The sequence below is a fragment of the Ornithodoros turicata genome, chromosome 3, assembly GCF_037126465.1.
Source record: "Ornithodoros turicata isolate Travis chromosome 3, ASM3712646v1, whole genome shotgun sequence".
Lineage (NCBI taxonomy): Eukaryota > Metazoa > Arthropoda > Arachnida > Ixodida > Argasidae > Ornithodoros > Ornithodoros turicata.
In genome coordinates this window covers 74,038,775-74,110,863 of record NC_088203.1, presented here as the reverse complement: position 1 = coordinate 74,110,863, position 72,089 = coordinate 74,038,775, and the positions used below count along the sequence as shown (strand labels likewise).

The 72,089-nt window shown below is 45.1% G+C and overlaps 2 protein-coding genes and 1 long non-coding RNA gene across 3 annotated transcripts; 2 read left to right on the top strand and 1 right to left on the bottom strand.

Moving 5' to 3' along the window:
- The first annotated feature begins 34,796 nt into the window (after positions 1 to 34,796).
- Positions 34,797 to 35,864, top strand: LOC135389657 (uncharacterized). The gene has a single exon (XM_064619691.1). It carries the CDS (start codon positions 34,797 to 34,799, stop codon positions 35,862 to 35,864), a length of 1,068 nt encoding a protein of 355 aa, XP_064475761.1.
- Positions 35,865 to 42,888: 7,024 nt separating this feature from the next.
- LOC135389656 (uncharacterized) lies at positions 42,889 to 46,249 on the bottom strand. The gene is made up of 8 exons (XM_064619690.1): positions 46,240 to 46,249; positions 45,519 to 45,677; positions 44,787 to 44,915; positions 44,388 to 44,435; positions 44,251 to 44,328; positions 44,101 to 44,148; positions 43,358 to 43,561; positions 42,889 to 43,004 (listed from the first exon to the last, which is right to left on the bottom strand). Exons 1-8 carry the CDS (start codon positions 46,247 to 46,249, stop codon positions 42,973 to 42,975), a joined length of 708 nt encoding a protein of 235 aa, XP_064475760.1. The 3' UTR covers positions 42,889 to 42,972.
- A 7,176-nt stretch (positions 46,250 to 53,425) lies between these two features.
- Positions 53,426 to 53,791, top strand: LOC135387338 (uncharacterized). The gene is made up of 3 exons (XR_010421055.1): positions 53,426 to 53,445; positions 53,594 to 53,627; positions 53,746 to 53,791. It is a non-coding gene; the product is annotated as an uncharacterized LOC135387338 (long non-coding RNA).
- The last annotated feature ends 18,298 nt before the right edge of the window (positions 53,792 to 72,089 follow it).

The window sequence follows — 72,089 nt, the reverse complement described above, 5'->3', positions numbered from 1 at the left end:
AGGCACCCTGAGACCAGTAGTTTCCTTAGAAGTTGGTCCAGGGCACATATGCCCCCCTCCTCGTGATATTTCCTGGAGCAGAAACTCTAAACACAGCGAGGTGGTGCATGATAATGCGTGTGAAATTTGAAATTGAAAAACTACTGCGTTGCTTGCCACTATGAGTGCGAGTCACTGATGCCCACTGTAGCCTGAATGAGATGGCTGGGTATTTTCCTACGGGTGCAACTCGTGCGATATGTTTTGGTTAATAAAATATATTCTGCTTCATAGCAAGCTTTTCAAGGGAAAAAATGTATTTCTCCTCAAATTCGTATTGTGGTCCGTACAGATGTGTTTGCAGTGTTCCCCCGGTCTCAAGTTTTTCTTCAGATGAAATCTGGTCAAGGTGACCAATAGCCATTGTTAGTAACCACTGGTTCACAGATTCCTGCAAGCAGAAAATCCTAGACAGCCAGCACCCGAAAGATTAAAAAGAAATCAGTAGCATGTGTTCACTATTGGTAGATTGGAGATATTTTATTGAAGAACGCAGCATGTATACATCGTCACATTTTCTGCATTACTTATGCGTATCAGCTCATGCTTGTAGCCTCAGAATGTTCATTCGTGGGTACAGTATCCAACAGCATTTCATCATTGGCGATGTGGCATACACACATAATGAAGTACCATACAGTCCGCTGCATGTAGGCGCACTTTGACATGAAGGTCTCGCACATACGGCATCAACATATAGCATCCTGGTGGACACAGCCAGATTCATAATATGGGAATAGTAAAAACTTGGAACGTGTTACTCAGCAACGAGTTTCCTTTTTGAGCAATGAAGTAGCAACTGATAGTTGCTTTTGCCATGCTTGTCAGTTGGCAGCTAAGGCCTCAGAGTGTGTGTTTATGGAAAAAAAATGTCCAACAGGGCACCATTCATCATTGGCCACATAATGCTGAACCAGGTACAACACTGGCAAGGGCAGGTGCTTCATAATCAGGGAGAGGGTGGGAAATTTTCAAATGACAGATAAAGACAGTAACACTTAGGAAGTTTGACCTTTGGGCGTCTGGCCATCATATTTGCAGTAGTACTGGATACCTGAATCTGAAAAGGCAATTTTCATATGTTGAAATGACACCCAAGTAAAGGCAAGATGGCAAGAGGACGTAACGCAGAGCGACATGTTGGGATGTTGCTCGTGCTCAACAATGCGGGGAACTGGCGACAGTTGGGAGACAGCTCTGCACAATTATGATACTTACCGACCTTGTCAAAATATCAAAATGGATTCATACTCAGGATGTTGACATCTGAACAGGCTGGTGGAGCTTCAAAAGTGCTAGGAATACCATTCATGTTTCTTTCCACAATTTTCATACACTCAAGCCAAGGCAGAATACCATGATGGCCTCACACATATAGCATCAACGTGTGGACGTGTTTCAACCATGCCTGGGAAGAACGACGGTTTGGGGACAGCTTTGCTATATCTTCATACACTCAAGCCAAGGCAGAATACCATGATGGCCTCACACATATAGCATCAACGTGTGGACGTGTTTCAACCATGCCTGGGAAGAATGACGGTTTGGGGACAGCTTTGCTATATCTTCATACACTCAAGCCAAGGCAGAATACCATGATGGCCTCACACATATAGCATCAACGTGTGGACGTGTTTCAACCATGCCTGGGAAGAATGACGGTTTGGGGACAGCTTTGCTATATCTTCATACACTCAAGCCAAGGCAGAATACCATGATGGCCTCACACATATAGCATCAACGTGTGGACGTGTTTCAACCATGCCTGGGAAGAATGACGGTTTGGGGACAGCTTTGCTATATCTTCATACACTCAAGCCAAGGCAGAATACCATGATGGCCTCACACATATAGCATCAACGTGTGGACGTGTTTCAACCATGCCTGGGAAGAATGACGGTTTGGGGACAGCTTTGCTATATCTTCATACACTCAAGCCAAGGCAGAATACCATGATGGCCTCACACATATAGCATCAACGTGTGGACGTGTTTCAACCATGCCTGGGAAGAATGACGGTTTGGGGACAGCTTTGCTATATCTTCATACACTCAAGCCAAGGCAGAATACCATGATGGCCTCACACATATAGCATCAACGTGTGGACGTGTTTCAACCATGCCTGGGAAGAATGACGGTTTGGGGACAGCTTTGCTATATCTTCATACACTCAAGCCAAGGCAGAATACCATGATGGCCTCACACATATAGCATCAACGTGTGGACGTGTTTCAACCATGCCTGGGAAGAATGACGGTTTGGGGACAGCTTTGCTATATCTTCATACACTCAAGCCAAGGCAGAATACCATGATGGCCTCACACATATAGCATCAACGTGTGGACGTGTTTCAACCATGCCTGGGAAGAATGACGGTTTGGGGACAGCTTTGCTATATCTTCATACACTCAAGCCAAGGCAGAATACCATGATGGCCTCACACATATAGCATCAACGTGTGGACGTGTTTCAACCATGCCTGGGAAGAATGACGGTTTGGGGACAGCTTTGCTATATCTTCATACACTCAAGCCAAGGCAGAATACCATGATGGCCTCACACATATAGCATCAACGTGTGGACGTGTTTCAACCATGCATGGGAAGAATGACGGTTTGGGGACAGCTTTGCTATATCTTCATACACTCAAGCCAAGGCAGAATACCATGATGGCCTCACACATATAGCATCAACGTGTGGACGTGTTTCAACCATGCCTGGGAAGAACGACGGTTTGGGGACAGCTTTGCTATATCTTCATACACTCAAGCCAAGGCAGAATACCATGATGGCCTCACACATATAGCATCAACGTGTGGACGTGTTTCAACAATGCCGGGGAAGACGGTTCTACGGTTGGGAGACTGTGCACCATTCTCATACTTAGATCCTCACGTGCTGATGGCTGGATTCAGATTTCACACTCTTACGCCATGTTGAAAATATGACAAGCATCCCACGACTAGTCTGTGGATTTATACATAGAAATATATTAATACAAATATTTAGGAAAATTGAAAAATATGCACAGATATGCACAGTCAAAATGGAAAAAGGTAACTTAAATATGAAACACAAACGTGAAGATATGCAGCCTGAGCCAAAGTCGATATGGAAAAACATTCAGTAAATTATGAAGCAAAATGGATGAATATGCATTAAAACACGTGGCAAAGGTGGAGCCGCACAAACTAAATGACACGTAAATCCACAGTCTAGCCATAATTACAGAACAGCGGCAGGTTAGTTATCTTTACCAGTCTTCCGTCTCTTTCTGGATGAATCGCCCTGATTGGAAGTTGTTTTGGCGGCATCACAGAGCGAGGCAACCTGATGGTCACTCTTCTTGTTATCTCTGAGCTGCAGCCCACGGGACTGACGAGGGTCAACCAACTCCGGTAGAAGGCTATGCGAGTAGAACAGTTGAAGGTGGCCAATCATTTTGCTCCAGAAGCCATCATTTCTCTCGATCTTCTGGACAAAAATTTCCTCACCAGAATATACCACAAAAAGACAAAACTGACGTCGAGTGATGTGGAGCTGTCCCTGCACCTGATAGTGGTAGTCATGGTTTTCCTTCAACGAAATATTACCAGAGTTATCAATAGTGCAAAAGGTGATTTTTTTCGCCCGCACTCCCTCCACAGGGGTAAGGGACCGAGCCGAATAAGGGCACTTCACTTCCACGACAGTGTCGTCACCGACAAGCCCATCAGGTGTTGCAGCAAGGTATGCAAACTCCTGATCAACAACAAGGCCGCATGGTGAAACAGTCACCCCTAACTCATCCTGCAGCTTAGCAATTGCAATGGGCTCAGTGTCGCGACCATATCGGAGAGCCTCAGTGTCAAAATGACCATAGAGCAAGGAACGAACAGTACTTGCACTGCTCGTTGCCTCTCGCATCTTGCATACCTTGCCAAAATTAGAAGCGGTGAGTCGCTTTCGCCTCTCCTGCATCCACAAAGTTCTCCCTTCTTGACCTCGAGTATCAGCCTCGAGCTGCTCTGCATCTGGTTGGGAGAGCACAAGGGAATCCTTGTACGCCGCAGCAGCTTCAACATAGTCATCGTGGTTCATGTCTGGAGCATCCACTATGGAACCATAGTGGTTGTCGCTGGAAGCACGCTTGCAAGTTGCACCTTCAAGTGAACGCTTGCAGCGAGCAGCCCCAGAACTCCGATGCCTTATGCAAGCAGCACGAACAGCTGCTTTACGCTTCAGCATAATTTTTGCATACTTCCCAGGGCTGGTGTTGTACACTGCCTTATGTACAGCACGATGGTACTGCTTAGAGTTGAAAGACACGACAGCTCCTGAAGCCCGCATTCCGAATGATCCCCTCTGGGAAAAGTTTATTCTTTTACCGCCAGAAAACTTTGCAACGAGAGAATTGAAATGTTCTGCAGCATTATTGTTAACGTCAAGGATCAAGCTGCTACCATTGTTTGCCAAACGACTCATTGCTACAAGGATTTCATTGAAAAGTCCGCATTTCCTGAGCTCTGGGACGTGATTGACTTCCCCTTCTCTTGGACCACTGCAAAAGTAACCTGCACATTTTGCGTGGTCGCCGAACACATGGAGTGGCCCATTACGGATATCAGCCACCAGGTTCCGAATCTGATCTTGTTTGCTGAACTCAGCCTGCTCTTTGCGATAGTGAATAGCCCTAGCAACTCCAACTCTTAGTCGAACAGCATTATCCAGAAGTAGCTTCTTCAGCGATGGGGGAATGGGGGTTGTTCTCTTTGCCAAAGCAACATCTCGAAGACGACTTACATAGTTTCGAAGAAGGTGGTTGCGACATTCTATCTTCTGAACTACCTGATGCTGGTACGGTGCAGCTTCAAGAATTGACTTGTATGTGCTCGAATCACCGTCAGCGATCAACTGCAAGTACTTTACCCCGTGCAACTCAATGCTGCGCCTGAAGCCTTCAACGACGATATCCTTCTCCATACTGGTAGAGCTGCTGTCCCAGTTCTTGAAGCACAGATGCTTTTTTGGGCTCGACCCTGACTTGCAACTTGCGCACAGTGTACAAAATTTGTTCCGGACGCCTAGGAACAGTACTTTCTTTGTGCGGTACCCAACAATTACAGCCTGCAAAAACGAAAAAATGTCAGGATTGTATTCCACAAAACTCTACCCCCAATGACAATGTTTCCAGGAATTATGCATCTGTACGCGTATCGTACAAACTAATGCCATATGATGTATACCACTCTAGTAAGTGTGTTTACCAAAAGACAGCAGTGCCACTACTAGCACCAGAGGGGTCAACTTTTTCCTCCAAATAAATGCTCATATTGTTCTTTCCACAAATGGTGGGCACAGACTTCCTGTATATCCCGTCTGCCAAGCGGTGTGCAAGATAAATCCTCCTTTTTCGGGCACCTTTATTTAGTGTAGATAACAATATTTACTTACCAAGCCAGAAAGAGCGTCGTACTTGTTCTTGTATGAACGTTTGCACCAAGCACCATCGGCAACGACCGTAATTATAGGAAAACCGTCCGCATCGACGTCCCCAGCCTCCCTAGCTAACCGAGCTTCCTCAATGCCTGCTTTTCTTATTTCTTCCCAAGCTGTTTTGTCGATTCCTTTAGCAACAATATCCTGATACTTACTGTACGTGCTACTAGCCATGCCGGGTATGTCCAGAGCACCTAGGAGCTCGAGAAGGCCTGAGAAACCAGAACCTATAGACACGATACCGTTCACTGCTGAGGAATTGACGTCCATGCGTTGTTGGACAAGTTGATCAACTGGTGCCTCCGTTGTGACTACATCTTTCCTCAGACACATCCTGCACTTCAAACTGAAAGAGCTACACAGACCTCGCCGATGTTCTGATACAATTTCCATGTCAGCCAGGCCGCAACCAAACGGACTATGTACCGACAAACTTTGCAAAGACGAGAAGAAGTGATCAATCTCCACTATACGCCGACCATTCACACTGCTTGTGCGCTGACTCTGTGTCTGGTGAACATTGCCAGTATCGAAAGATGGAGATCGACTGGGTGTAACAGCGGCAGTGATTGGAACGGGACTTGCTCTGGAACCGGCAAGCTCGTCACAACCTGAACTGCAGGGGACTACATTATCTACCTCAGCTGAATCAGCAAATGATGAATTTGAAGGACGAATTTCGCTTGTGCTCGAAGCGAAACAAGCATTCCGACCGGCATCACTTACAGTTTGAGGAACAACACTACCACCAAAGGTTGAGCCTACAAGGGTATCTGCGCGATGTGGAGTCGTCGAAGTGCAACGATCACTCGGAACAGCACGGCTGGAGCATCCTGCATTACCAAAATCTCTCAAATCCGCAGGCTCCGTCACATGCCTGCCTCTACCACGTAAATTCGCAAAGTCCTTCTTCTTACGTTTCCGTTGTCCGTAGACGTGACTTCGAGCCATAATGGGTAAATACTATGAACACGCAGAAAACACACAAGGACAGAGAGCAAATGAACAGGACAAGAAAGTGAAAAAAACGCGTAACTTAGCCACGAATTGGTCACTTCAGGACGAACCGAAACCACGGACGCCGATCAACTGCTGCGCAATACGCGGAGGTTTACAGGCGGAGTCCGTTCGGGCGCTGCGAGCGGACGGCGCCATCTTCCGGAATCAGTGGTAAACGCCTTGGATGCATGCCTGTACTCACTTTTAATTCTTTTTCGAAAAAACAGAATGCTAAAAACACACAAAAAACGTGTGATTTGAATCCTGAAACATGTCCCCGGTTAACCTCAGAAGCGGATTGTTTTTATTTCCTTTCATTTATTTATTTGGATTTTTTGAAGCTGTAGCGACAAAATTCGTTTCTTTTTCTTTTTTTAAAAAAAATTACAACGCTAGAGCGATATTTCAGTTCCCAGAGTTAAGAGGTCTTGACGTCACCTTTCCGATGAAAGTTTCCGCATTCCGATCTGTCTCGTAGTTCAGCCACAAAACCTACGCAAAGTTCACATAGAAAACAGAGTGGTTCCCACCTTCAGGGGTCCGTAAAAAAAAATTACAACGCTAGAGCGATATTTCAGTTCCCAGAGTTAAGAGATCTTGACGTCACCTTTCCAATGAAAGTTTCCGCATTCCGATCTGTCTCGTAGTTCAGCCACAAAACCTATGCAAAGTTCACATAGAAAACGGGGGGTGGTATGTCCTCTTAAGAAGGTGGCCGGGGTGCAGAGCGCCGGCTCGGTGGGTGGGTGGGTGGGTGGATCTCCGGGACCCAGCAGAACTGGCATCAGCGAGCCAGCTCCTCAAGAGTGTGGACAGCGCGAGGTTCTGTGGGGTACCTCTCCTGGAGGGTGAATCCTCGGAAAGGTTCCGGTGTCAAGTCGAGGGGATCCCCCCTCAGGGACCGGCTCTGGTCGCGCCAGCTACTTCGAGAGGCGTAGCTTATTGTAACGGCGCCGACCTGTGTCGTCCAAGTGGCAACGTGGTGCTGTGACGAGGGGCCACCATATGGAGCCCCTGGACGCTGTGGAGGTCCGTTCTCCCGTTGCGAGGGCGTCGACGAGGTGGACGATAGGGCTGTCGTCCGGCATGCCTTCCTCGTGTCCTGTAAGAGAAAAGGAGGAAGGATTATCTCGGCTGCTTACGCGGGCGAAGGTTATAACGGGTAATCCCGGGAACCCCGCCCTAGGCAGTAATCTCTCCGGGGGATCGTCTGCCGGTCCTGGGTTGACTGGAGGAAGAGCGGGCTTGCGATGCCGGATCGTGGTCATCCTCCCACCTGCCGTTGTCCGAGATGCGCTGACGGAAGTCCTTGAGGTCTTGTACGTGGACGGGGCCCGTTTCCTCGTTGGTACTGCAACGCTCGAGCCTCTAATTCACCGGAGTTAGCTGCGCGCTTACCCGATAAGGACCGTCCCACCGATCAGCGACAGAGGCAGCAAAGCTTTTTGCTGCATTGCTAAGGTGATATGTTCGCCTTATAACCTTATAACTTAATCGCTTCATCGTCGTTACGGTATCCTACGCGGTAAACGAACTGGCGTCGACCTTTGTTGTACTGGAGACACTGCTCCAGTCTTGCGACCTCAAGACTCTCTCGTGCCAAACGAATGGCAGTAGATATCCTATCGCGAAGATCATTAGCATACTTCGCGTATCAGGATGTGCGTGCCGTGTTCGCAATGTGTTATCTGGGGGGGAACACTATTTCCCGTCCAAAATTCAAATAAGCCTGGGTAAATCCTGTCGACCTATTTTCCGTCATACGAGTGGCAAAGCTAAGCTCCGTAAGACAGGCGTCCCAATCTCTATGCCTTTCCGTAAAACATACCAACATCATCTTGTTGTTACGATTAACCCGCTCACTTATGTTTGCCTGAGGGTGATAAGGGGACGTCTTTACGTGACGTATGCTCAACGCAGAGCAGCTATCGAAAAACACCTTGCTTGTAAAGTACGAGGCGCTATCCGTGATGAGCTGGTCCGGGAATCCAAACCGAAAAAAAAAAAACGTCCAGTAGTCTGTCCCAGATCCGAGCGGACACCAACTTCCGCAGCGGGTAAAGCTCAACCCACTTCGTGAAGTGATCTGTAATAACTAACAGATACTGGATACCACGGGGACTTCTGGAATAAGGAGCCACTACGTCACATGCGACTATCTGCTCAGGTTTCTGGCTAACAATCGGTTGCAGAAAGCCGGGAGGCTGCCCTCCATGCGGCTTAGACTCCTGACATATCGGACAGCTGCGTGTATACCGCAAAACATCCTGTCTCATGCCTGGCCAAGTCGCGATACGGCACAACTTAGAATAAGTCTTGCTGCCGCTGCCGTGTCCCGACAATGCAGAATTATGGAACTATTTGAGGAATAACTTACGTAGCTTCCTTGGAACTACGATCCGAAAGGGGCAGTAGCCAACCTCCTCGTCGTCCATCTGGGGAATGTACCGGACCAGGAGACCGTCGTCGCTTAGCTGATAAGAGTCCTACCTCTCCTCAGCGTCTTCCGTTCCTTCCAGGTTTGCCGTTTCCAGCCACCTTGACACACGCTGACAAAGGCCGTCGGTCCTCTGCGCTTCTAGGATGTCGTCCCTGCTTACAACCTGTCCCCAAGAGAGCTCCTCCCCGAGACGGTCTGGTTAACCACAGCCACAAGCTCCTGCGGAATAACGACGTCCTCAAGGGGCAACGGTGCTCGAGATAGCGCATCTGCCGCCTTATTTGAGGTGCCCTTTCGGTATTCCACCGAGGAGTCATATCGGTGCAACGTTAAAATCCAACGTACGAGCCGTTCGGCTGGGCTTTTCAACTGCTTTAACCAGGACAGTGCCTGATGGTCAATTTGAATAGTGAATTTCGCACCATCCAGATACATGTGAAACTTATGTAGTGCGAACATTATTGGCAGGCACTCCTTCTCCGTTACGCTATAATTGCGCTCGGGAGGCGTCAGCGTACGGCTTGCAAATGCCACGGGCTGGAGTTCACCGGGTGCTTTTGTAACAAGACTGCACCAAGGCCATAATCGCTCGCATCTGTTTGAAGTACAAATGGGCGGTTCAGGTCCGGGAGATACAAGCGTGTAGTTTCCGCAATTGATTTTGCGAGAGAGGTAAACGCCTGCTTCTGCGCTTGACCCCACGACCATCGTGCTCCCATGCCCAAGAATTAGGGACAAAACGTAAAGCAGGCTTCACCTAAAACGGCTCCCATAGAGCCTGTGTATTCTGGAACGCAAAGCGCGTGCTGCATATTCTGCTGGCAGCGCTTTGCACTCGTTCTCCAATAGCATCTTGCCTCTGCCAGGACAAAACTTTTGAGCTATTTTTGGGCATCAATAGTGGCATCTTCAAGGTTCCATTCGGGTTCCAAATTTTGAATCTGTAAAGGGGCCTTCCATCGCCGCACGAACGCGTTGCGGCGAAGCCTACGTTCAAGGCCACGCGCACCCACAGGTTTCGGAAATGGCTCGTCGCAGAAGAGACTACAACAGATAAAGAAGACAAACAAGAAATAACAATACAAGGAGCAAAGACTTGTGTGTTACCTCACGTGGTATGGGTATAGGATATAAACAACTAAAAACTTGACAGCAGTTAGGAGAACTAACATCGTTGAGATTGTAATCCGGGATCGGAACCGGTATTTTTTTCGGTCCGGTTCGGGTTCATGCATAATGGTTCGGTTCGGGTTTAGCTCCGCTGAACCGAAATTATCAGCTTGAACCGGTTTGGAACAGTTACTTTTTTCGGCCTCGGTTTAACCGGTCCACGGGCAGTAATTTTGCTACATGCAAGCAAGCTTACGCTCACCGTACACGATTGTAAGAGAAAGGTGTGAGATAACCGTTCAGGTGAGCAAAAAAAAGGTCGGACAGTAGTACAATTAATTCACCTCTGAACCGATTCCCGAACCGGTAACCGTATCAATTTTTTCGGTTCAGTTCCGGTTCGGCTCAGGACAAGCAAAAAAATCGTTCGGGTTCGGTTCGGTTCGGGTTCGTCAGAAAATAACGTTTTTTTTTCGGTTTTCGGTTCGGGTTCAGTTTCGGTTCCGATCCCTGGTTGTAATAAAGAGCAAACGTGTATACATTATGGCTGTTACGAAGTCTGTTGGTATCTGCTAAACTGTGAGGAATCAAACAAAACATAAAATAAAGGTGTGGTCGGAGTGAACGGCACAACAAAAACAACAATAAATGATGACGATGAGATGGGGTGTTTCACCGCGGAGGTGCGTACCCTACCCCACTGCACGTGGAACATTATGTGAAGATGATGAAGGAAGGATGAAAACACAAGAAAGAACTAAAATGAACAGCAGAAAATGGACCAACGACAGCTTAAGACGACATGTACTACTTTGCACAGGAAAATGTGATATCGGAGTCTCTACGATGCGTTTGGGTTGTCAAACCAAGTTTATCGAGGATAGGTTCATAATTATAGACACCAATGTGTCGGTCATAGAGAATGTCAATGACTCCAAGGGATTCAATGTTGTCATTCGGTCAATCTCTTATCTTTGAAATTAGTGAAGCTAATTATGTATACCATTTTAAAATAACAAAGACGGTTAAGAGCATCAGCTGTTTACGATATACATTAAAAACAAGACTTTCGTGCAGTAGGCTGCACTTCTTCAGGTTTGAGGACCTGTTACAAGTGGTGAAGCATATATCAAAATCCAGTCACATGGTACAAGAGAAAAGGGTAAGGGTGAAGAGAAATACAAACGTGATACAAATATCAACAAAAAAAAATGAAAATGAAAAACAAAACGCAATCAGTAGGAGGTGGCTCGACAAGGTCAGACAGACATACAGACGAGTCGGAGTTGTACGTGGAGGAAACCAGTGAACAGCACATGAATAGGCACAGCAGCCAGTTGGCACAAAAGGCTTTAGAATGCGTACGGGGAATTAGGGCTCAAGGGCGAAGGATTGAGGACACACAGCACCTTGATGGCTAAGAGCTTCCAGACTCTGGGAAAGTAACGCGGAGTTGGTGTCTTACTGATTGTGTATCATCGTGTATGACGTGAAAAATGGCAGACAAGTGATAATACAATAAATAGACTCATAGTGTAAAGGACTGTAATGGACCGCCGTACACGTTGATGCCGTGCGGCTGTAACGTTGCAAATTTCGAAATGAAAAAGGATTCTCGATTTTTGCGTTTGATGTCATTAGCGTACCCGGATTCTAAAATGGTGATAAGTATATGCGTATGCAGATCATGTCCCGGAAGATTAAAATGTAGCGATACAGGTGACTGGCGTTTATTAACAATATCTGATTTATGGCCATAAAATCTTTCACGGATGGTGTTACGTGTTTCGCCTATGTATTGTTTATTGCACAATTTGCATGTAATGAGATAGCAAACATTGACTGAGTTATAGTGAAGAGACTGCCGAATAGAGAAAACGAAACCATTAACAGTGCTACAGGTGGAGGTACATGTTGCAATAAATAAGCAAGTTTGGCAGCGGTTGCTGTTGCAAGGAGCGCAACCGGGACTCTGTTGATTATTGCGAGAGGAAGTGAGTAAGTCACGTATGTTACGTGATCTCCGAAATGTAATAGTCGGAGCATTAGGGAAAATGTCTTTGAGATATTCATCGGCGTGGAGTATGTTTAAGTGGCGTTTGAACACAGATCCTACATTACGGAGTGTGCGGTTGTAAGGTGTAATGAAAGTACATTTATTATGACTTGATGCCTTATTGGATTCACGAGAAAGCAACCTTTCCCTGTCTAGGGAGGTGGCTCTGGCTAGGGCATTGTCGATGAGATCGTCGGGATATCTGCGCTCCTTGAAGTCATTGCACATGTCCTTTGCATGCTTCAAAAAATCTTGTGTATTGGAACATTTGCGTTTTAAACGTGTGAGTTGTCCAAATGGAATGTTTCGCTTTTGGATATTAGGGTGATGGCTGTTGAAATGAAGGTACTGCCGTTTGTCAGTCGGCTCCTTATAGAGATCTGTGACGAGTTTACCCGACTCGAGAGAAACAGTGACGTCTAGAAAGTTGATTGAAGTACGAGAGTAGTTGCACGTGAATTTGATGGAATTGTGTCGTGAGTTAAAATGATCAAAAAATGAGAGTAGAGAGGTTTCGTCAGCTGTCCAGATGGCAAAAATATCATCAGTGTATCGCAGGAATACTAATGGTGTCACTGGAAAAGACTCTAAGGCTCTTTGTTCAAAAAGGACCATGAAGAGGTTTGCGTAATTGGGTGAAACACGGGAACCCATCGCTGCGCCCTGAACTTGGACATAATGTTTGTCGTTAAAAACAAAGTTGTTGTACTGCAAGACCAACTCAAGAAGACAGATAATGGTTTTAGTTTGAAGAAGATCAGACGGAAAGGAGGAAAGAAAAAGCTCTACAGCGTTGACACCTTCATCATGGGGAATATTTGTATATAATGACGTCACATCCATAGTTACCAGTATAGCGTTGTTGAGGTTAGGAGAACTGTTATTAATGGAATCTATTTGGGCAAGGAAGTCGTTAGTGTCCTTTACATAAGAGGGAAGTTGTGGAGGAATATGCTTGATGCAGTGATCTAAGACGAGGGATATTTTCTCAGTCGGTGTATTAACACCCGAAATTATAGGCCTGCCAGGGTGGTTAATTTTGTGCATCTTAATAAGGAGATAAAAAGAACCAGGCGTGGTGTTCTTTGGCTTAATAAAGTCTGCTATATTGCGCGGGAGAGAGTTGTCTTTGGTAAGTTCTAAGATCTTCTTGTTGATTATTTGGCAGAAAAATGACGTCGGGTCGCCATCAAGAGGTCTGTAAAATGTCTCATCATCAAGGTGTTTGTTTGCCTCATCTATGTAGGCCGATGCATTCATAACGACTATTCCGCCACCTTTGTCAGCAGGTCTAATAATGATATCTTTACGTCTCTTAAGATTCATTAAGGCCGTCCTTTCTGCTTTAGATAAGTTAAAATTATTAGTGTTGTTATCAATGGCAGTTAGGCATTTAATATCATTATAAACCGCTCTAATGTAATTGTCAATCATGGGGCTTGTTTTCGACGGGTCTGGTGTCCAGCTTGAGGGTTTCTTAAATGGTGTTATCTCTGTATGTTCACTGCCGTGGAAAAACGTCTGCAGGTGCATTCTACGACCTAAGCTCAGAAGGTCATTTAGGATTTCGAAATTGTCAGTGCTGGGAGGGGTGGGCACAAAGGTGAGACCTTTGGATAACACATTTACTTCTGCTTTGTTTAATGGTACGTTAGCGAGATTGAATACCACGTTGTTTGTGGCTGAACTGGGATATGTATGAGGTGTCAAAGCATCGCAATTATCAAGATCCTCAATCGGAGTGAGTTGAATGCCGTCGCGTTTCGCCTTCTTGGACTTAGTGCGTTGCAGGACAGAAAGTTTACGGACACAAAAAGAGCGCAGCTCATCCAGCTCATCCGGCGATAGTACACGGCTAAGTTGTCGAAGTTGATTGTCTGTGTCCTTAGTGACATGTGAGGCTTCATTCTGTGAAATTCTGATGAGGCTTATGGAAGCATGGGTCAAGATATTGGACCAACTTTTGGAATTACGGGGAGATTGAAATTTAAATGAGGAACATGGCACTCAGCAGCAAACCTTTAGGAACAACGTGTTGTCTAATGCAATCGGTATAAAAATACGAGTGGGAAACAAACCTTGCTTTCTTATCTAACAATTTTCGAGCCTTCAGGAAAAAATGGGACTTTGAATTGTCCGAGATGAGTCAACGTGAACTTGAGCTTCGTGTGTTGTACCGTGAAGTGCGGAATCCTGGTTTCTTGAAAGTGGCCCCTCGCGAAGACGAAGGGGACGTAGGCTTCGGAAGGCCGTCGTTGGACACCGGGCGAACTGGCGAGCTGGAGACAGGGATGGCACTTACAGTGGGGTGCACAGTATCCAAACGAGGACATTCACGCACACTGGGCACTGGGGGCGAAGAAGTTGAGGGCTGCACGAGAACGTAATTACCATCGGAAGACGCGTTGCAGGTAGAGTCACATTTAAGGTCACGTGGTGCGCACTGGGTGGCATGTGGAGGCACAGACAGAAGATGATGGCTAGAATCCGACTTGCTCGGGCCTGCAAGTGGCACAACAGGGCTCAACGGGGCTGTGTATGAGACAGGAGTTGTGGCATGTTGGGCTTGAGGTTGCGGGCTCGGCGAAAGCAGGTCAATCGGAGGAAAATCTTGGAGGTTCAGGTGAAACGTATTGATGGGCTCCAGGGGTGAGCAAACGGCGGAAGAGAAGAAACGCTTGATGCAGTTGCGATAGGGTGTGATGAAAGAACTTTGGCCCCGCGGAGGTTGAGGTGGTGACCGTCTAACGCCAGAAAATCCCATGGAGACTGATATAGGCGGTTGTGTCGGATGAAGCCGGTGTCGTCGTTGACGATTGACAAGTACCAAAAATGTTGGTTCATGAAGTTGATGTTGCGGTTAGTCTCATAGAGAAAACGGGACTGGTCACACGACAGGTAGAATCACGGGAGGCGAGGGGGGATGCTTGACATCACCACAAAAACGTGTGGTCGGGAGGAACGGATGTGTGACAAAAGGGTGTCAAAATGTTCCACACATGATCCACCATCGGACACTGATGAGACCGGCTAGGAAAGATATCCGAGAGGCCAGGTATCTTAGGCGCACAAACGGCACGTCCGGGGCTCTCATAAATTTTTAATAACTGTGGCACCTAACAAAGGACAACCTGTATATCCTCATGTGTTTCCATACTGACTCCCGGAAGAATTCGAGGCTCGTTCGAGGAGACCGAATGTACAATCGTATTTATGAAATAGCGCACATAAAAAGGAAACTAAAAAATTACATTGTTGCAAAATTTGAGACATACACAAATAAAAGATTTGACTAAAATTGACGAACGAACCAACATTCAGTTTGATTGAAGAAACAAGGTATTTTGAGGCACGATAGCTCTATAAGTTGAGTGAATGTTGGCGTGGATATGTCGCGGTGACGTAGATGGTGTCGTCTAGAAGAAAAAAATGCTGGAGGCTTGAAGGCTCGGCAGTGCAGAGAACCTACGGATACGCATGTAAGATGAGGGAAGTAGGACAACCTTGCACGCGCACGCATGACGCTGAACTATAAAACCGATCTGTATATTCCGAAACTCCGAGTGGCTGAACACACCGTTTGTCTAGACTGCCGGTTTCGTTTCTTCTTTCTTGCTCTCTCCTTTTTCCTTTTCCTTTTCTTTTTTTTTTGGGGGGGGGGGGGGAGGGGGCTTATTAATACCTGAAGACAATTTATGATACAGCTATAGGATGTCAGGGTGCTCGCTAACGCAGGAGCCTCTCTAGCGAGGAAAGCGCAAAGGCGGTCACGTGGTCGGCTTGTATTACAACACATTACTCTGCTCTTTTGACCACAATAATGCTCGTTGCCTTGTCAATGTCATCTGCATTTTTTAGACACTGTAGATATGTCGTTCACCTCGAAACTACAAAAAAGTTAAGAAATCACGACTTTCTGCTGTTTTTGTTTGATTTGCGATTATCTGGCGACTTTCTGTTGTCGTCATCTCTCAAGATCTCTCAAAATAAGCACAATTTCAGACAACGAAAAAAAAATAGAAAAGTAAAGAAAACATATCATTCTGCTTTCCTGTCTTTTATTTTCCATACTTAATACAGCAAAAGCCGTAGCGGCTCAAATCTATCCCTACTGCAGCCTAATGCCGCGTGTTTTTCGACAGCCGTACTCCTGGCTTTTCTTTTCGTCAGTGGAGAGGGTTCTAGCAGGTGTGCTGTCTCATCAGCGTAGTTCTTCTGAAGATTTACAATCTTGATCCAGACGTACATGCTCGCGCTTTCAGCAGACTGCTTGGGACTGTGTTGTTCGCTATCGCGTGTTTTTTCATGGGATCATCTTTGTTTCTGTAGGTGTGAAGAAAAGTTTATTGACCGGTTGATAAGCAACTGCGTGCAACACGTAAAAGTCAGTTGTGTAGCATCGATAGCTAATACGAATGAGGTGAATAAATACGAATGAAGCACGACGAACATTTGATTTACACATAAGAGTTAGTGACGTCTTCATGTTGGGAAAAACTTCGCATGGCTGCATATGCGATCACAATGTCCTCCTTTTAACGTCGAAGCCAAAATAATCGAGGGCACTCCAAACCCCGTTACTCAAGCTGTGACGCAACATTTGCCTCAGCTTGCCGTCGTCTGGATCTTTGGACGTCGTTCCCGATTTCCGTTCTTAGCTCACCTCGCGTCATAGAGTCCACATCTAACATGCGTGACACGCGCTGGTTGAGTTCGACACTTAAACCTGGCCCCTTTCCTCTTGGGTGCCACCTTCTTCCCAGTACGTGACGTCACGTTTCTGATATCTCCTAGCCTGTAGCGCAGATGAATTTTCTTCTATCCTTTAACATATTTTAGCCCATCCCATGCTGCGTCCCATTTGTTTGTTCGCCGATGATGTAGGTTCTCTAAGACACAAATTTTCTTTTTTAGTCCTTGGCTAGAATGCCATCCTAGTCAGCGCTGCTGCATGTGGCTTATCGCGGCGTGATGCGAAAAAACGTGTATATACAGGGTCACGCTCTACTGTCCGTACCCCTTGCATTTGTTTCCCAGATCTACAAACATAGTTAGGACGTTTAACGTCTCCTGACGCAGATCTTTCCCTGCAGTATCTTGCTCAAATTCTTTTACCACACGTCTAAAAAGATCCCATAAGTGTACTAGTTCATCTCTGGTGTCTGAGGAAAGGACTGGAGTCACAAGGCGTGGTAGATTATCAAGAAGTAAATCGACATCATTTCCTGTTAATGATGTGAATTTAGCAACTTCCGTTTTACTGTCATTGAGCAGTCTGACGTTCGCGCCAGTTTCCTTTGTAATGTCCACCAGTTTTCTCACGGGCGTGTCTTTTCCTTTTGGATCGCGCACTCTATTAGCAGTGTCTACGCCCTGCATTTCCAGAGCAGGTTTTCAAGAAGCTGCTCGACTATTCGTATCTTCATGTGCAAAACATCAGGGACAATGAAGCGGGAGTAGTATACGACTTGTGTTAAACTACAGGGGTGAGAGTTAGAAACCTGGACCCCTGAGCCCTGCGCGTTTTTTTCCGCGCGCGGCGCGTGTGCGGAGGCTTGTCCGCGCGATTATAACATGCAGAGACATGCAAAGAAGGGCCATACACAAAAAGTACGAGTCAAAATATATTTATTAATGCCAATGAAGTTGCCAATTGTAAAGCCAATAGTGCTGGGAATTCTGCCAATTGTGATGCCAATCAGGTGAAGGAGAAAAACCCAGCCGAAAAACCTTCACGACCTGTAATAGAAGAAACACGAGACACATAATAAAGAATATACTTACTCATTACCAATTTCGCAGCTTCCATATGGATATGACTCAATGGCATTAAAGAGATATCTCTTATCATCATAGGGCATGAGTGCAAGCTTAGTTGTTTCTACTGTATACATGCATTGGCGCTTACTACATATGGTCCTTTGGGGATGACTTACCTTCACACTATTAAACAAAACATCTTTATATACATCATGATGCAATTCCTTACGAGCAATACTTTTCTTAACACCTTTTGCCCTAGCAATTTTACTATCGTCGCTCAATCGGATAGAATACATTTTTGCTTTCAGAGCAACCACCTCTTCAATTATCCTACCTCCAGTCTCATCCTTGAAGCGGAACAATGCTCCTTTATTTTTATTGCTATAGAGTGGATGATCAATGGGATAGGATGAAAGATCGAGGTGATCATCTGCAATCTTTTCGATTTCTTCTTCATACTCTGACGTATGAAACACACCAATGATAGAATCGGTATCCGAATACATGATGGTGATGGGACAATTCAATTTTTTCCCATAGAGTGCAATAGACAAATTCATACATTACCAACTTACTATAATATAAAATACAAAAACCGATCTGTAATGCAAAGCTACATTTTACCTTCCTTTTCTTCATCTCATACAACACACAATTCTCCGACAAAATTTCAAATCGAATGCAGTCGTTTGAGGAGCTATATCTTTGGGCCTGTTCTTTGCTGAACGCTATCTTAATTGATCTAAATCGCCTGGGGGAAAGGAGTGTCATATCGCAAAGGGCGTTACAGCTTAAATTCAATATCTGCTTCTCAAAGTCCGTTTGCGCTGCAATGCGTCGCTGAATGTCCATTTCAATGTACGGGCCAAAGATCGTACCCTGACGAAATTTCAACACTCTATGAATTTTGCTCACCTTCATACCTAACTTGCAATACAGACACAACAAACGATAACGTACAACATACTCTCTTTTATCATTACAAGTGAGAAGTAACTTACCCTGTGCTGCAGGTTTGTACTTCAATTGGTCTTTTAGAGCAAACTGATACTCTGACAACCAACTCTCGTCAACCTTTTGCTTCATTGGAGCTAGTGGGAAATACCTGGTCTTCTGGTGTAGCTCCGGCGGGTAGACGAGGTCGCACACGTAAATGTAGCCGTACTCTGCATCCTGAGGATGGTTAATGATGTCCAAACTCGAAAATTCAGATTCGGGCACCCACTCGAATCTTCCAATAGGCAATGGCAATGTTTGGCAAGTGGCATACAGACTGTTTGCATCCCAATAGGAGATGTAACTTTGCGGTTTCTCTGGGTCAAAGTTTGCACAATATTTCTTATTGGCAGCAGCATACCTCAGTCCTTGTTGGCAAATACCACCTCTAATAGAAGACTCGATGGTTCGATACATATCTTCATCTGTAAGCAGCTCGATCTCGGCCTTTGTATACTTGAGTGCAGCCTGCCAACTGAATCCAGGTAGACTGACAAAGTGCAGCACTTCCAATCCGTATGTCTTCATAGAAAGCTGTCTAAAATGCTGCATAACATCTAACAGGAGTAGGACGTCACATTCCAAATAGATCAAAGTATAATCTTTCAGCGATTTGCAATCAAAATGATCATATGTTTCCCGAGCAAAAGCATAGTCATCATCGCTGATGTGTGTTCCATTCAAATCATCATAAAAACCATCCTTGGCTGGTAGGCATTCTTCATTGTAGACTTGAAAGCTTTTGATCCAGGAATAAGGGTACACGCATTTCCTAGTTAAACGTGCAAAGTCATTACCATACACCTGTTGTAGGCACTTAAATGCCTCAATTCCTTCCGACACCTTCAAACTATCCACCAAGCAAGAAAGGGAACTATTTAAAAATTGCGTGGTGTCCCTGAATATGAAATTGCCGTATTCAAAATTCCGAATCTTCTCCGAGCTCGTCGCGATGAGCTTGGGTGGGTGTTCCAACTTCAAAGCATGGAAGCAATGCAATAGGGAACTGATGTCGTACTGAAGGTTGTGGATGAGCACTGGAATTTTGCCGCGATTGCTGCAACTGATGTTACATTCGTTACAAATGGTAGCCAAAAAGTTGCTGACACTGCTTTCACGACTGTGATCATGATGACGCACCTTTTTCCTACGAACACTAAACAACACACCGCAATACTCACAGTGCGTTGCACCGACATGTTTACGAGACTCATCGTCTGTGAGTTTAATGGTGGCAGGGCAACGACTGATATCGACCACCTTGTTATGAAAACGTGACAGGCAGTCGACACATCTGGAAGCGGCATCTGGACCTAAATATTTTTCACTTGCCAGTATTTTCGAATCACAGGTTCTGATTAGAATGCAGCAGAAGGAACTCATAACATGCTTCTGCACGGCACTTTTCACATTCGTATTAGGGTCGAGAACAGACTCCGTATCGAGTCCGATAATATATGGAAATGCAAACATGTGACCAAACTTGTCAAATTTTAGAACGTTCTTACCTGGCTCAGGGAACTCCAACAAAAGCTCCTCAAAATTCCTGCACACTTTCCTATGTGACACGAGATTTTCCAGTATTTTAAATCCCGTCGTACACTTTTCACAAAAAAACATTTCTTTGCGTCCAAACAAGGTACTGAAATTCTTTATCCCAAAAAAGTGATTATCAAATTCTAATAATTGCACTTTATCGTTAAATGCGAGACGCGGAACACGAGCAGTGTGGATACTCCCATCCTGATATGAGTACACATACACTTCAATTTGATTCCGTTCTTCAAATTCTGCTGATGATGATTCAGGTTTTCCTGGCGCATAAGCGACGAAGGCCATAATGCGCCAAGACAATGGTAAGAAAAGTACAAATTAAAAGTATAGTGATTTAGTTAAAACAAGACTTTACAGTTAGAGTATCAAAAAATCAAATAACTAAAACTACAATGCAGTTAAAATGCCAATGTCTTGAAAGAAGTTAAAAACCCGTTCAAATGGTAAAAGAGCCTCATCCCCCAGCAAAAGGGAGGGATGTAGAGGTGTATGATATGTGTATAGCTCGTGAAAATGGTGAAGTCGGTGTGTATCGTATGATGGACATGTAATGAGCATGCGAAGGACTGATTTTGTCTCATCGCATCGCATGCAATGCGGAGCCTCTTCATTGCGGAAGAGGTGACTGTGGGTTAAATGCGTGTGCCCAATCCTCAGCCTGGCAGAAACAACTTCGTGAAGACGACTGTTAAAAATTTCTGTCCGTTTTACAATGGTGGGCTTAACTAGATGAAGTTTGTTGCTGCGCAGGGTATTCCAGTGCTGTTGCCATTTGTTATTTATGGCCCTCATAAGTGTAGGTCGGAGATCTTGAAAAGGTACATCAAAACGACTGACCTCAGATGAAAGAGCAGCTGTGGCAGCTGCATCAGCGAGTTCATTCCCGGCTATACCCACATGACTGGGTACCCAGCAGAATGTCAAAGATAGGCCCTTTTTTATTACCTTAGCAGCAAGGCACTGTGCCTTTTGTACAAGAAGGTTTTTTGACATCCCTATGTTGCCTACTGCTTGAAAAGAACTCAGAGAATCTGTGTAAATGACCGATGACTTGGTGTGACTTTCTAAGATGTAGTTCAGTGCCAGGATTATTCCGTATACCTCGGCATTAAAAACTGAGAGCATGTGAGGTAGACGATATGATTGTGTGAATCCGTCGGTCACCATTGCACATGATACTGAGGTGCGTGTTTTGGAACCGTCAGTGTAAAAAGCTCTGTGTTGCCCAAGACTTTCTTTAAGGGACTCAAACACCTGCTGGAGCACAACAGGTGGTGTGTCATGTTTCTTGAACATAGACAGGGAACGATGAAAACATGGAGGAGATTGCCAGGGCGGGACCCGTGGGCTGGCCTGTACTACGGTGAAATCATTATGTGGGAAATTGTAATCCTCACATCCCTGAAGAACACGCATGCTAAATGGGGTAACAACGCTGGGCTTATTAAGAAAGAGCTGCTTGAAGCGTGTGCCATCAACAGAGGAAATGGCTGGGTTATTGGGATACCCTTTTACCCTCAAAGAATATAAAACAGATAAGTAAAATCTTCTTCTTTCCAGCGACCATTCATTGCTCTCAACATAGAGGCTTTCCACTGGCGACGTGCGGAAAGCACCAGTTATCAGACGCAGTCCCTGGTGATGCACTGGGTCTAATATCTTCAGGACAGATTTCCGAGCAGACCCAAAAACAACACATCCATAGTCCAGTCTAGACAGCACTGTGGACACATAGATCCTATGTAGAGCGTCACGATCGGCCCCCCAAGATTTGTGGGACAGCACTTTCAAAAGGTTTAGGGACTTAATGCATTTAGTTTTAAGGTTCTTGATGTGTGATAAGAATGTCAGTTTGCTATCAAGGATGACCACAAGAAATGTGTGTTCACTTTTAATAGTGAGGTTCTGTCCGTTCAGCTTAAGAGTAGGTGGAGGAAACAGTCCTCTGACCCTCGAGAAGTGAACGCATACCGTTTTCTCATGTGAGAACTTGAATCCATTCTGATGGGACCATTTTGTAAGCTTATTTAAAGTTAGTTGCACCTGTCGCTCACACGTTGCTAGATTCGTGGAAGAGAAAGAAACCTGAATGTCATCCACGTATAATGAATAAGACATGGTAGGTGGGATTATGCTAGCTACTGAATTGATTTTCACGAGAAACAGAGTGACGCTAAGGACGCATCCCTGTGGTACCCCGTTCTCTTGGATGAAAGGACGGGATAGTGTTGTTCCAAGCCGTACTCGAAATGTCCTGTTTTGGAGGAAGTTTGTTATGCACCTCAGAAGGCGTCCCCTGATCCCAAAAGAGTACATGTCTTGTAGGATACCATACCGCCAAGCGGTGTCATACGCCTTTTGAAGATCGAAGAACACCGACAGGCAGTGCTGTCTACGGACGAAAGCTTCACGAATCATTGTTTCTGCTCGTACGAGGTGGTCAGTTGTGGAACACACGCGAAAACCACACTGCAGTTGAGAAAGACATTTGTTCTCCTCTAGGAAATGGACCAGCCGAGCATTGACCATACGCTCAAACGTTTTCCCGATGCAGCTGGTGAGAGCGATGGGTCGATAACTGGCCGGACTTGAAGGCTCCTTTCCTGGTTTTAACAAAGGACTTACAGTAGAAATTTTCCACGCTGATGGTATTATACACTGGACCCAAACCTGGTTAAAAAATTGGAGGAACACATCTTTGGATGCCTCAGACAGATGGCTCAGCATTAAGTACATCACCCTGTCTGGGCCTGGTGAAGTTGCCTTTGTGTGCTCTAAGGAACGATTAAGTTCTACTTTGGTGAAAGGCTGATTATACATCAGACTGTCTCCATAATGCATTGAAATTTTCTTCTTCTCTGCACTACGCTTAACTTTAAGGAACTCACTCGTGTAGTTAGAGGAAGAAGAAACGCTTTCAAAATGCTCACCGAGAGCATCGGCTTGTTCCTGTAAGCCTTGACATGACTGACCATTAACTACTAAAAGTGGGGTAGCACGGCTCATGTTTACACCTCTGATCTTATGAAGTCGATCCCAAATAAGTTTAGAAGGTGAGTGAGAAGATAGGGAGGACACAAAACTGCGCCAAGAGGACCGCTTTGCTTGCTTGCGCGTCCACCTGGCCTTGGCTCTCGCCTTTTTAAAGAGAAGGAGGTTTTCACTCGTGGGGTATCTTCGAAATCTACCCCACGCACGATTTTGGGCTTTTCGTGTTTCTCCACACTCCTTGTTCCACCAAGGTTTCGGTCGCTTTGGCAAACGACCGGAAGTTACGGGAATACATTGTGTTGCTGCGTCTAGGATGACGTTAGTAATGACACGGTTTGCTTCGTCAGTCGTCATCCTAGTAACAGGGATTAAAGAGAGGTTGCATTTATTAGAAAAAGTGTTCCAATCGGCTTCTTGAAGTTTCCACCTAGGGGGGCACGTTGTCAAGATATCTACTTGAGGCATATACTTCAATACTACTGGAAAGTGATCACTTCCCAATGGATTTTCTTGCACTGCCCATTCTAAAACATTGAAAAGAGATGGACCACAGAGAGACAGATCTAATGCCGAGAAAGACTGTGTAGCGGAGTGTACATACGTAGGTGCTCCTGTATTCAAAAGACAGATGGATGATGAGAGCAGGAATTTTTCTAACATCTTGCCCCGACAATCAGTCCTTGTACTACCCCAGAGGGGATTGTGCGCATTAAAATCGCCTAAGAGAATGAAAGGGGTTGGTAGTTGGATGCATAAATCTTGTATGTCCTTTTCTGTAATGACTGCTGTTGGTGGCAGATAAATGGAGCAAATGGTGACTATTCTGTCGAGGCACACCTGCACCGCGACAGCCTCCAAATCTGTAGCAAGATTAACTGCCTTGGCTGGAATGGATGCTCGTGTGACAATCGCCACACCACCGGATGCGCGATTTGTGTCATTTCGATCCTTTCGATATATGTTGTGTCTGCGTAAAGGAGTTGGGGCGCTTCTATTCAAGTAAGTTTCCTGGAGACAAAAGCATGCTGCATTGTAAGTATCGAAAAGACCATGAATATCATCCAGGTTTGAAAACAAACCACGGCAATTCCACTGGAGGAAGTGGTTCATAATAATGACTACTCCAAAGAGAAGGAGAATGGAGCGCAGCACTTGGTTACGTGGACTAAGAAACACCTGTTCCATTTAGGGGGGTTGGACCCTTCGCAGGGGTTGCTTCTGCAGTTCGCCAGTCTTTGAACCTCTTCCTCTGCCTTTTTCCCTTTTGTCTTTACCTTGTGTATCAGGGAGGCTTGATGATGACTTTTGCGACATTCTGTCGTCATCATCTACCTCCATGCTTTGTAAGCCCTTTTGGGAGGTGGCTTTAACGCCCCCGTCCCAAATTGACTGTGCGCCATCGACCTTTGAGCAGGCCGTGGCGGCTTCTTTGTGGCCAGTTGGACGGCTGGCCTCCGTTACAGCAGGGGACACCTGAGTGTCTCCAGCTTTCTGTTGGGGAGTGTCGAGTGGAGGCTCAGGACCCGGAAAACAGGTCTGCGTCTCCACAGACTTCCTCAGTGGTGCCACTCCCCTGCGCACCACGTCGGAAAAGCTACCTTTTTTGTGAAAGTCGAGCTGTGCTCTTGCTGCTTTGTAAGATATGTTCTGTTCTGTCTTGATTTTCAATATCTGTTTTTCCTCTTTCCAACGCGGACAGGACCGAGAATATACTGGGTGGCCACCGTCACAGTTTGCGCAATGGAAGTCATTAGTGCATGACTCAGGAGCGTGTTTCCTTTCCTGCACATTTGGGACACACCAGGTGTCCTCGACACACTTGAGAACTGTGGCCAAAACGCTGGCACTTAAAACAACGCCGAGGATTAGGGATAAATGGTCTCACATGACAGTTCACATACCCAGCTTTGATGCTCGAAGGAAGTTGGTGCAATTTAAAGGAAAGGACGATATGCTTTGTGGGTATTTCCTTGCCATCTCTACGCATAACTATTCGCTTTGCGGAGACGACGCCTTGGTCTTTCAAACCCTCCTCAACCTCAGATTCGGTGCAATCGATAAGCTCATCTTCTGAAATGACTCCTTTAACAGTGTTCAGTGTACGGTGTGCTGTAATGGTTACCGGTATCTCTCCAATATTCTTTAGCGACAAGAGTGCTGTACTTTGTTTCTTGTTGTTCACTTCGACCTGGATGTCTCCTGTACTCAATTTCTTTGCCTGAAAAGCCTTTCCTATCACCTGTTCAAGTGACTTTGCAACTGTAAATGGAGACACTTTAGACACAGGTTTTGTTTCATTATCCGAGTGGATAATCAGGAACTTGGCAAACCAAGGTTTTGGACAACTTATATCAAGAAAATTCAATGGTCTTTCCTCGGTGCGGCTCCGTTTTAGGTGCCGATCAGTTCTTTTGGAGTTGATATTATCCATAAAAAGATACAGGTATGTTCAGTGCAGCAGATGTGTCGCCCACCATCGAGCCCAACTGAGGGAGTGTGCCCTGCACCCTAACACTTGTCTCTGCACTATACCCAAGTGCAGCTTCAATGAGAGATTGAAAGAACTGCCCAAGGTTGACCCTTGCCGCCAAAGAAGGTGAGTAAGGAAAGAGAGGGAGGAGGAGGAGATGAAAGGAGAAAGTAAGGAAAGGGGAGATGGCGACTAGCTGAATAGTCCTGGCCGGGCCTTCCAGGACCACCCGTCTATGGGAAGCAGGGGCCAAAGCGGTGTGTTGCTTTCCCGGAGGGGCCCCGAAGGGTCCTAAACAACCTCTAGGTCCGCTCAACCACCAGGATCCCCCTTTCCCCAGACACGGGAAAGCCACGCACAGCTATACGTGGGGGTCTCCCTCCTGCGGCGACCCAACCGTTGGTGCAGGAGGGGGCTACTGCGGCTGCTGCTGGGCGATGGGGGCGCCAAGTTCCCGACGCCGGGCCAAATTCTGCAATCTCCGAATACGATAGCGGACCGTCGGGCCACCATTTGACTCTAGCTGCGGGATTCGATTCGAGATCCACGAGATTCTTGCGATATGTTTTGCACTCAATTGCATGTGTTTTTTGAGGATGCAATAGCGCTAAAGTATTGTATTTGAAACACTCATTGTCGGGGCATTTTACATTTGTGACTGTTTTATTTCTTTTTTTCTATTCGTCGGGAATTACAGTGTCACAGCCAATCCTCTTTTTTTCAATCATATTATATATATTATATAATTTCTTATATTCATTTCGATTTCGGATACGTCTCGGGAGACATAACCGCTACCTTCACCCTGATAATTTTCAAGGTTGCGCGCTAACTCGCTAATCATTTCATATAGCGTAACCATTATATCCGCGAGACTATGAATTTCTCGCGACACGGCACTTAGAAAAGCAAAGTGGCTGCTCATCGAATCGCCAACTTGCTTCACCATCAATACTTTCACGCGCATATAAAATTTAAAAGGTATGGGGTGCTGTTGTAATATAGAAACTATATCGTGCTGGTAATGTACGAGGTATTCGAATGGATCCTCGACAAAGTCTTCATATGGTGACGCCAACAGGATGTAACGTCCAAGATACCCTTCAAAGGCCGCAGCGGATTCAAAGAACGAAAAGTATGGTACGCTAACACCAGGATGAGCCACCGTAACGTGTTCCGCGAGATCGTTCACAACAGGCTCTGGATTTTGCACGGCATCTGCCGGCGTATTATCATCAAAAACTCCATCCATCAAAACCTGATCAAATTCTAAACCCCACTCTTCATCAAACAAAGCAGGATCTAAATTTGGAACGTTAGCTTCCTCCTCCTCCATACGACGAATTACCTCCTCAATGCAATCGTGCCCACAGATTCCACAGCGAGGCACTAGAAACAGACGTTCCATAAATTAAAATAAGAACAATAAGCAAGAAGCAGACTTACTTTTCAAAGATCTCGGCAGCAGCACAAATGAAACAACAAGGGCAGTAGAACTTGGTGGGAAAAACAAACCATCGGCCACTATTTTATAGTAAGTGTGGGCGGACTCGAAAATTGTGTATAGACAATCGATAACCAATGGCATACCACAGATAACCAATAGGCATCCTTTCCATCGCATTCTCTCTATTGTCAACAATGGAAACAAACGTGTGCTATTCACTCTCCCAGGAGGAGTGTGAGCTTACGGCTTTCTTATCTTATTCCACTTACTCTAAGGAGATTTTTTGTTTTAGATTACGAGTGCCTCCTGACAGGCGATTTGCTCATTGTTCAAACATTGAAGACACCACCCAGACGCTTCTTTATACAAAATGGTGACCATCTGAGAAGATGTCGCTGCGGTGGATTGATTTCAACAAAATCATCAGACTGGCTAGATCGTAATATCAGGCCATATCTTGGATGCCACCCCAACTCGGAATCAGCAGGAACCCGGCTGAGAGATTTCACTTGACTATACAGTGGATGACGTACAAAGACCTGTTGAAATTAAACTCGTACTTGAATTGCAATGAACCTGAAAGTGACTCCACACTCATCTTGCGAAGTTTACCGTATCAACTCAGAACAAGATGGGGGCAACTAAGGAAGAGACTACAAAAGTTTGTCGCCGTGAAATGTGACTTGTTAAGACGCTACCGTGATGGCGAACAGATTTCACCGAGCCTTATCAATGCCGGTTTGAGAAGACCGATCCTTCGAAATTATTACATTCAACATTCGCAGTACATCGTCCAGCGAAAAGAAGACGGCTCTCGCAAGATAGTGAGTCTGGAGGATTATCTTCAAAGAGCTTGTACATTGAACAAATAAAAACAATTTTTTACACGAGGTATTCCTCTTCAGTCATTTTTATTACCTTGAGATCGTTATGTACAAGGTTATTGTCAAATAATGACATAATGCTTTTGAGTGAATAATTCTTGCAAAGACGGGAATCAAATACGGAAACAAAGAGACCGCACAGGGAGCTGTAGATACTCTGTATACACTTGTCTCAATATTCATCAATAGGTAGATCTAGCAATTCTTCTTCAATTGGTAGTAGACCAAAGCTGTCCACATAGATGAATCTATCATTGCGATCCATCATGCACAACAACCAATGCTCTCCCGGGCCGTCGTGTGGATGCGTATTAATGACAATGAAACCTTCTCGAAGTGGCGAAACTCTGTCGACAGCGTAGGTTCCTCGATACATTCTCACAGTTTGAGGATTCATTGAAAACAATAATCCAAGGTCTAGAACGTCCATGATTTAATCCAAGTGAACTGCAAGGTCGGCATTGACGGTCAATATCTTGGGGCTCACTTATAAGTATAATCGACACCGCATGAGGCAATGGTTTTGCAAATGTAAGTTCAATTCTACAATTTCCCTTACGTATTGGATTAAAATAGCCATCAACGGACTCGTCTGCACTGAGGTTCCAATGCAATATGAATGAATTAGTTTTATAATTCTGATAACATAGCTCGACGCTTCTATCATTCAGTTGGGATAAGAATTCATAATAGCTCCCTCTGCATAGATCATTGTCCCAATCGTACGAGAGTTGTTTTCTATGTCCGTCAATCGTTAGAGTTACTGAACTCACATTGAATGTTCAAAATTGAACGGACTCAACTTGAAGTCACCCTGATAGGATTCCGTTCATGTCATAACCATTGAGATTCGATCTGGAATGTGGTCAGTGTATAGATTATCAAAAACTCCATCCACCGAGCTGGCAGTTAATGTCTTAATTTTGCTCTCTAAACCTCGCATAGTATAGCATGCTGGACGTTTCTTTAATATAGACTGGTGAGAGAGGAAAGTTGAGTTAGTGACTTTGACTTTACGTAATGACAATACTGCATTGTATATCTTGATTTGATGTTGGTGTGTTTCTCCTGGACCAGTCAATAAGCGATGCGTATCGCTAGCGTGCACGGTGGATACCCTGACATCCAATCCTGGTAATAATAGCTTAATTTGATCTGTCAAATCTGTATTAACACGCATGACAACTTCGAATAGTTTACCACCACTTGTTCTAGAAATGAGTGCTTTAGCAACTTTGGAATTTGGATCATTTGCAGCATATTCACCTGAATCATAAATATACAAACCACAATCATCTACTGTTTTCTGAAGATGAGCATTTGTGTGCAGCAAAGTGTCAACCATACATCGATAGGAATTCAGACAATTTGATGATACTAATCGCTGATTGATATATACGTTAATATACTTAAACATTGCAGCTCCCAAGTTATTCACAGGGAATACAACATCATTGACTACACCATCTGCAGTTCTTGTATATGGATCGCTTCCATCACTTCTCAATATCTGCATAGTTAGTTTAATGTACATGCTAGAAACATCAAGATATAGATCAGAAAGATTGCTTATATTCCATTCAATTGTAGATTCGCCACCGGTTACCGTCGATATAGGGTAGAACAATTGATTCTCACATGATTCTATAGAGATTTGAGTTGGTGGGATATAAAATAGCTCACACTCTCCCTTCAAAACCAGTTCGGACTGGGCGTGGACTACATTGACCAGTGACATGTTTGCGACTGAATACAAGTATCACCCTCTCCTTTGTTTTATTTTTTCAGGGCTTGCCAGACCACTTATATGACTCTTATTTCCGCTTTTCGCGAAGGCTTCGTATTATCTCCCAGGCAATGAACCCGATTGTAAAAGTTGTCGCGAACGACCCGTCGCAGTCAGTTATCTTGCCTTATTTCCCGTTTTGCCATATCTTGCCCCCTACTGCAAGCATTGGACGGTTCCTTTTTCCTAGTCAAACAATGGAGAGCTGCATTGACGAAAATATTTGTTCCATGTCGCGAACGGCCCGCCGCAATCAGTTATATTGCCTTATTTCCCGTTTTGCCATATCTTGGCCCCCACTGCAAGCCTTGGAGTGCTCCTTTTTCCTAGTCAAACAATGGACAGCTGCATTGACGAAAATATTTATTCACCACTCCAATCGGATTGCTTGTCAAAGGCATGTTTTCTTCTTCTTTTTCTCTGTCTGCCGCCACCGGCAAAATCTTTTAAGACTTGTGCTTTAAGCTCAGATGCACTGTTTCTAATAGCTTCTTTCAAATGTTGTCCATCTGATAATTTCCGTGCGAGATTTTTTGCAGCATTCATTGCGGTCTTAGTAACATATGGTTGTGCTCGGCGCAGGAGTGGTAATGCAAACTTGCGCAATGATTTAAAGAATCCACTACCCCTTTGGAACATTGGTCCTGAGTATGGCGTAAGGCCACCAAATCCATTCCCATAGTGGATTTCTGGGATTTCTTTAAGAAACATGTCTAAAGTGTAGAGCTAAAGCTGTTTTGCCTGGACCTTTGAAGTGGAGAGGTCGACCAGAGTCGTCACACAACTTAATTGAAATGAAATTTATTTTATTATGCAATAGCTTAAAATATTGTATGTTTTGGAATGCATAATGAACGATATTGTCTTCCTTTGCAGAGTATGGGACTAATTTTAATATTGGAAACATCTTTGCACCTAAATGCGATGATTCGATAATGTCACAATAAACTATAAAATGATGGAATAAGGGTGTAAGCCTGAGGTGCGTGTTTCTAATTGTACTGCTCGCAAAAGTTGTAAGTGGTGCAAAACCCAACATATTAGAGAGGTATTCTGATAGATGAATGGTAACACCGTCAATTGGGTTGATAGTGCAGAGCTTTCTCTCGTTACTTATATGTGAGTAGAGCTTTGCCATCTAATTGATTGTTGATTGTATGTAGCAGTAATTTCGGAGTTTTGTAATGATCTGGTGGAATAGTTATTCTTTTTGTAACAAGTACTTCTTTCTCTATAATCAAGTCATATGCGCGTTCAAATGGATCTCCATAGTAGTAGGCTGTATCATCTTTTATATTAAAATTATTTAATCTGAGGAGATTCTTGAGCTGTTCTGGAATAGCAAAGAGACCGTGGAATGATTGTGACAATCTATAACTATTCTCTTGGAATGTTACACTTGCTTTAGTTTTGTGCGTTCTAAAAAAACGATTTAATGTGGTCTTGATAGAACAACCTGGAATGAATGCGATCAAGCCAGTTGAAGTAAGAATAGAAATTTCTTCTAGTATGCATAGCTGTGAAGCGATTTCCTCTCGAATGAATGTGTCCTGACGAGGCACCTTAGAACCTATTATAGTATTGCCTTGAATGGATGACACTCCAATAGCCTCTTCTTCTCTCCCTCTAGTCTTGAATAGCCTCTCTTCCTCTAGTCTTCGAAAAGCTCTAGAAGGGCCATTTCAATGGTTTTTTTAACGACGATAGTCTCGCGAACCTCTGCAAAGTCTTTGTAATCAATCTGTATGACACTGTCATCACTCCGTGGTATATTATAGAATAGATTGCAAATGGATAGTTCTTGTAATCCAACTTCATACTTTCCACTCAGTTGTAGGGGCGCATTCAAAGCAACTGTAAAATTGTCCGGTGTATTTGATGGATATAATTCAATACAATCATTGGAGAGGAGGTACATATAAAACTCAGAGCCTGGCAACATCTTGCACTGGAACCCACAAATTAAATGAATCGTCATAACCAGCCCACTTCACTTTATAATGAGTGACTCCATCAATTTTTGTACTGGATATAATTTTTTCAATTGGATATGGGTCATCAGACTGTTTGATAACGCGCTGCAATTCATTTGCATAATATGTGCCCTCTTCTTCTACACCATCTGGGCCTGCAATGTAAAAGACGGGGGGATCTGTTTTCTTATACCTCGAAATTGTAGATTATGTGAGACCAGTGTCCTGTATGGCCAGAGCTGCTCTTGCGCCAAAAAACCCCAAATCAAATCAAATCAAAACCAGTGTCCCGTGTACCCCTTGTCAAAGATTGATCGATTTAATAGAACACGCACTTACTGGCCAATTTTGAATGGTATTGTGATGTCATCATCTTTTTTACTGTTTAGTCTATTGAAGATTATGATCTTTGTTGTCAATGCGCCATTAAACTCCAATCATCATCATCATCATCATCATCAGTCTATTGAAGAGTTCAACTTCGTTGCTTTCATTCACTTCATTCGGTGCCATTTTAATAGTTCTATGGTAAGAATTGTTATAATCTTCTATAATCTTTGGAAGAATTTTAAGGTATTTGTGATGTCCTTTACTTCGGAAATATTGGAATAGGCGACCTTTAGTTGTCCTAATTGCGCGTTCATCTAAAAACGCTTTGAGTCCTGTCCTAGTGTGATATATTAAGATGCCATGACGCTTACACCAAGCCTGCACAACTTTGTTGAAGAACTCACGCCCCTGATCTACATGGATTAGTCGAGGTTTTGTGCCCCTATTTCGATATAGCTTCATAAATCCTTTCTTCACATCTTCACCTCGCTTGGTCTTGAGAGGTGTGGCCATGACTTGCCTTGACGAACAGTCTATCACAAGCAGTATGTAGGAGACTCCTTTATTGTATTTCTTGTATTGAATGAATTAAATGAGATCTGCTTGGTGGAGATCGTTCAGGTGTAGTGAGATGACTTTCCTTCTTTTAAATCTGCGTCTTGCATCTTTGTGGAGAGTATAGACATCGTCGCGTTGTAATTCTTGTAGTGCTTTTTTCCTTGTGATTTTCCATGCCTTTTGATAACGTTTGACCCCTCCGAGCCAAACGTCGAGAGCCGAGTCGAGCCGAGAGTCGAACCGAACCTGAACCTGAACCGAAAACCGTTATTAACCGTTATTTTTGGCTGAACCGGAACTGAACCGAACCGAAAGAGTCGACGCCATCTTGGATCTGAACCGGAACTGAACCGAACCGAAAGAGTCGACGCCATCTTGGATCTGAACCGGAACCAAACCGGTAAAAAAATACCGGTTACCGGTTCAAATAACGGTTCACACGGAATTAAGTGCGGAACTTTGCATGTTGTGCATGAACGTAAAAACTATTTTTCTTTGTTTTTCTTCATTTATTAGCTTCGTAGACTTCCTTTTGCTTGCCTAAAAAGTCGTGCCCTACAACAATGATCTGGATTTTCTCGAGTCACGAAGTAACAACAACAGAGATAGTAACTGAAAACTGTTAGGACTACTAATGTCTAAGACATACACAAGAATCTATATATCTTTTTTGTCACAGGTTTTTGTCACAACCTTTTCTGTCACAATTATGCCGGACATAATTGTAACAGAAAAGGCGTACGCCTACTGTTTTCAACAAATCAGGGGGAGAACGGTGTCATTCGTGATGATGGTTGGTTAAGAGGTGAAGTTACTGTCATTCCGTTTAATGCATTAAGTTTGCCGCGTGACTAGGGTATTAGAAAGTAAAGCGCTAGCCACCCTCATGCTGGTCAGAATGAAAAGAACATGCCAAGCTGGGTTTCTTTGTGGATTTGAAATAAAAGAAGCAAAAACAACCATATTGACATCGTATTTAAAAATCGGCAGTGGGTCGAAAATTAGTCGAACCCTCTGTTTGTACTTGCTTTGTCTTTGTTCCGCAGACACTTCACTCTAACGGCGACATGGTAGCACGGCGGCGGTCAGTGCTGACACAATAACGCGCCTTTTACATAAAGACGCCGAGCTCAGGATCGCACCATTGCAATCCAACTACCATGAAGCGTCGTTTGCTGATTAACGTGCATTCGTGACTCCGACTGGTGATGAATTATTTCTATCACTTAAATAACTTAGGCCAAGGTAGCAGGCTTGGTTGACTGGCGAGATGTTCCTGGTGCCTGTTCCTGGCGAAATTCTGCGAACAACCCGGTGGGTGAGTTAACCCCGGCGACATGAGCTACGTGCGGGGACAGTCAACCCAAGGCGGTAATTCATGGCTATACTCCTGTTGTAACCACTACTAATCTTGTCTTTGATATCGCACAAAGTCTTTCAAAATCCTGAACGACCATTGACGCCTTCCTGTCCACTTCAAGCACTATACCACACAAACGGAAGTTTGCTTTAACCTGCCCCCGCAGGGGGCACCGGCTTCGGCTGGTGTTTGGTGAGTGGCGCCACCACAGACCCCAGCCCCCAGTCCCAAGGTGTTAACCGTACCGTGCCGAGGGGATGCAAGGTGAAGGGTCAGAAACCTTGAACGGTGGCGGTCGGGGTCTTGGTCAAGCCCCGGCCGATGGGTTTTCCTTAAAACTCCGGGACCTTCCCACATGTATGAATGTGAAGTGTGGGTGACCAATGGGAACATTCATTTTCTTAAACCTCATATGGTTAAAAATTCTATTCCCTCCTCGATCGCGGGCGGCAAGCGCCCGCGGACCGAAGTCTTCAAACAGGCGTTCGACGCCTTTCAAGCAAAATACATTGTCATTAGCAGTGCAAGCACTGATAATGAACAGAACACTCCACTTGGAAAAATGTCACCGTTTTTCATTGAGAAGGCGGTGGCATCGCTCTCGAAAAATGTGACTGAAATTAAGCGCCTCAGATCAGGCGACTTATTGCTTAAATGTACCTCGGAAGCCGACTGTGAGCGAATTCTGAACACACAGCAGATGCTCGGAATCAAAATATCATCAGCCTTGCATAGGACTCTGAATACCTCCCGTGGTGTTGTATCGTTAGCTGAACTCATTGATGTTCCGTCAGAAGAGATTCTTGAAAATCTGAAAAGCCAAAAGGTGATCGACGTAAGAAAAATCAAAATCAGGAAGAACAATGAGTACATAACGACACGCAACACAATCCTCACATTTGACTGCCCGACTTTACCAGAAAGGCTCAAGGTAGGGTATCTGACTGCAGAGGTGCGGCCATATATCCCTAATCCACTCAGATGCTTCAAGTGTAACCGCTTTGGCCATCCTTCCGATACTTGCAGAGGTTCTGCATGCTGTGCCCGCTGCAGCAAGCAGGACCACAACTCTAAGGAGTGCAGAGGGCCGGATCACTGCGTCAACTGCGCAGGTGACCACCCTTCATACTCTAGGTCTTGTCCAAAGTGGAAGTTTGAGAAAGAGGTGATGCACATCAAAGTCACACAGAAACTAAGTTATCCAGAAGCCAGGAAGAAGGCATCTCCGTTCCAGTTCCAGAAATCATTTTCATCTGTCGTTAAAGAGAAACCAAAGATGATCTCATGCGCAACACAGACAGAGAATACAACACAAAGTGAAGAAACATGTACACCTCTCTCTGAAACACCACCTCCTGTAACTGTAACCACAGCTTCCCAACCCTCTTCAGTGGCGTCACTCTCACAGGCGCCACTTTCGTCATCGCAAACCGTGGAGGCAAGCTCCATGGAATGCGATGATGACACGAGCTCGCAAGGCTCGTTCGCGAGCGTGAGCTCACAATCTCAAAAAAAGCCTAAGAGCAGTATTTCGGGGAGTGGCTCACTCCCCGATATATCGCCCAAAGAACTCGCGGCTGCGCGGAAAAAAACTCCGAGACAGCCCATAATGCCCCCAAAGAAGAAATAATGAAAGTTTCTTTACACCATAGTCTCTTCCCTATGACGGAAACGCCTCTTGTGCATACGTTTCTCATTTTCTATATTATGGCGATCCTTCAATGGAATTGTCGAGGGCTTCTCACTAATATTGATGATGTCAATGATCTTTCGGACAAGTATGACACACTCTGTTTTGCACTACAAGAGACTTATTTGAATCCACATCGAACACATGCACTACGGAGATGGAACTTGTTCCGAAACGATCGGGTTGATGGAACACGTACATCTGGAGGTGTTGCTATCCTCACATCAAAAACCCTCCCTGCAAAGCACCTTCCACTAAAAACAGCACTCGAGGCAGTTGCCGTTCAAATATGTCTTCAAGGGGTCATAACTGTATGTTCTGTATACCTGCCACCATCAGCTGTGGTTGCTCAGAACACTCTTGAATCTTTAATTGACGAACTCCCGCCGCCTTTCCTCTTACTGGGAGATTTTAATGCCCATAACTGTTTATGGGGCAGCTCGAGAGTCGACCGGCGAGGAAAAATGCTGGAAAACGTATTACTCTCTAGGTCTATCTGCCTTCGAAACAGAGGAAGTCCTACGTATGTAAGCAGCGCTAACCAATCTTTCTCTGCCATCGACCTCTCCTTGTGCAGCCCATCAATGTTTCAAACCATTGACTGGGCAGTAGAGCAGAATCCTCGGGGTAGCGACCACTTCCCGGTTGTCATGAAACTGCATAATACCACAAATACCTTAGGTACACGTCCACCTCGGTGGAAACTGTCACAGGCCGATTGGACTCTCTTCAAGGAAAAGGCCAATATCCTAACATCTTTCCAAGGTTTAAGTATAGAAGATGCCAATAATCTTATTATTGACACTATTATAAATGCCGCCCAACAGTCAATCCCACAAACATCCGGTCGACTCCCTAAGCGCTCCAAGCCTTGGTGGACGAGCGACTGTGAAACTACACGCAAAGAACAAAATCGGGCGTGGGGCGTCTTTCGAAGGCACCCCACTACTCCAAACTTAGTGGCATTCAGGAAAGCACGTGCAAAAGCACGCTGGACACGAAGACAGGCGAAAAAAGAATCTTGGAAAAATTTTGTGTCTTCTTTAAATTGTAACGCTCCCTCAAAACTTATATGGGACAGGCTAAGGAAAATCAAAGGAGACTACACAAGTTTCTCTGTCCCATTACTGCAGGTAAATGGCGTAGTTTGTCAGAGTTTGGAAGAGCAGGCCAATGCCCTTGGGGAGCATATGCAACATGTATCCAGCTCAGCTCACTACAGCAGTGATTTTTTGAAAATAAAATCATCTGCTGAGAAGCAGACGATTCCAAGCGAGGGCGGTGACAAGTATGCATACAATTCACTCTTTACAATGACTGAGCTACAAAGGGCTCTGTCATCCAGTAAAGTTACAGCACCAGGTCCCGATCGTGTTTCCTACTCCATGATCCAGCACTTATCTTCCACATCTTTAGGATCCCTTCTTGATTTCTTTAATCTTGTCTGGCGAGAGGGTTGTCTTCCGTCTGGCTGGAAGGTGGCAACCGTTGTTCCATTGCTAAAACCTGGAAAAGACCCCTCAAACCCTTCCAGCTATCGACCCATAGCGCTCACAAGTTGTCTAGGGAAAACTTTTGAGCGCATGGTGAATGATCGCCTGATGTATTTCCTTGAAGAAAATAAATGTCTCGATAAATTCCAGAGTGGCTTCAGAGCTGCGTGCTCGACAACAGATCATCTTTTGCGGCTAGAGAGTGCCATCAGAGAAGCATTTGTCCGAAGGCAGCATTGTGTGTCCGTATTTTTCGACATCGAAAAGGCTTACGACACTGCCTGGCGGTATGGTATTCTGCAGGACCTGCACACTCTGGGAATAAGCGGCCGCATGTTTCGCAGCATTGCCAATTTCCTTCAAGGACGGTTATTTCGGGTCCAGCTTGGATCGACACTTTCTCGCCCATTCATACAAGAGAACGGTGTACCGCAAGGATCCGTCCTAAGTGTGACTCTTTTCATTGTAAAGATGAACTCTATAGCAAGTGCCATTCCTCCTTCAGTCAGGTATTCACTGTATGTAGATGACGTTCAGATTTCTTGTTCCTCTTCCAGCGTTGCTAGGTGCGAACGTCAACTCCAACTCACAATAAACAAGTTGGTCAAATGGTCGCACGAAAATGGTTTCAAGTTTTCTCCGGAAAAGACAGTATGCGTCTCTTTCTCTAGGGTACGGGGAGTGTTTCCCGAACCAACACTTAAAATGGGAAGCCACGACATTAACGTAAAGCCTGAGCATAAATTCCTTGGACTTATATTTGACCGGAAATTGACTTTTCTTCCTCACCTCAAACACCTCAAGGTAAAGGCCATTAAATCTCTAAATCTTCTGAAGGTGCTTTCTCACCGGTCCTGGGGAGCAGATCGTGATACACTGAAGAAGATCTACGTCTCCACTGTTCTTTCCAAATTGGATTATGGGTGTGCTGTGTATGGTTCAGCACGGCCATCTACACTCAAAATCCTCGATCCAATACACCACCAAGGACTGCGTTTAGTACTCGGAGCATTCAGAACTTCTCCGATACAAAGTCTATACATAGAAGCGAATCAGTGGTCTTTAGAGAGACGTAGGTTTTACCTCGCTGCTTCATATGCATTTAGAATCAGGGGTCACCCCGAGAACCCAGCATATCAATGTGTGAAAGATACACAATTCAGACAGCACTTCTTGAACAGACCTTCAGCCGTGCCTTCTTTTAGCGTTAGAATGTCACAAGCAGTCGAACACTATGGCTTTCCAGAATACAACTCTATGATTCTTGAGACAACTGAGAAAATCCCTCCATGGCAGCCCCCTCCAAAATGCAACGTATCCCTTTCCAGATACAACAAGCATGATACTGCTAACAGTGTACTCCAGCAGGAATTTGAGGTGTTAAAGGATAGCTTTGGCAGCCATGTAGAGTTGTACACTGATGGCTCAAAGACCGTTTCCGGGGTATCGTGCGCTATGGTCACTGGCACAGTTACAAGGTCACATCGTTTGAAGGTCACCATGTCTGTCTTCACAGCGGAAGTGTATGCCATAATTTTAGCCCTGAATTATATCTTACAAAATCGTATCAAATCATCAGTCATATACACAGACTCTTTGAGTTCCTTACAGACTATCTGTAGCATTCATTGCACAAAAGACCCCATTGTCCATCGTGCAAGGCGCATTGCAAGCAGTATAGCTAACAGGGCTTATCGGTTACTGTTCTGCTGGGTACCCAGCCATGTTGGGATACCTGGAAATGAAAAGGCCGATCGAGCAGCTGCTGCTGCCCTAACAAACGACATTACGGCTTTCGACATTCCATCAAAAGATCTCAGGCTATGTTTAAAAAGCAGCATTAACAGACACTGGCAGAGCTTTTGGGACCAACAGACAAGCAACAAATTACATGCTATAAAACCCAAGATAGGCCCTTCCCTATCTGCATCAAATCGACTGTATGAGGTGCTATCTTGTCGGCTCCGTTTGGGACACACATACTTAACACATGGATATCTCTTACGGGAAGAAGACCCTCCCGAGTGCAATCACTGTGGGGAACAACTCTCAATTCTCCATATCCTCATTGTATGCCCAGCGTATCAGCATCTTCGTGAACGTCATTTTGTTTTATTCTATAGAAACTTCTTACCACTGCACCCGGCGCTTTTGCTGGGCGATGAAAGTTTCATACCCTTTGAAAAGATCTATATGTTTTTTAGAGATACCGGGTTTTTAAAGGATCTGTGATTTTAATTACTAACCCAGCACTCAACACTGTTTTAGTAAATACACAAATTTTACACAGATAAAACTTATAGTGGTATTTGGCGCATTATGGCCTGAGTAGCTAATGCGCCAGAAAAACCCAAATCAAATCAAATCAAAAAGCTTTAACCTGCCTGTTGTGCTTCATTTGCACCCGTGGCCCCTGAACAGGTTCGTGAACAGAACCGTTTGGAAAGAACCGGTTTGAACCATTATAGTTGCCTTCTGGAGCTGAACCGGAGCCGAACCCTCATTGTCGAACCTAAACCCGAACGGAACCGATAAACGTTTCGGTTCGACTCTCTGCCACAGACTAATCTACTGCACTGTACAATCCCCACGTTACCCCCTTCCCCCTGTACAATGAAATACCTTCACATGTTAATCTCTTCCCCGGCACTTTCTGGTGCTTGCATGTGTAAAAATACAAATGGAAAGAAAGTTAAGATATATACTGAAGAACAATTTATTCGGTTTTGTAATGTATGCAGCTAGCCAAGGCACAGCAATATTTATGAAGCACTTGTCATTATAAAAATATATATTCCTCTCTCTATATGTAGTAAGTATATATATCAATGCAATGTATCACAGCCATACTTAGTGCTTTCAGCAAAGGAGTACTTAGAGCCATTTTCTTATGACTGGGAGGGAGTTTTATGCCCCGAAGTAAACAAAAAGGTGCATGTATATCACAGTTACAGCTTGCCAACAACAGTGTTTCTGGCACAGCTGGCATAGCTATCTTGGCAGTTGCAGATACAATACAAGCAACAAAGTATATTAAAATTTTTCTTAAGATGTACAGGTTCTGGACAAAAGTATAGAGAACAAGCGAACTGTGGATTTTTTCTCAGCTGCGACACCCAAGTGGCAGACGGAACCGGGTGAGTTTGGGGAAGGTTACTGATTACTTATCATTATTTCAGAGGGGTAGGTGAGTGTGCTGCAAGCTACATAGAGCAGTAGTTTCGGTTTCGGTTCGCTTCACTTGGTAGTGCCTGCAAAGTGAGTTCCAAACCGCATCGATGTTCTGAAACACCGTGTCACTGAAAGATTGTGAAGATAGGTAGCTCTCTGGTATCATTGGGTGATAAGTCATACTGGAAATACTTTACTGTGTATTGACCGTATTAGAAAGCAAAGAATCATTAGATAGTTTAAAAACAACGAAATTGTTACGCTACTTAGGTGTGATTGTTAGCTGTTAGCTGTGAAACTGTGAGCTGTGATTAGATTAAATATCCGATGTGATCAGATGAGAGTTCACATACACAATATTTCAGTCATGTGGCATTGGAGGGCACTGCATTCAGCTCACTTCGTGGGCACGTTCAAGAAAAGTAACATCACAAGTACCGTAGTGAATCCCTAGAAGCCCACTCATCCACGCTCCTCTTAGCAATGACCTCTACCACTTCTGCCAGCCGCTTGAGTGCCGCACCGGAGAAAAAGAATATGCAGCTTGCGTGTTCCATAAAGTTTTGTTCCATAAAGTGCATTATTCACAGAATATTGGTTCAGAATATGTGAACAATAATTTGTCTTGAGTAGACCTGAAGTAAATTCGACATGACATTTTTACTAGTAAACCCTTAAAAATCAAATTCACCTCACGCCCCGCTCCTACTCTACCATAATGACAACGTTCACACCCCTGATGTGTTGAAAACTAAAGGTGCGGTCTTTTTTGTACCAATTATGCAATTAATAAGTGGTACAAAAAGATGTACGCCTCCCGTTTTCAACAAATCACAAGGAGAACAATGTCTTTTGGGAGTGCGGATGGCTAGGGGCGGGCCGTGAGGTGAATTTCATTTTGAAGGGTTTACTAGTAGAAATGTCGTGTCAAATCTACATCAAGTCTACTAAAAAGAAATTAATGGTCACATATTTTGAACCAATATTCTGCAAATAATGGATTGACATTTTTTGAAAAAAAATTTAGTAAGGTGACTCAGGGTATATGTAGCAAAAAATGGAGAGGTGCATGTGACATGCAAGTTTTAAAATGAAATTTAGAAAGAAAGTATGTGGAATTAATTTATCTCAACCAAAAGTAACAGCAGGCAGGTGTCACAGAAACACAATGAAACACGATGTTGATGGCCAGTGCCCTTACTATCACAATATGATAATGATATGACATCAGACAGAACTTTGTCATATTGTTAGCATTTAAACGCAACTATAAAAAATGATGACAATGTAAAATCCATGCTCTCTAAAATCACCACTCTCCTGTCTTTGCCTGCTTCCTCTCCCGCGCATGACGAAGCCACAATTTTGCCGCGGTCTCAACTGCTGCTCGAGTGGCTCCAGTAAGGTTTTGATTGCAAGTAATGGCCTCTGAAATGAAAAATAACTATTGTAACATGAAGGATGATGTTTCAAGAGTGCATAGTGAATGACAGTATTAAGTTGAGATTGCAGAGAGAAGACGATGATGCTTTGCCCGTAGTTCCTTAGCACTTCAGTTACATAGGGACGTATTCCTAAACCACCCGCAACTTCACTTTTATAGGAGCCCCGGGCTATGCGTTCCCTGAGGGTGCATGTCACCTCATGGAAGTGTGCTTTTCTGGAATATAAACTACAGCTCCCTCAGCTAAGGGCTGTGCATCGGGAGGCTCGAGGGGAATTCGCACCCGGTTGCTATAAAGTGATGAATTGATGCGACGGCTGTCGTCTGCTGTTCAGCTTGTATTTAGCTTGCAAACTTCACGTCGATCTAACGTTCTGATGGCTCAACGTGCACAATGCACTGCGAGGAGCGGGAGACTGCTAGAACTGCTTGAGTACTATAATGGGGTCACTGAAAAAAATAAAAATGAAAAATAACATTCGCTCGGCACAAAAGCCTGGGTACAGTTAGCCAAAGAGATTAGCGCCCGTTTGAGAGGAATGTAGGGCAATTAAGGAGCCTGTTGAAAACATAAAAGCCAAAGCTTAAGCTCATTAGATTTTCTGATATCCAAACTCTATATACAACTACAGTGTACTCTGATACACAGCCTCAAACAATGTCCCAATGCACAAAGTGCACAGAGACCTCATGCCCTATTGTGAACTCAGGTTCCATGTAACAAGAGGAGACAGAATGATAAGAATAACCAAAATGATTTGAAACCGATAGAGTTTCAAAGAATAAAATATAACATAAAGGATGATACTTACGGAAAATGACCTGAGGAATTTTAAACTGGCAGAACTTCTTTTTTCCTTTCTTGCCTTGCCAACTGTAGTCCTCTGCCGCTTGGTTTGTCAAGATATATGCCAGTATACTGCGGGTAGCCTGTCCCACATCATTTCCACCTATACGAGCAAGCTCCTGGACCTACATAGAGGTGACCTTGGCTTAAAGCTCAGTGAATAGAGACATAGGTCGAATAACGCTATGGCCTTAAAATATCTCCCCTAGCTGTATAGCCTTGGCGAAAGTATAGCTAGAAAACGCACATGTTAAAAGCGTCACAGCATATCGCAATGATGCTGTCCAGTGCATATCATCAAAGCCTTGCAACGAGAACTTGTGTGCCACCATTGGTAGCCTAATTTTACTTCATCTGAGTATGAGAAATTAGTCAGAAATTGTGCCGAAGACAAACGCAAAGGGCAAAGGGAAAACAGACACAATTTTAGCGTGTCTTGTCACACTAGTTTGTGAACACAGACAGAAATTCCGCTTACGAGAAGAGACCTTTTTTTCGTCCAGCGATGCATCGAAATTTTCCAACTCTTCCGAGGTTGCAAACGGCTGCTTTATGAGCACTTCCACATGTTCAAGTGAGCTTGTGGTGATCCTCTGTTTGGCGAGTTTATCAATGACTGCACTATCTCCTTCTTGTGTAATTCTGATCAAGTGCAAAAGACGCAGGACTTGTTTCCGAAACTCTAAAAACAAAGCACATAGATGTTATATAAGTGAAGATGTTGGAATGTCTCAAAATGTTAATGTTGTAAAAGGTGATGTTTCCGTGTGAGACAGTTTTCTTTTTCTACGATTAATTAGAACTGTGAGAAGTATCAAAATTCCAAATACTAGTCAAATATCAAACACTGTTCTCAAAGTATTTGCACCCTCTTATTTGTATTCAAAAATTTTCTAAGAATACCGAAATGATGAATTTAATGTTGCGCTAGAAACAGTCTACCAGTCAGCCTGCCTCATAACATGTTCACGTTAGATGAAGCCTATCCCACCCCTTTAGAAAATTTCATGACTGCCTGCACATAAACTATATAACACACTCCTTGTTGATCTTTCCCGCAAGTGAGTGCCTTGTAGCAGAGGTGCAAATACCCTGTAGTCCAGGATCAGCACATTGATATTTATGTTCCAGAAATAGCACACAATTATTGACAACGTATTTAGACATACGAAGAAAAGGAAAACATTGTGCAATACACCAAATACACCCATGAAAGAATACCTTCTGTAGACATGTCTTCGTCCATTTGAGAAGCACTGTGTTCACCACCTGTGCAAACAATTTGAAATCTTAGTAGATTGATGTAGCAATTGCAACGAATTTCCTGCACGTATAACTTCATGTGGTTATGCCATTTTAATATTCACTTACTGATCCTAGTAGCTGATGAGCCATGCATTTGTTCCAGTACTCCTGTGGTGGGCTTGTTGAATGTTTGGTTTATACTACCTGCAAATACTCACCAATATAGAACTGCGTGTACTTCCGACAACAGCAAAAAATCTCACCTTGAGGATCCTGAGCAAACCTACGATGGCTACTCTCCAATATTCCAGCTATAGACAGTTCAGAAAGATCAGCACAAGATAATAACATGATGTACATCCTACGTTAATTAACATGTAGTACTACTAAGTTACAAATGGTACAAAAAATCCAACACTGAAGTTTTCAACATATTTAATGACACAAGCTTTCATGTAGTGGACTACATTTCATGTGTGAAAGACACAGGGCACATGGTGTACATTATATAGTCACAGGATGCCATGTGAACAAAAAAAAAAGAGAAAGGAGGAGGAGGAGAGAAACCTGTCTCGTGAAATACACACGTAACAAAGAGTGGAGCAACAAGATAAAGATATGCGCAGACCACTCATATATTTCAAAGAAAACACAAAACTCACTTCCTCTGTAGCACTGTGGGAAACTTGATGGCACCGGAGGTATATCAGGTACATCATGAAGTGGATTTTCGATTTCCTCAGAGTCTGATGTGTCAGGGAGAGCCACCACACGGGAATATTTGGACCTTACTGCGAAGCAAGTGGCAAAAGTTATGTGCATGTCAATGATACAAATTGCACACTATCAAACCACGGATAAAACAGTGTGCACAACACTTCGAAAATCGATTAAATGAAGTTCTATTCAGCCGTCTGAGAGCTGGACACACCTTCTTAACACACGGGTATCTTCTCCGAGGCGAGGAGATACCACAGTGCGAGCATTGCGGGACAGCCTTGTCCGTTATGCATATACTCAAAGTTTGCACCCATCACGAACGCCATCGTCAACAACACTTCTCACTGTTTTACAAGTATAGGATTCCTCTTCACCCAGCGCTTTTGCTGGGGGACGAGCCTCTCATCAGTTTTAACCATGTGTACAACTTTTTAAGAGACATAGGTTACCTAAACGACCTGTGAACATGCAAATATTTTCACTAATTTTTACCTTTCCTATTTTGACTTTAAATGACATCGATTATTTTTAACTAGCTTTGATTCATACCATTGTCGTGGCGCTCTATGGCCAAAGTTGCCTTTGCGCCATTAAAATCCTAATCATCATCATCATCATGTCAATGATATTTCAACATAATGTGGTGACACAGCACATGCAGCAACATATATTACCAACTGCAAGCTCATCGTCCTCCTCAACTAAGCGGCTGGGCGCATGGCGCTTCCTTTTCCCACCTTCATTGACATCTGAGTTGAGGTCCGACTCGTATTGTGCCCGGTCTAATTTCTCATGAGCTTCCTTGTAGGTTGCTGAAAATTGCAGACACAATGCTTATAACCCGGCTCCAACTAAAACAAGAGTACTTGTGAACAAATACATGTATATGCGTGTGTTCAGTGCTGAACAAAAGTTTACGAAACACGCTCCGGTGCATTCTTTCCTCAGAGTGATAGGCTAGCAGTGAATAGGACTTACAGACTTATAGACATGCGGCTAGGTTTCCTAGTCATGTGTTTGTAAGTTTCAACAGTGCGATTCGGTGCTAGCGTGTCACTGTGAGGACGGAATGCGCCGGAGCGTGTTCCGTTAACTTTTGTCCAGTGCTGTACCATAGTATCATTCTTGTAAGGCCCTGCTCCCAAGCATTTCACAATGAATAAATCAAAATCCTTCAAAATAGTTCCACATACAGGATGTGTTCAGATAAATACAACCCGCACTTTTGCATTGTTGTGCTGCTTCTGCTGATCCCACGAACCTTCCCTGCTGTATCATGACCCGTTTAGCACTCAAAATCTGGTCTAAACATAGAGCAAACCAGACATTGCATCACAAATTTTAGAGAGCTATGTAAATTTCTGTCCTCATGCATTTTGTATTATATACACTTACGACCACGCATGTCGATCTAGCAATGTCGGCGACGTTTTTCAGTCGTCATTCACATTCACGAGAATTTGTTTTTTAGATCAACAGGCAAGCTTTCAAACTTGAAAGCATTTTTGTTTGCAGTGCTGCTCCTAGAAGTAGGAGCAGCACTGCAAACAAAAATGGGGGTTTATCTGCACACACCCAATTGTATTTAAAAATACATTTTCCAGTACACGAGGCTTTTCTAAGTACATCCAGTATTTTTGTAACAAAGCAATGGCAGCTTCTACGTGACATTCCAGCGAAGTAGGCACAATCAGAGCAGTTTTGTCCTCTGGTATCATTGCAGCAAAAAATTGTACACATGTGCCCTCAAAACATGCACATCATAGTAATATGGGGTCAACATAAAATATTCCTGCACCTCAGTTCCTGTTAGTGGCAGGCCTTAACTATGAAGCTGACCAACAACTGAGCCTGAATATCTCTGGTTAAAGTCACCAAATTAGGGCAAAAGACAAGTTTGCAAAGTGTACTCGCTGTTTCAAAAGTCAAAATAAAAATTTGCTGAAACCTAGCACTTCTGCTTCTTCTGATTCGGTTGATCACGGGTTTACTGAGGTGGCCGATACTGCCTAACTGTAAAGTTATTGTACGCCTTCCTAAGACGTAGGCACAATATACTCACAGAAAACTCCCATCACTTGAACAGTGAAGCTCTCCTAAGATGCCTCAGGGCGTGCACCTTTCAGAATTAACCTTTTAGCTTTATCGCAATGCACTTTCGGCCACTTGCATATTGTTCCTTTGACCCATGTTGCTGGCACAACCTCAACTTGGTTTTGTGCAACAAAGTTTGCTATCACAAACATACCTGAGAAAAATAATGAAATAATGTATAAAGTTTTGCACATTCACAACAGTAACGTCTGTCATAAAGCTGTCACACACAGAAAGAGATAGTAACAATGTTCAGTCTTTCCACGTCAATCAATCCGTCAGACATGGAAATGGAAACCTGCACTATACCGGGGGCACACGGCCTTTCCACAAAAACTTCACTTAGTGCAAGAGAGGAACAACAATGTGTTTGTCTGCGCATGGCATCTTGAATATCTTCATAGCGCCAGCTAGTGGCCAGCACTTAAGGGGAGAAAGGCGAAACACAATGTATATGCCAATACGTGATGACTCGAAAGGCTGGGTATATAAGTCGCTTTTACTACAGAACGCTTGTCCAAGAATGTAAGGCTCCTGTGTTGATCGTGACATAGCAATGTTGCGAATGACCACAATGTCTCCTGATGCTGTCAGGCAGCAGTTATCTCCCTCCATGACTCCAAGTGTGTAGCCTTGAACCTTCACAAGCCGATACTGTGGACCGCTGCTTTCATGGAGCAATGGGCCCTTCGTATGAGGCTGGTTGAATGTGATGTCGGACGGTCTTTGTTGATAGTTCGTCATCATAGCCTGTCTTTCAGAAACTCTATTGAAGAGTTGTTCGAGAGGTGTCTCATTTTTGCGCAGCAAGTGTTTTAGGAGCTGCATATTGTTTTCGAATGGATATGCGCTAAACGAGTCCAAATTGCCATGAGCCTTCACGTCTTTAGGAAGATGCAGCAAACAATGTACGTTGAATGAAACTTGGTGATCTCCGTAGAGCGACCTGAATTCCGTTACAAAATGCTGCATTAAGGCTTCAGCATATTCTGCGTGAAGCTGACAGAGCTGCTTGCTGGCCAAGATGGTGATTGCACAGTGGAGTACAATGAAGTTGTTGTAAGCAGCAGTACGAAGAGCACATTTCAGAATGCCCGGCCCTGTATACAGAAGCATGGTCCGAAACTCGGTCGCCTTCCATCTTTCCAGCTCTGTTAACGCTCTTGGTTTTCTGGCAAACTGACGGGGCATGTGCGACTGTAAAGCTAGGCACTGTTCCGAGATGAGATGTCTATCTGTAGGGCTGAGAAATGCCCTACGGCCAGTAACCCACAAAGTCATGAACTTTCGCATGACACCCAGGCAGACTAAATGCATGTAGTCCAAAGGAGCACACACAATGCAGTCAATTGGCAGCTGAGTGAGAATGCTTTCTTCTTTGTGGTGGTCTTCATCATGTTGCCCTCTAAAACTTTCATTTGTCCTCAGGGGCGCAGACATTTCTAGGTGGCTCTCTATCAGGAAGGGGACTTTGATATCAGGAACTTTGACCTGACATTGAATCGGCCACAACTGTTGCCTAGAGCTCTTGCTGATAGGGAGTCCATCAATATTGAGACATATCTCTATCATGGCTGGTACGCTGCTCAAATGTGACAAACTGCAGACAAGCCCTCTGCTCAGACCGAAATGACAGTACCTACAATTGCCCATTTCAGATACTTTTCAAAGTGTGTTACGTGGCGTGCACGGCAATGTGCGTGCATCAGCTGGAAATCCCGCGTAGCAAGGGTGCTCTTTCAGGATTTTCAGCAGAGCACTGATAGCAGTATGCTTTATATTGTACTCGAAGGCCCACTTCCTCAGAGAAGTCAAAATCTGGGCTTCTTCGTTTACCTCAGCCGTCAACGAACCATGCACAACCGGGCTCGGTTCTCTCTTGTTTTTGGGCATCACACTGAGTACTTCGTGTTTCCCCAGGCAAAAATCTAGAGTGCGACCAGCCCAAAGTGGTTTTTGAGACAGGTCTCATGCTGGTCCCCACTCCCAGGTGGTCCCAGTAGGGAACCACTCTGGGATGGGGACTGCTTGGGACCTGGAACCAGTCAGGAAGTGGGACCACTTGACGGATGGGATTTCAGTGGGACCCGTCTTGGCCCCGATCCCAACCTAGGCAAAAATCTGGAGTGGGACCACTTAGTGACTGGGACCAGTTGAAAGTGGAACCAGCTTCACGATGGTCCCACTTGAAGTGGAACCAGTGGAATTGATCCAGTGGTCCCCTCTACTAAGTGGTCCGGGATCCGGCCACTTAGCAGCTGGGACCGCTGAATACATGAACGAAAATAATGCGTAGAAATGCACATATTACTCAAGTAAATACAGTTTATTTTGCTAAGAGCATACACTGAGCAGAAAGAAATAATCAATACATCTCTACATGTACATACTACGTAGTATAAGTCTGATCACTCACTGTGTCTAGACAAAGCATATGCCTGATTGTGCCATGCACTCACGGACCACAGGGAGCTTGCGTTCGTTGGCCACCTCACATCTTGTATTTTCTCAGAGAAGATGACACATGACACTCCTGTTTTCCATGCAGGTCGCGACATACACCCCCTTCCCACCGTACGTTCGGAATCTTCTTCTCTTCAAGTTCCTCCTAAGTTTCTTAAATGAAACATCTAATTAATAGTAATCAAAACATCACGGTCATCACTCATACCTGCAAACATTCGCGACGTGCAGTCCGATTGGCGTTTCACAGTGCGTTCTTGCTCCTACGCCGCTTACGTCTTCTTGGAGTCAAAACTCTTCCGAGAAATCGACAATGTGTTGCACAGAAACCACTGTCATCGCATTGTCTTACAAAGCGCACTAAAACACACGCAAATACTGTACAGGAGGGAGGTACACCATCCTTGCGACGGCAACGGAACGGAAGACAAAACCAACTTGCCGCGAAGCGTCCAAGTTTCCAACTGCCACCTGCCAGTCTCGCCTCTCTCCCTCTCCTCTTTCTCTCGGCTCTCGCCGAGCCGCCGTGGCTTCTTCACATTGCATCAGCCTCTGCAATTACCTTTTCTTCTTTTTTTCGTTGTCTTTCTTCTAGTTATTTAGTTTACTTTTTGTTGTTGTTGAGATGTATTTTTGGACATTTCTCTGGTACTTAATATGTTATGATATTCATGCACCTTCACATGAGAATATGTGCACGAATTGGAGTTACAGGGATATAGCGTCTTCAATTCATCCCCGTGAAGATTCGCGTAGTTCTAGGGCAGGTGTCAAAATTACAGTGACTCAGTCGTACTGGCTTCAAGGCTTCAAAGTGGTTTCCAATATCAAGTGGGACGGTGCAACACTGGAGCCAGACCCCCCAAGGGAACATGGCTTGAAGTGGGTTGGTAGGTTGTGCTCCCAGGATGGACACACAGTGGACCAGGCATCCCACTCTAAATACCACAATGGGACCTGACTTCAAGTGGGATGGCTGGACGGTGCCCAGCGTGGAGGCACACTGGAACCACTCATGCTACCCAAGCATCCACAATGGGACCTGACTTCAAGTGGAATGGCAAGCTGGGGCCCAGCCTGGCGGCCCACTGGAACCACTCATGCTACCCAAGGATCCACAATGGGACCTGAGTATGCTACTCTGGAACTGGCTGGGACCGTCCTGAACCCAACTGGAACAACTGTGGTGCCAGTCTGGGACCATCCTAGATTTTTGCCTGGGTCACATTGTTCGACACCCTTTGACATTGACGAGTAAGCTTCCTCAACAATCTCTGGGACGGGTGACTGACTGGACGAACTGCTGTAGACACAATTCTCATAACTTTCACTATGAGTATCAACATGTTCACTAAGGACTTCATCTTGATTTCGCGAACAAGACGCGCGGCACCCGTGCTGCTCGCGTTTAGTACTCAAAGCGTCAGCGGAAATTGCACACAGAGGTTTTTCTGCAGCCCGGTGCGCCTTCATGTACACGTATCGTTTCCCCTTAACTTTAGGCATCACTGCAACTTTTTTGCAGATTTAATAAGCTCACCTTCAAACTTCAAACTGGAAACAGTTGCCACTCTATAAACCACGCCGGATCACGTCAAAACAGATGGGAGCGGGTGATGATGATGATGGAGTGGCGCTATTGTCAATACCAATGGAGCTTTCTCCCTTGGGCGCGGTAGTGCGGGTGCGGGTTTGTGTTGCAGACGACGCACACGCGCTTAGCAGAGGACAGCGGGCAGCGTTTCTTGCTCTTTGATCCCTGGGAGTCTAGCACGCATACCGGTTTGGTACTGTCGCAGTGGTATGTACGGTACTTAAGGTGGTTTTGAGTAATTGTAAGTGGCGCAATATATTTCTCGCAGCAAGCCAATCTAAGATATATATGCGCTAAGATTCTGCAACAAAAAGTTGCGTTACGTAATTTTAATCATGTAGTTATCAGTTGCGACCACACCTTCGTTGTTATTAAAGCTATTAGCCTCATTGGCAGTTTCACGACACGTCCAACAATATACATCGATAGGACATCCAGGGGACGTCCCAATTGCAACGTCACTACTGGATAAATGTAGGATATTTCTGGATATTTTTGGACGTCCAGGAGATGTCCTCTGGACGTTGATGGTTGTCTGGGGGGGTTTAATACCTCGATTTTTGTTGCCATTTTCAAACACCGGCTACTTTAGCTATAGCCCGCCCTGCTACACCACCTAATATACTGGTCAAACCTGTTAGTAACAGTGGGAGTAATGGAGCCAAACCTTCTCGTTGGCGATATAGAAACTTTTGTAGTTTTTTTGGCGATTTGTGCAATGTTTATATGCAATGTATCGAATGGTGGCTTTATATTTCTTTAAATCTTTGTATAGTTTCGGTGAAAGTTTAACATTACCATTCAATATATTCTTGCAAACTTCGGAAAGAGCTTCAATGCTGTGTGGAGGAGCCCCCCCTCAAAATGTTTTCCCGTTCTTTTGGAGTACAAGTTGCAAGCACTTTAAGGAATGTTAAATGATGACGTAGACTTTTCATTTTTGTATGAAAACAAATTGTGACTCGAGCTTGGTTATACCCGTTCGCAATCTTTTATGAGACTGTGTAAGTGGATGTAAGTCAATCACTAGATAACCAAACGGTTTTTCTGTTGCCTGTTCGAATGCATTCATGAAGTATGGTAACTGTGATTTCCCATAGATTTGACGTCCTAGAAGTTCGAGTTGCGCTCGAGACCTTAAATTATTGAATAATATTATATATGCACTACTGATAGGGTGCGATAGTTTACGTCGTTATGAAATAAGTACTGACATAGAAAAATAATTGATGCATTCTTGTGATGTGATGCTCGCGTATAGAGATGAACCATATCCTGCATAACATTCTTTTCAGTCATGAGATCGTCAACTGTAATCAGTGTTGGTATGTTCTCATCCTATGTCTTTGGTAATTCTTTACTAAATGTAATTTTAGTGAATTCATTCTGCCAGCTAGCATCATATTTACTGACATAAAATATTTGTTCGGGGACTACTGTGAATACTGATAAGTTTCTCAGGATGTTACGAACTAGGTAAGTTTTTCCTGACATGGAAGGTCCACATATAATAATTCGCGCCGGGTGGATGAAAGAAAACGGTCTTATGTCCGACATTGTGTCGCAGAGGTAGAAATGAAACTGAAAATAAGATGAGTTGAAAACTAGATTTATTACCATGTAGTGCTCCCCCAACCATCGATTTGATCAAATTGACTTTTCGCAGACTGTCGTTTGAGTGCGAGGAGACGTTCGTGTGACAAAACACGCCTGATAGCGTCAGCTTTCGCTTCATAAATTTCTTGTTTCAGTCGCCATTTCTTCTCTTCGGTTGACTCAACCTCCTCCTCCTCCTCCTCCTCCTGTTCCTTTCCAATACACTGGCGAAAGAGCTTCCACATAATTATTTTTGGGAGTGAGAAAGTTGATAGTTTGGGGAACGAACAGGAAAATGAGGAGATGACCTTGTTCCACATGTAATAAATGGAATCGAGTGGAGAGGAGGTTGTATGATAATGAGGGTTGAGCACATTTAAAGTGAAAGTTCCTTCCTGTCAGCACTTCAAAGATGTCGGACGAGAGTGGTAAGTTTTTGCTTTGCGGTGTTGTTGTTTTTTCCTCATGAATATTGTCTTTTCTCAGTGTTCAGCACAAGCCCCGGTTTTTTCTTTGAAAATGGTAAGGAATTATAATGATTATGGGAAAAAAGTATTCAAATTTTATTTCTTGTTTCAGATCATGAATCACCTCCACCGAGATGTATGTAATAAATTTGTTTAATTTTGACTTTAGTATATGACTTCCATTTCAGACGATTTTGCTGGAGCTACCGATTGGTCTTATATGTACTAACATATGACTAAGTTTAGTTATTACTAATTGCATGTATCTTTTTAGCAACTAGAGAAGAACGAGTACATCACCAGGAATGTGAGTAAAAGTTACAGGATACGATTATGATAATAAATGAGATTCTCTTTCAGATGGTTGGGGTCCACCACCACCACAGTGTATGTATTATTGGAGTTGATATTATTGTTGCTATAATGGCAATGTGATGATGAAATGTATGTTTTCCAGATTATCCTGTGTAGCCACAATATTGTATGTATTATTCAGTGCGAATATAGTGTAATATAAAGATAAGTCGTCTTTCAGGTCGCTGGTGTGGGGGTCTGTAAGTGATCAATTGGTAAGCAATTTGACGAATGTTGATTTTATGTTTTCTTTCAGAATCTAGAGACTGGATATAATAAATTTTGTATATTATCCCCATGTACTGTCTTGTGTTTTTGTTTCTTCTATTACAGGTCGTGAAGGTTTTTCAGCTGGGTTTTTCTCCTTCACCTGATTGGCATCACAATTGGCACAATTCCCAGCACTCTTGGCTTTACAATTGGCAACTTGATTGGCATTACAATTGACAACTTGATCGGCATTAATAAATATATTTTGACTCGTACTTTTTGTGTATGACCCTTCTTTGCATGTCTCTGCATGTTTTAATTGCGCGGACAAGCCTCCGCACACGCGCCGCGCTGGGAAAAATACGCGCAGGGCTCAGGGGTCCAGGTTTCTAAGTCTCACCCCTGTAGTTTAACACAAGTCGTATACTACTAGCGGGGTTCTATAGAGAACAATGGGGGGTGCCGCACTGAGTTTTTAATGTTGCCGTACATCTCCGTCTGCTTTCCATTGGCCGAATAATAACTTGTGAGTGTTTGTTTCACAAAATTGATTATCATAATAATACCTAAGAGGATCGTTAATTCAAGAGCTTATATGCATTCCATTACCGATGCCAAACAATTTAAGAAATGCTTATGCGACCATTGCGGGCGGAGGGGTGACGTGGAAATTGGAGCGATCTGCATGCCTACACTGGCGGCACTTTGCTGGGGGAAGGGATGAAGAGGGGGAGATGAAGGAGGAAGGCTCACGCGTCTGGCTGGCATGACCATTGCGCTGCATTGCCGTTTTTCAATCTCCACTTTGTACGTGTTGTCATTGTTTGCTCCAGTTGACCAAAATGTTTCATGTACTTGTTTATTTACCTCCACGTATCTGCACATTTTTTTCATGTGGTTGTATGCTGCTATGTTAACATTATGCTACGAAATGCTAACCTCCTGTTTGTATTGCCTCCATGACCGCCAGGGGAAATAAATACATGAGTCTGTAGGTCTCACAGCAAAACAACCGTGCACCTTCCGCGTACATGCTTTGAGAGCGATAAGAGATAAGAGCGATAATCAGCTTCTTTTGCGGGACTCGCCGATGCCACTCGACTACTGAAGTTTCTCTCTCTCTCTCTCTTTCCTTTTTATTTACAGCGGTTGCAGACCGGCCACTGCTGCACGGCTCATGATGTACTCGTACCGGGGCATCAAGTGCGGAATTATTATTTTATCTGTATCTTGTTGAGTTGCCCGCTTCATCACGACTTCTGCATTAACCACACGACAGACGGGAAGGCGAGGGCGATTACAGCAGCTATCAACGAAACCCGTGCACAAAAGTAACGACCGACTTATCATTTTCTTTGATTTTAGTGACTTTTTTTTCCCTTCCATACTTCATCTAATGAAATCGTTCCTTGTTCATCAAGATATCAACTGGACCTGATAGCACTGCGATCTTGTCTTGAGTAGGAAGTATGCTAGGACGTTGCCAAAGCCTATTCGCTCTGCGCGCGTTCTTGCTATTGTTCCTGTATGCAAGAGCTTTTGTGCGCCTATTTTCTGCGGCTGAGAATTCTGGGAGTCTGCGACGGGAGTACGAACAGATGGGCCTTCCTATATATCTTCAGACTGCCTGAACGCCATAGAACGAATAATTGCTAAAAGGGTATTCGATAATCTGTATGGGAATATACAAGGAATATATTACACGTCCGTGAGAAAGCTGGCAGAGATTATAAAGGGATCTGGTGCGAACGTCAGACTGCTCACTGACAGCAAAACGGAAGTTCCTAAATTCACATCATTAACAGGGAAGAATGGCGATTTACTTCTTGAGAATCTACCACGCCTTGCGACCCCAGCCCTGTCCTCGGACACCAGAGATGAACTAGCACAGTTATGGGGTCTTTTCAGAGGTGTGGTAAAAGAATTGAGCAAGATACTGCAGGGAAAGATCTGCGTCAGGAGACGTTAAACGTCCCAACTATGTTTCTAGGAAGGGAGTTACCTCAGGACAGAAGCCGGCTTCTGTCCTGAGGCAACTCCCTTCCTACATTCTACCGGTTCGCTGGATTTCTACCCATCTAACTGTGTTTCTAGATCTGGGAAACAAATGCAAGAGGTCGGACAGTAGAGCGTGACCCCGTATATGCATGTTTTTTCGCATCACGCCGCGATGACCCACATGCAGCAGCGCTGCCTAGGATGGCCTTCTAGCCAAGGACTAGAAAAGATAAATTGTGTCTTAGAGAACCTACATCATCGGCGAACAAACACATGGGACGAAGCATGGGATGGGCTAAAATATGTTGAAGCTGGAAGAAAATTCGTCTGCGCTACAGGCTAGGAGATATCAGAAACGTGACGTCACGTACTGGGAAGAAGGTGACACCCAAGAGGAAAGAGGCCAGGTTTAAGTGTCGAACTCAACCAGCGCGTGTCACGCATGTTAGTTGTGGACTCTATGACGCGAGGTGAGCTAAGAACGGAAATCGGGAACGACGTCCAAAGATCCAGACGACGGCAAGCTGAGGCAAATGTTGCGTCACAGCTTGTAACGTGGTTTGAAGTGCCCCCGATTATTTTGGCTTCAACGTTAAAAGGAGGACATTGTGATCGCATATGCAGTCATGCGAACTTTTTCCCAACTAACCCTTATGTGTAAATCAAATGTTCGTCGTGCTTCATTCATATTTATTCAACTCATACGTTCTAGCAATCGATGCTACACAACTGACTTATACGTGGTGCACGCAGTTGCTTATCAACTAGTCAATAAATTTTTTTTCACACCTACAGAAACAAAGATGATCGAATGAAAAAAGACGCGACAGCGAACAACACAGTCCCAAGCAGTCTGCTGAAAGCGCGAGCATGTACGACGGCTGGATCAAGATAGTAAATCTTCAGAAGAAATACGCTGATGAGACAGCACTCCTGCTAGAACCCTCTCCACTGACGAAAAGGAAAGCCAGGAGTACGGCTGTCGAAAAGCACGCGGCATTAGGCTGCAATGGGGATAGATTTGAGCCACTACGGCGTTAGCTGTATTAAGTATGGAAAATAAAAGACAGGAACGCAGCACGATACGTTTTTTTTTTTTTTTCGTTGTCTGAAATTGTGCTTATTTTGATAGACTTTGATAGATAGAACCGAAAGTCGCCACAAAATCGCAAATGAAACTCGAACAACAGAAGTCGTCACTTCTTAACTTTTTTTGCAGTTTCGAGGTGAACGACATATCTACAGTATCTAAAAAATGCAAATGACATTGACAAGGCAACGAGCATTACTGTGATCAAAAGGGAGCAGAGTAATGTGTTATAATACAAACGGAACACGTGACTGCTTTTTACAATTGCGCTTTCCTCCCTAGAGAGAGGCCCCGGCGTTCGCGAGGAAGCCTGACATCCTATAGCTGTATCATAAATTGTCTTCAGGTATTAATAAGCCCCCCGCTCCCCCCCCCGCTCCCCCCCCCCCAAAAAAAAAGAAAAGAAAAAAGGAGAGAGCGAGAAAGAAGAAACGAAACCGGCAGTCTAGACAAACGGTGTGTTCAGCCACTCGGAGTTTCGGAATATACAGATCGGTTTTATAGTTCAGCGTCATGCGTGTGCGTGCAAGGTTGTCCTACTTCCCTCATCTTACATGCGTATCTGTAGGTTCTCTGCACTGCCGAGCCTTCAAGCCTCCAGCATTTTTTTCTTCTAGACGGCACCATCTACGTCACCGCGACATATCCACGCCAACATTCACTCAACTTATAGAGCTATCGTGCCTCAGAATACCTTGTTTCTATAAGCAAACTGAATGTTGGTTCGTTAGGCACACTTTAGCCAGTCAAATATTTTATTTTTGTATGTCTCAAATTTTGCACCAATGTCAATTTTTTTGTTTGTTTATTTATTTATTTTTTTGCGCTATTTCATAAACACGATTGTGCATTCGGTCTACTCGACTGAGCCTCGAATTCTTCCGGGAGTCAGCATGAAAACACATGAGGATATACAGGTTGTCCTTTGTTAGGTGCCACAGTTGTTATTAAAAATTTATGAGAGCCCCGGACGTGCCCTTTGGGCGCCTAACATACCTGGCCTCACGGATATCTTTCCTAGCCGGTGCATCAGTGTTCGATGGCTAACTGAAATGGTATACTTAATTAGCTTCACTAATTTTCAAAGATAAGAGATTGACCGAATGACAGCATCGAATCCCTTGGAGTCATTGTACATTCTCTATGACCGACGCATTGGTGTCTATAATTATTAATAAACTCGATAAACTTGGTTTGACAACCCTAGTACATCGTAGAACCTCAGATATCACATTTTCCAATGCAAAGTAGTACATGTCTCGTCTTAAGCTGTCGTTGGTCTATTTTCTGCCGTTCAGTTTAGTTCTTTCTTGTGTTTTCATCCTTCCTTCATCATCTTCACATAATGTTCCACGTGCCGGTAGGGTGCGCACCCCCGCGGTGAAACACCCCATCTCATCGTCATCATTTATTGTTGTTTTTGTTGTGCCGTTCACTCCGACCACACCTTTATTTTACGTTTTGTTTGATTCCTCACAGTTTAGCAGATACCAACAGACTTCGTAAGAGCCATAATGTACACACGTTTGCTCTTTATAACCTCAACGATGTTAGTTCTCCTAACAGCTGTCAAGTTTTTAGCTTTTTATATCCTATACCCTTACCACGTGAAGTAACACACATATCTTTGCTCCTTGTATTATTATTTCTTATTTGTCTTCTTTATCTGTTGTAGTCTCTTCTGCGGCGAGCAATTTCTCAAACCTGTGGTTGCGCGTGGCCTTGAACGTTTGAAGGCTTCGCCGCTACGCGTTCGTGCGGCGATTGAAGGCTCCTTTACATGTTCAAAATTTGGAACCCGAATGGAACCTTGAAGATGCCACTATTCATGCCCCCAAAAAACGCTGAAAAGTTTTGTCTTGGCAGAGGCAATATGCCATTAGAGAACGAATGGAAAGCGCTGCCAGCAGAATATGTAGCACGCGCTTTTCGTTCCAAAATACACAGGCTCTATGGGAGCCGTTTTAGGTGAAGCCTGCTTTACCTTTTGTCCCTAATTCTTGGGCATGCTTCTGCAAAAGCCAAGTTAGCCGTTGCGTTAGGTCTGCGCATCGCGGTATAAATTGTCAATAGAAGCCAATCATACCCAGGAAGCGCCGCAAGCTTTTCACATCCGTCGGGCGGGGGTACTCTAGAATAGCCTTTAGTTTATCCTCGTTCGGTCTGACCGAGCCGGACTCCACCTTGAACCCGAAGAGATCGATGCTGTTGGTAGCCAACTGCATTATCCGGGGATTGACAGTCAATCCTGCAGCCCGCATGCGTCCTAACACCACCTTCAAACGAGAAAGGTGTTCCTGGAATGTACGTGAAAAAATTACTACGCCATTCATGTACGCCATAGCGAAATCGTATTTCGCATCACCAAGCACCTCGTCCATCACTCGCTGAACACTAGCGAGGGAATTAGACAGTCTAAAGGGTAGTCTGACAAATTCAAATGATCCCCTGTGACAGGTAAATGCTGTTTTCTCGACATCATTCGGTGCTATCGGAATCTGCAGGATTCCTCTACTGCAGCCCAAAGTTGTAAACACGTGGGCGGATCCCAACGAATACATGATCGAGTCTATCGAGGGAAACAGGTACGAATCTCTTAGTCACCTCGTTCAGTCGGCGATAATCCACGCACAACCTTGCAGTTCCATCCTTTTTCGGCGCAAGAACCACCGGGAAAGACCACAGGCTGCGGGAAGGTCTCACAGCATCAGTCTCGATCATTTCATCCAGCGCAGCATCGAGGAGCTTGCACTCATAGATCGAGAAGTTACCCGTCAAAAAGAACTCGTTACGAGTTAAGTTACCGTGTGAAAAACGCAACTAAGTTAATAACGAAGTTCTTCAGCCTGAAATGTAGCTCGGAGTTACGGAGTTACTTTAAAAAAAGGACGAGTTACTTCCAAGTTAATTCGGACTCAAAATAGCACTACACAGGTGCAGCGCGCGTGAGCTGTTGAGTTAGACCTTGAGTTGCCTACCGAGGAGTGCAACACGTTTAGATCGTTTTCGTTTATGTCCAACAATTCGGACGCTTTGCATCTTAGCCCCTGTGTGCGCACAATGGCTCAGCTTTATTTCAGTAGCGGCGGTTCTTACTTCCTGAATAGAATGCTGTCATTGAATGAATATCGCGTTTTTTGGCAAAAAATGCCATGAAAGAACTGAAGAGAAAGCAAGTAAAATATGTGGACGTGAGTGAAAAGCGAATTAAAGGTCACTTCGAACTTAGCTCAAGTTACTTTGGCAAAGTTATCTGAAAAAAAAAAAAAAAAACGAGTTCCAGTGAAAGTTACAAGTTACCAAAACAAAAAATTTAGTTTCAGTAACGAGTTACCTCGAACTCTGCTAGCGCTTATGCACGCTCAAATGCAGAGGATTACATCGCCAGGGCCTTGCGTCGCCAGTTTCGATCCGATGCACCAATGCATTGGACGTGGTCTCTCTGTGAACATACAGGAGAATGGCCGCAATGCTTTAGCGAGCATGCGTCGTTGGTTAGTGCTTCCTGGAAATCGTTTCAGGGCGTCCTCCGAAACAGCGGGTACGACCGTCGCTGTTAGGTGTTCTGCTCCGCAAAATAGCTCAACGGGCATAGATTGTCCGGCTCCGGGATCCTGGGTCTCCTCACCAGTCCGGTTCTGCTCCGTTTCCGGCGTCGTCCACTCCATGAAGGGATAGAAGGTAGTACTGCTTGCATGCTGGTAGCCTCCGCGACGTAAGTCCAGGACGAGTCCCATCCGGATAATGAAGTCGCGTCCCAGGATCATCAGTCCCGCCATTCCGGGCAGGTAGAGGAAGCGTTCCGTTCCCGGCACCAATCGTGGATGGTGTCACCTATCAGGGATACCGCTGCTCCCGTGTCCACCAAAGCTGCAACGTCCTTACCCAGAACGCGCGCCACGATAAACGGTCCAATGTTGCATATGTCATCCTGCACTCGACATGCGACCGGGACCGAGGCCACTACGTTAGCAGACAAGATAGCATGGTTAGAATTCACTTGCTTCTTATCGACGTTTTCAGGTGACGACAGAACTGAGTCATTCCCAAATACCGCCGCCGGCGTACCGGTTTCCCTGTGGGGGTTGTCTGGGAGTAGTGGTCTGACAGTAGTGGTAGTAGTCTGGGGGACAGTAGTGGTCTGCTGGGGACAGTTACGATGAAAATGACCGCGTTCGCCGCAATCGTAACAACGGGGTTGTGTTCCAGCGTTATATTTGCCCGAGAGTCGCGCCTGTCCTGCCGCGGTGCACACTGCACTATCTGTTAAAAAAATAAACTGAGTGTGAAAGACTGAAAGAGAGGACGACACGAGGATAAAGACGGACACACATAAGCACTTCTGTTGACATACATGCTTGTTGGCCACAACTGTGGACCTTATTAACATTAAGGTTGGTCAACAAAAAGATGCGAGTCGTGAAAGGGCGTCACTGCCATGATTATTACTATTAGCATAGGTAATTCACCTCAGTTATACACCTGGCACTATACTAATGGTGACCTGTCAGCTGTCAACACGGTTACAGTTAGCATTAAGCTCATTTTTCATAGTCTTGCAAACAGCTACAGCTATTTTATGTGTCTGCTCAGAATGATGCGCTTTGTAACTTGTATGCTCTGGTGTGTTGTAGCCGGCTATTCTGTGCCATATCGAGACCCTGAAGTTTTCGGGTTCTATTTTTTTTTCAAGTTCGGGGAGGTAAAAATTTGGCTTCATATCAGAAATTCGTGCACATTCGGGAGGAAAAATTAGCATCAGACCGAATTCAGGGAGGAACCGGGCTTGTCATAGAACTACCTTTTGTTATAATGTTTATCCGCAGCTTTAGAAGTGTGCATTTTGCAGAGGATTAGTATATTGCTACCCTGAAGTGACAAGCTTAGGAACAGTTTCATGGGTAATAATCGGGTTTACCCCTAATTGGACTAACCTAGATTTGTGGTGCAAATTTGGGGGAAAAAGGGCTAAACCCAATGCTTCAGGGTCTAACCATATCACATGCACCATTTAACACTGACAGAACTTCGCTGTCACACACTTACTGTGTAGGAAGAGCTCCTTTTGCATTGCAGCTTTGCTGATGAGTGATGACTAAGAAATCAGACATGCAAAATCACAGGATCTTCACGATGTGATCAAACTTGATCAAGTCCATCTTAATTGCCTTGAACTGAATACGATTCATCTGTGACATGAACTGGGTTAGTTATAATCAACAGCAGGCACAACTCTACAATAAACTGGAGAATCCCTTAAACACAGCACAAAATGGAGCACTAACAAAAAGCACTGCGGAAGTAACAGCAGGAAGCGATCTTACCACAGAACCCCACCCCCAGTACGTGCCGTAATTAATTTATTTGAAGTGCTTTATAAATAGCGGGAGAATAGGGCCGGCGTCTACGGGGAGACAGGGGGCAATTGCCCCCCTGAACTGGCCTGAAAGGGGGTGCAAAATTGCCATTTGCTTGATCGATGTGTGGACGAGAGGCGCAAATTTCGCTGCTTGCCCCCCCACCCCTCCCCCGGGCACCGAAAGTAGACGGCGACCCTGTGGGATAGATGAAAGATTTGGGGACTCAGATAACTGCACACCACTGTTGTACATAACGAATCCCCGAGGCTGGGCTGTACAAAGCAGAGACACAACGCACACATTGTGTGCTGTTTTCTGTCTCGACTCTGCATGTCATTATGGACCAGCTCGCTGGTTTCTTATCTGTTACCTAAATTGCTCCTTTCTGGCGCTGTGTCCATTCAACCAAGTTTGTTAGTTGTGAACATGCAATCCTTAGCAGCTCAGAGCTCATCCTTACTACAGGGTCATGTCTGCTGGTGCTTGAAGTCGAATGGGTGAAGCGGCATGTGGATGTCCCCTAAATATGCATGAAACAAAAAAAGGCGCAAAATGAGTGGCTACGAAAGAATGTGCAAGATGATATCTATGTCCATCAGAGACCCTGGGAATGGCGACAAGGGAGTGAAGTACAATACAACTCCATTGAGGGTTTTCGACGGGTTTCTATCATCGTCACTTGATGTCTGTGCGTAAACATGCATTGTTGCTGTCCTTTGCTGGCCCCCAGTCTCAAAGCCCTCATAAGGATGGTACTGATATAAGCTTTTGGAAGCGTGCAAATATCAAATGATTATGAAATGCATACCATAGGGGACTCTGTAGACAACATTCGCCTTTCTCTCTCGGGACTGGCTTCACCTTCATTCATAAAGCTCTGAAAAGGCAGGACAGAATAGTACATGCTCAAAACAATTCAGTGGCTACATTGCGGGCCAGTCACCAATAATGTGAATAAGAACTACATGAATACAGTAAACCAGCAAACATCTTACTGGTGCTGGTGTGTCAGGCCATTCACTGGACACTGAAGTGGTACCGAGGCCAAGTCTGGTGCTCACCTAGAAAAGAGGTGCGTGATACTCGGGCTCTTGTACATTATGGTAAGTACAGTTAAAAATCCCAAAGCCATATATGCCTTGCATTATAAATGCATTGTGTCCTGATTGAGAGTACTTACTCCGCTGAGCTGTGGATCAAGCAGACAACACGATGTGCCCAGCTGCTGCAAAATGGGCATGTGTGAATGAATTGTCTCATTTTATTGTTATGAATTTGGAACGAAATAATAATTAGAGTACACTAATATCAAAATAACTAGAAAGTGATACTTACTGCAGCAGGGCCCACAGGTGTCCCCACAGTTCTACACGCCTGTAATATGACACGGTCACGTTCATGATACCACAATGAATGTTTTTTAGCATATGCTCACATCAGCTGAGAGATCTTGTCCTCCCGTCCCCAGGATGCTTGATAGGCCCACCATCTGTGGATTTCACAACAACGTCGTGAGTCAAGCTAAAATTGAACACGCCCTGCAGCTGTTTACCTGCTGAATGTCAACAGGGGAATGCGTGTCACCTACAGCAGGGGCAATTTGTTCACTCCCAGCTCTGCTGGACGGGCCCACCTCCTGATGATTTGACAAACGTGATTAGCTGTGCCAAAACTGAACACACACCAGAGCTCCCAGGTGACAATGCAAAAGCTGGATATTTACCTGCTGGATGTGAAGGAAGGGATGTGTGGCACCTACAACAGGGACAATAGGTGCACCCAGAGTTCCGCACACCTGTATAATGACAGGGTCAAGCTCATCACACCACTAATGATGCTATAAACACCATGCTTACATCAGCTGAGAGCTGTTGCTCTCCCAGCCCTGGAATGCCTGGCAGCCCCACCACCTGCCAATTTAGCAACACTGTAACAACCGACATCAAATAGAGTATGTCCACTATGGCTGTCTACCTGTGGAATTGAGAGCTGTTGCCCTCCCAGTCCAGGGACACATGGCAGCACCACCACCTGCCAATTTCACAACGATATCACAACCTACGTCAGGCAGAACACACATGATAGCTGCCTACCTGCGGATTTACCTGCCGAGCTCGGACTGAGGGATGTGTGACCGGGACAGCACCTTCCCTCAAGCGCACTCTTGCCAGCGATGTCCTGTCGAAGTCAACGTTTCGAAAATGTGCCGTACAGACAGCGCTGTTCTTTGTTGGCGTCCAATCCTGTCTCCCGATTGCGTTGACACATTGCAATCGCAGACAGGGTTTTCGGGGAAAGCTAAATGGTACCGCCGAACAAACACGATAGAGAAACGGAAACTGTAAGCGGCGATTGAAGAGCTACGCACGTAGTGAGAGTACTTACTGGGGGTAAGTTACGCCAGACTCCTTGCTGGCACGCGTTGAACAATTACTACAGCCAACATAGCAGCACACAACCATCGTCACAGGTAAAGGATTGCCACTCAGACATAAAAACAAAAACTGCGAAAACTCATCCGTCCGCAGGAGCGGCGAAGCAGATGACAAAGCCCGATAAAAAAAATCAAGGCATGCGATTCAACGATCGAGACCACGACACGATGGCGGTTTTGCCAGAAGTGACCGCTTGTGGGTGGCTTCAAAAATGGCGAGTTTGTGTCACCCCTGTGACCCCTTGCGTCTCGCGGGATCTTCCAATGGCGGCGCATATATTCATCCGCACTGATGCCATCCGGAAGTCCCTCGTTCCTCCGTACTCCGGTCCCCAACCAGTTTTCGGACGCTCCGGCAAAAATACCGCGTCAACGTCAGCGGTACCGAAGACACGATAAACGTGGACCGGTTCAATCGAGCGTACATTGAAGCGCCACCCACGTCCCACCTTCGCTTGAACCCCTGTGATTTCAGCCTTTTACAACCATCTTTTTACCCGTTCCGTCAACATTGTCACGTGGTCAGACAGCTCCGTGCTGCCTCCAGTGGGGGCGATGTAGCAGACGACGATGAAGTGATCTCCGACCGCGGCTGGCCGCTCGTTACGCGGGACATCGTCGTTCGGTGGACGCCCAGCGAAAGCTTTTATCCCCCCTCATTTGACTTGTGTCAAAGGTATTGTGAAGGGAGTGGATGTGGCACTTTCTTCACTAGAAGTCGTCGATCTTTTCTCGCATATCGGCGCAGTAGAAGTCTACAGTGGCAGCAAATTCGTAAACGGGGATCGTGTTCCTACAGAGTCGGTAATTGTTACGTTTGTTGGTCATAATCAGCCTTCTCGAAATCAAGTCCTGGCCGCTAATATTTCGCGTGGATCTCTTTATGCGTAGGCCACTTCAGTGTAGACGTTGCTTCCGCTTCGGGCATGTTACTATACACTGCAAGTCTGGGGTGTGTTGCCGTCGGTGCGCTGACTCCCATGACGAGTCTGATTGGCCTCCGGGATAGCTCTTGAAGTGCTGTTTGTGCAGTGGAGCGCACCTTTCTGATTACCAAAGCTGCCCTTCACGCGACCACTAGGCTTCCGTGTTGGAGATTATGCATTCTCGTCACTGCTATCCCAGCGACGCTGCTGCCATTATAAAGGGTCGTGGCAGCTCCTTCACTGCCATGGCTCAGGCTGCAGGACCTACTTCTGACAGGTTGTTGTCAATGCGCCATTAAACTCCCAATCATCATCATCAACTTCTGACAGGCTTGAAAGGATGATTAACTGTGTCGTGGATAATGCCGTTACCAAACTGGGAGATGAAATTTCCTTCATCAACACTCTCCTAGCCTCTTGGTGCTGCTTTGCAGGATGTAGTCTCGATTGTGGGCTCGACCGTGACGCGTGCTGCTCCCACTGTTCTTCCGTCGGCCCTCCCGACTGAGGGTGAGCAACTTCTTCCATCTTCAACGGTACCTCCATCCCCTCCTCATGGCCTGCCCTCCCCGGTAGCCTGTACGCCTATGTCTGCTTGTCCTTCACCTGACATATACACTGCAATGACTTCCCCCCCCTCTCTCAGCGTGGTGCCTCTCCCTCTATGACTGGGTCTGGAAGTCCCCAAGGAAAGCGGAACAAAAAGGGTGTTCGGCCGAATGGGGGGCAATGATGTCCTTGCTGATGCTGTAGCAAGCTCCACGCTCTGTGATGGACAGTGTTAAACTCATTCAGTAGAATTGTTACTCTGTTATTGCATCCCTTCCTGATCTTACCGCCTTAGTTTCTTCTCACCCTCCTGGTGTGATTCTTCTCCAGCAAACGTGGCTCATCCCTGACCATTCCTTCTCCTTTCGTGGTTTTCATTCTTACGGTTTAGACAGGCCTGCTGGTAACGGTGGTGGTCTCTGACTCTTGTTTCTACTGCGTTGGAACACTCGTCTTATGTTTTTTTTTAACACATACGGCGCCTGACTGCGAAATCCCCGGGGTCCATTTGTCCTTGCAGAACGACGCCCTTTCATTTATTAACGCTTACTGTCCTCGGCGGTTCTAATCAGATAGCTTTCTTGACTCTGCCGTCACTCAGGCATCTGGGAGGGTTATTGTGGGTGGTGACTTCAACCTCTCACCATGTTATGTGGTGTTTGAAGACTGATGCGCGTGGTCGTGACTTGTGGAACTGGGTTTGTAAGCGGAATTTGTATGTGGCTAATGATGGCTCTTCTACTGTCCTTCGTGGTCTGGCGAGATGTGCCATTCATCTGTCTTTGTGTTCTTTCCAGTACCATGATGTCTTCATGGAAGACCATCGATTCCTCGACCAATAGCGACAAGCTTCCCATTTACTTTGTGGTTCCTTGCTCTGCCTCGCGTAACACCTCCTTTCGGATCCTCAATAACCTCCGACTGATGGGTTAGAAGCTGGAAGCGCTCTTGGCCCAACGTGATAACCGTGCTTCGGTAGACTGGGCATCTGACACACTGTTCTCCGTCGTCCAGTCCCTCGAGCAGTCCTCCTTCTGCATTACGAAACGCACTACATCGCCTTGTGCGCCTTGGTGGAACGACGACTGTGCAAGGGCGTATAGGCGCCGCAAGGCTGCATGCAAACAAGTACTTGCCATTACCTGTTATGTGAACTGGAAGAACTACCAGCTCTCTTCAAGCGGTCAGTTGCAACGGCAAAGCGCGACTTTTACTCGGGGGGCAACACCTTCCTTTCTGCACCGAATCGTAGAAAAGCGCTTCATGGGCATACTGTCTTGCTTTGCTCCTGTTCATCTGCCATCTCCTCAGACCTCACTATCCTAAGGGATTCCCACGGATTCTAAGGCGCGCCTTGAAGAAATTGCCAAGGGTTTTTTCAATGCTGTGCCCCTCTGTTCAGCTCTTCCTTCTCCCTCATGTGTGGGCTATCATGATGCCTCTACCGATGAGTTCACCTTGCCCTGAGTTGATGAGTTGGCCTTGAGGCGTTGCCTGGAACAGCCCCTGGACCCAGTGCAATTTCTGCTGCCACAGTGAAATTTGTGGGCCAAGCACCGGCCGGCTTTATTGAATCTTGTGAATACGCCTCTTCAATATTCATAGATTCCCCCTGCCTGGAAGGTGGCACATATTGTCATTATTAAGGAAGTTCCTTCCAATGGCCTTACGTTGGACAACATTAGGCCTGTCGCTTTGACATCTGTGCTTTGCAAGACTGCTGAGCGTGTTATTAATCGGCGACTTCTTTCCCATGTAGAATCCTGTGACATTCTCAGTGCCCACCAGATAGGCTTTCGCCCTGATTGTTCGACATGGCTCGCTCATACGAACATTGAGATCCAGATTCGCCTTGCACGTGAGATGAGGCACTTTTCGGCACTAGTTAGCCTGGACATTGCCAGAGCTTATGACAGTGTCATACATGCTGTGCTCCTGCAGGGGCTTTTAGACACCGCCACTCCTCCGTATCTGCTTACTTGGTCTGCAAACTTTCTCTCTGGTCTCTCTCTGAGGTTCTTACCATAACGTATGCTGACGACATTGCATTCTTCGCTTCAGCATCATCGTTGCCTGATGGTGCGCGGGTCACTCGGCAGTGGCTTCAGATGGTTCTAACCCAAGTGGGCGGTTCTATGTCAGATGTCCAAACTTACCTCGTTAGAGTGGCACCAGATGGCGCAACTCAGGCGCATCAACTCCACGTGGTTCCACTTCGACATGCCACGTGAATGGGATAACTTTGTCGACACGTGTTGCCACGTATCACGCTCCACTACACCACAAACAAGCTGCAGGACATCATATGTGAAGTCTTGGACGAGTACCTATCGGCTTACAGGGAGCAATCACTGCGCAAGCTTCAGGAAATATGTCAGGAAGAAATAAGAGTCCGGGAGACGATCATCAATCGCGCTAGGAGCTATGACGCAGTTGGATGAAAATAAACTTGCCTCACACCTCGCTACACAGTCTCCTCAAGCTTTTCCATCACGCGCATGCAGTTTCAGGACCCCCCTCGAATTCTGATCTCAGGTGCGTCCATGTGTGGCAAGACAGTGCTCATGCAGAATAGAATGATACACCCCGAGTTATTTAGCATTCCACCGCGGAAGATACTCTATGTACGAAAGTATGCAGCTGGATGACAAAAGGATTTCGACGGTGTGGAGTTCATGGACAGGATACCCACAGATTGGGATGACAACATCCCACCCTCATAGTTATTGACAATCAAACTACAGGAAAGGGGGTGCTATCGGAGGTACAGTTACTGTTTGTGCGTGGTAGCCACCATAAGGATGTGTCCATGATCCTGATCGCACAGGCCTTGTTCTATCACAATACCGCTTTTGGAACGATATCCCTGAACGCCAGTTATATCGTACTGTTCAGGAACGGTCGGTCCGTGCAACAGATCGAGACCTTCGGACGTCAAGCGTTTGGCAAACATGGGCTCTCCTATTTCCTGAACGGATATAACCAGGCCACGGAGAAGGCGCGCCGTAGTGTAGATCTTCACTCGCAAACACCCACGCCCTATAGCCTGCGAACGGGTATTTTACCACATGAGTGGCAGTTCCTGTTTATGTTTATGCCCGAAAAGTGACCGATCTTACAAGACATCTCACGCTCCTCTAAGTATTGGCCACCAGCAATCCGGCGCACCATGCAGAGTTACTTAAAGAGCTCAGCTGCGACGACATTTGAATCATTTCGGAAATCTGCTGAAACATTCTACGCGCAAATATCCCACTTTCGACGGGACTTCATAAAAACTTGAAAAAACACACAAAAAAACCATTCGCTTCCTCGCGTTCAAGTCACTTCATAAGTGCCGCTAGCAGTTGAGGAAAGATACTAGGGGACAACGAGGTGGTCTGATTCCCATACTTCCACTGCTCCTCTCAGGGCCCTCACGTCTCGTGGCGGGAGTTGCGTGGCGAGCGATATCCAAAGCCAACGGTCATGGCTTATACAATAGATACAGGTGAAGTTCTGAAATCTGACAATTCAGACGATATAAAAGCGGGTAAAATACTGGAAACCCTCTATTACTTGCTCAAGCGCGCGCACTATTATCCTCCTCCTCTGGAACCCGTCCATTCGGAACACAATTTGAAACCGGAACCCAACCAACCCAGCCAATTTGATTTTAATCTTCTACCGTCCGGCATTGATAAAGCACGCGCGAAAGCTGTGCTAAAAGAATTGAAAAAAGTTCTCACCTGGCAGGCGGATTATGTGCTATAGAGGGAAGTGAATCACCCGCTCAAACATTGTGGCTCTCGTTAGCTACTTTGCACGTGTATCGGGCACACATAAAGAAACCCGGTTGGTACAAAAAAGTATAGAAAATTATAAGCACTCTCACGCAGCATTCGTACGTTGTCGGTCTGGAGGGATTTTGGATTCCCAACAGCTTTCTGAACGTGAACCAAGTGCCCTATAATCTTATTACGCTATCAACGAAAAACAGGCAAACAAAACGGCTCACGTTCGAAGATATAGACACAGTATTGGATAACATATTCCTCGTAAATGGGATAGAGTGGACTTACGATGAAGATCACTCCATGTTTAGGCTATCGTCGTGCGTGTGCTTGGTGAAATTAATCAGCAGACCACTGCATCTCACTTTTGGAATCGCCGACATCGCTGGTGAAAATCTGGAGGGCAGCAGAGTACACATGGTTCCAAACGTGCTACCACTTGCGGAGTAAAGAGCCGTTATTATGGGAGTTCACCGAGTGATACTGAAAAATAAGAATCTAATTTTGAAACCCCGATCGTTAGTTACCGGCACATTCAATGAATTCTTCATGGTGACGAACGATACAGAATCAAGGGTGGAACACGAAGACAACATCTACTCGCTCACTCTCCCGGCAAATTTCAACTTGTTGACTGTTCCCGGACCTCATTCAGGTGAAGCACATCCACGTTGAAGGATCCCGAAAGCACATCACGTGTAATGCCATAGTGAAGACGTACCGCATTCAAATAAACACTCCAGAGACGGAAACTCGGCGCATTTCACTTCCACCAACTTACTATGAAACATCCGAAGCTCTTGTGAGCGCCGTCAATGAGCGCCTGCAACCCGAGGCTTCCCTCGCATACCACGCGTGAGCGACGCGGTGCTCGATGAGCTTCCGAGAGAATGTGTCACTTACATTATCTGATTACTTTGCATACGGTTGCGTGTGTTTCGGTGCGAAAACCGTATTTACCAAAAATGATACAGGTGTCGACGAAGTGACCATACGTCTTCCCCTCAACTGTATTATGATATGCACGGATCTCGCTACGCCCTCCATAGTGGGAAACGGGCGTCATCCGATACTGGAATTAATTTTGTTCATTTACGATGGAATGAAAGAGCAGCAGAGCTTCATCGCTCCCCACGAGAATGTAGCAGTACCCATCGTTGAACCTCTTGTATTTTGAAAAGTCGGTGAGATCCATTTGCCACACATCGCTGATCTTGAGCGCGATGATGCGCTCCTATTAAAGTTTCTTCTCACCGGGTCGTGTAGCGTGTTTTCCGAGAATGGCGAGAGCCTTCTTTTTGCTCAAGTGACGCACTTTTCTATAGCGGTCGACTCCCTCCAAAACCACCCTCTGGTTTCTCATATCCCTCCATAGGTCGTCCACAAAATTGAGGCTTGCTGCTGCTGCTCACGAGATTTGAGCAGAGAAATCAGGTGCAATAGTTTCGTGACTTTAGGGAACCAGGAAGGATTCTTTCCCGTCTTACGTTGCTGCAAATAATTGACGAGTTTCTAAACGGCGGAGTGCGTGATGGGCTTGCCCGACCCAGAGGCACAACCCTCACAATCCGAGGAAATAACCTTCTTTAATTCTGAGACGACCCTTTCCGCTTCCTCTTTGTCCACCTTTGGAAAAAGGAGCGAATAGTCAAAGTCATTTGTAGCATCGGATGCCTTCTTTTTATTGTAGTAGGGATCGAATCTATACTGCTTGAGAATGCGATACAGTGGCTGCAGTATGAGTTCCATCTTGACGTCGTCACTCTCCTTCGAGGAAAGAATGTTTCTGATGGAGCACATCACTTCAATTCTTTTGGCCACTGGCAAAAAGGTTCAACACGGCAGAAAGCAGGAGAGGAACCACCGACGAAAGAATGCCCTGCCCTCGCTGCTGAGACAGACAATGCCACGAATAAATTCACGAAGTTCTTCGTTTTTTGTCTTTCCGGTGAGAAACGCAGGAGAATAAACCACACATGACGTTTTCCACATATCAGTCAGAATGATGATGCGAGTGCAGTGCGCGCTGCCTTTATACAGTGTTTTCAAATAAACACGCGCCAATAAACGAGAGCGAAACCCAAATGGAGAAGCAACCCATTGCTGCTAGGAGTGCGCGTGCGCAGTGGAAGGAGAGAGCGAAACCCAAAATGGAGAAGGGCATCCCATTGCTACTAGGTGTGCGTGCGTGCGCAGTGGAAGGAGAGAGCGAAACCGAAATGGGGAGCGCCCGCGAGGAGATGAGCACTCGATGCCGGCCGGTCGAGGCGAAGCGCATGCGTAGTGGCCGAGGAGTGGTGCTTCTTTCACTCACATGCTTGCTCTCGTGGAGTGACG

Coding starts and splice junctions, on each gene's coding strand:
- LOC135389656 (XM_064619690.1), bottom strand. Junction 44,436..44,786: donor CCCACAGTGCTACAGAGGAA/GTGAGTTTTGTG, acceptor AACTGTCTATAG/CTGGAATATTGGAGAGTAGC. Junction 43,005..43,357: donor CGAAAAAAAGGTCTCTTCTC/GTAAGCGGAATT, acceptor ACCTCTATGTAG/GTCCAGGAGCTTGCTCGTAT.
- LOC135389657 (XM_064619691.1), top strand. CDS start 34,797: ATGTCACCGTTTTTCATTGAGAAGGCGGTGGCATCGCTCTCGAAAAAT.